The sequence below is a fragment of the Sinohyriopsis cumingii genome, chromosome 15, assembly GCF_028554795.1.
Source record: "Sinohyriopsis cumingii isolate HCF-2022 chromosome 15, ASM2855479v2, whole genome shotgun sequence".
NCBI classification, from domain to species: Eukaryota; Metazoa; Mollusca; class Bivalvia; order Unionida; family Unionidae; genus Sinohyriopsis; species Sinohyriopsis cumingii.
In genome coordinates, this window is record NC_142975.1 from 43017600 (window position 1) to 43078547 (window position 60948).

The 60948-nt window shown below is 37.7% G+C and overlaps 2 protein-coding genes across 5 annotated transcripts in view; both read left to right on the forward strand.

Moving 5' to 3' along the window:
• Window positions 1–609, forward strand: part of LOC149781701 (uncharacterized) — a 1727-nt gene extending 1118 nt beyond the window's left edge. The window contains exon 1 of the mRNA XM_089935788.1: window positions 1–609. This exon is cut by the window's left edge and continues 1118 nt beyond it. Coding sequence (XP_089791914.1) covers window positions 1–577 — 577 coding nt within the window. The 3' untranslated portion in view covers window positions 578–609.
• A 13926-nt stretch (window positions 610–14535) lies between these two features.
• On the forward strand, window positions 14536–54722 carry LOC149781702 (sex peptide receptor-like). 4 transcript variants are annotated; one of them, XM_089935790.1, is made up of 2 exons: window positions 14536–14656; window positions 51673–54722. In XM_089935790.1, the coding sequence occupies exon 2, from the start codon at window positions 51701–51703 to the stop codon at window positions 52922–52924; it is 1224 nt and encodes a 407-aa protein (XP_089791916.1). In that variant the 5' UTR covers window positions 14536–14656; window positions 51673–51700; the 3' UTR covers window positions 52925–54722. The 4 variants fall into 4 exon arrangements, with proteins under 4 accessions (XP_089791916.1, XP_089791915.1, XP_089791917.1 ...); XM_089935789.1 differs by lacking the exon at window positions 14536–14656 and adding an exon at window positions 21933–22100; XM_089935791.1 differs by lacking the exon at window positions 14536–14656 and adding an exon at window positions 28311–28440.
• The last annotated feature ends 6226 nt before the right edge of the window (window positions 54723–60948 follow it).

Sequence of the window (60948 nt, forward strand, 5' to 3'; positions counted from 1 at the left end):
AACTATACACTTAAGGACACATACTGGTGACAAACCATACAAATGTGAAATATGTGCAAAAGCATTTAGCCAGGCCGCTAATTTGACAATACATATGAGAATACATACAGGTATCAAACCATACAAATGTGAAATTTGTGGAAAATCATTTAGTCACACTTCTAATTTAACAATACACACGAGGACACATACTGGTGACAAGCCTTATTTATGTGAAATATGTGGGCGATCATTTAGCCAGACTGCCAATTTGACAATGCACATGAAAATACATTCAGGTGACAAGTCATTCAGATGTGATGTCAAGCCATACAAATGTGAAATATGTGGTAAATTATTTACTGTGGATTCAAATTTCCTAAGACATATGGGAAAACATAGTGCTAACATGACATACCATTCTGATATGAAACTAGGGAAAATTATTGAGAAAACCTCAAATTTGACAAAACATTTAAGGATATGCACTAGTGACAAACAACTCAAATGTGAAATGTGTGGGATAAAATTCAGGAAATCGTCTCATTTAACAAAGCACGTAAGGAAACATGAAATAAGTGCAAAATTTGCTAACTAGACATCTGACTGTGTAACATGCTACTGACAACTCTTGACTAAACATTATTGCTGAACATTTCATACTGAATCCAGCTTATGCCCAAGACATTTCATATCTAAATCTTTTTATCTTATTATGTGTCCCATCCTTAGAATTACTTTCCTTTTCATGCTGATGTCATTTTGCACATGAGCTTAAGTTTTTCATTTATGTATTTGCTCTAACCACGTTTTTAAAATTTATTTTACAAAGAGTAAAAATGAATTTTAACTCATTCGGCCCTGATCCCGTCTGTAGGCATGATCTGGTTTCTGCATTCAGTGGCCGATCCCGCCTGTAGTCATGGTTTGTTTACTTTATTCAGTGGCCAATCCAGTCTCCAGTTGTGATGAATGTGTGTTAGATACAACATCTGATTGGTTACAAATGGTTTTTTTCAAAGAACTAAACAACTATTAAACCAATCAGAAATGATTTTATTTTCATTTGTGGAAATTTGAATTGTTCAGAAGCCAATGGTTACTGTCTGAGAGCAGTTTCACTACACGTGTTCTATTCAGGAAAAATCATATGATGGGGAGCGTAAGAGTGATATTTGATGAGTACAAAAATGAGGAGTTTCTCGGGTTTGATCTAAAAAATATTGAGCAAGCTGAGGAAATATATGTTTGGCAGTTGGATATTTTGCGAGATTTAGATTTGGACATGTATAGAAGTTTCTGAGATTGAATCATCAGAAGATGAGGATGCTGACAGCGATAATGATAGAGTTCTTGCCGACAAACGTTGCACATAATTTTGTAAATAGTATATTAATAAGTTGTGAAAGACTTGGACAAATAGGAAAAGAAATACATCACTGTGTAGACAAATTCATTTGGAATAATTGGTGAAAATTTTGTGGTTTCTTATTGGATATAAGAGAAATTAAGGTAAGAGTGGTTGCATGTGCATGATGTTTTCAAAATTTTTCAAACTGGTAAAAACTCTGGGGCACAAGCAGCTAGACACAGCTTAGTGCTTCTGGGGCATAGCAGCAGAGATCCTGATGACAGTGCTGGGGCCGAATGAGTTAAAAACCATAGCTAGACCTTAGACTTAGAATCTACAAACAGCATATAATCACCTTTCATCAAACTGTTCAAGTACTACAGACTTCTGTTTAGTTGACCATCGTGTAACTAACAAAGATATTCATCCATTATCATTTAATTAAATGATACAGGAGTGTACACAGAAAGTGTACATTTCCAGTGTTTTCACCTGCTTTCCAAAAAATTGGACTCTAATATCCCCTGGTTTAAGTGTTTGTGGCACTTTATACATTCAGCGGACCATACCTGTTATTTCATTATTACTTATTATATGTCTATTACATCAACACAGATATGAACTTGTACATGTAATTCTTTCAGTTGCTGCAGTAGATTTATAGATGCCGTTTAATATTTAGCATGACCAAGTGGGAAATTCTTCTATTCTCCACAGTTTGCTCCCTTACAGCTTTATCCAAGCATGAAGTAATATTGATTAGGAAAAAGATTTTTATTTGGCCTAGGTGATAAAATCATGCATCTTGTTGACTTGGTGGATATGCCATATAATTGTGACAGTGAGCGCAAGGTAGCCAGTGATAAACGTAACTAATTTTACTGTGAATAAAGGTGCAATGCGCTTGATAGAGGAAAAAAATGCATTTCCATTGCAGAAAAATATGCATTTAACAGGCATCACTGCTAACAGTTATTCAGAATACAAAGAACCTAAAGTTTTGAAGAAAAATATTTTACTGCTCAGGATGAGGAAAAAAAGTACATATGTTCCTGATGTACAGCTTATTTATTAATACTGCAGTGGATTTAAACTCCATGCCGAAATTAAGGAAATTCCTGTGAAATGTTTCAGTTGTTGATTTTTTATAAGGAGGGTTGCAGACAATAATGACATTTTGTTTTTTATTCTGTTGCTTTAGAAACTGTGATCTTCAAAGTGCCATTCACCTGAGACCTGTCCTTTGTTTTGACTGATCGGTTGGTGATTTATTATGTTTAGATTATACTCTATTCAAACACAGGATGATGCCAAAGAAAAAAAGGTTGGAATCAGAATTAAATTAGTCTTCAAATGCTCCTTTGTGAAGATAAAAAATAAGTATGAAATCATTTAGGAAAATTTCAACCTGTATGTGAAAGATTATTAAATTTAATAGACTTCATTCATTACATGTTATAAAAATGTCATAATAAAAATCTTTAGAGATAATACTAATAATTAATTATTATATACTTAGTGTGAATTATAGAGACGTATTGGCAAGATGAGTTTCATATTTTTCATTCTTTTATTTTAACATATCAAAAATATATCCTTATATTTCCACACGTGAAAAATATATCCTTATATTTTCAGGTGTGAAAATATAAGATTTCCAGTCATACAATGCAACTCTTGATTGTATGTGCCAACAGAAGTTGTACCTGCAGCAACAAAAATGAGTACTTTCTGAGCTAGTACAAATAAATAGAAACTGCCTTACATTTCAGACATGGAAATTAATCTGATAAAGAAAACTTTGGCTAAGATGCCATACATGTCTCTCTGTAGTTATTTCTCCATTTCTTCCTGAAGTTATTTCCCCCTTTCTTCCTTGGCAACAAATTACAAACTCATTGTGATGCATTGCTGAATTGGACCTGTAATTTATTGATACAGTTAGATCATCACAATCCTACCACCTTCCTAAATCATGTATATTTATGTGATCATTCTATGAAAGTGTAGTGAACTTACAAAAAGGGGTGGGATGAGTATGTTGTGCCGAAGAGCGATTTTTATTATCTAAACTTTTATTCTGGAGCAAGTTTGGTAAATAATAAAAAGAAACCATCTCTGATATTCTTCACCACTCATTAAAATATCATGTTTTTGGTATCACATGATGAAATATATTGGGTATTAACATAGGAAAAGAAAATCTCCTTATTTTGTTTCTGGGATTATTCGGGAAAGTAAAGCACATGTACTAAAGTGCAAGTTTTTTAATAAAACATTGTTTTACTACTTCGTTAATAAAGGGAAATAAATAGTTTGTACCTCTTGCATTAAAAGGGTGTAGTGGTTAATTTTGAGTAAGAAAGGAATTAAATCATAATTCATCATGAAAATGGTGCTGATCTGAGTCTATGGCTGCCATAGTGGCCATCTTGAAGGTATTGTTATCACCACTCCTCCTGATTGGAATGGTATATTGGACATGTTGTTTTGGCTGGAAGACTTCTTATAATGTCTAATTAATCCTAAATGAAAATGATGCTGATCTGTTGTCTATTATGGCTGCTAGAGAGGCCAGCATGAAAATCTTTTCTCCTGAATGGATGGTCATATGAGCATGGGTTTTTCACTTAAAAGACTTCTTGAACTGTTTTATTGATCCTAAATTAAAATGGTGCTGATCTGAAGTCCAGTATATGGCTGTAATGCTGCTCTTCTTAAATAGAAAGTTATGTTGACAAGGGATTTTCATCTGTAGAGTTCACATGGTGTCTAGTTGGTTCTAAATGAAAATGACCTATCCTCAGTATGACCACCCTTCTAAATGAAAATTACCTATCCTCAGTATGACCACCCTGGACTATCTTGAAAATATTGTTATCTCTACTCTTCCCATAGGGATGGCTACATCAACATGGGGTTTTAACCTGTTGACTTCTTATGATACCTAGTTGGTCCTAAATGAAAATAGTGCCAATCTTACATCTAATATGGCTGTCATGAAAATCATGTTTTCACTTCTTCCCCTGAATGGGTGATAATTATGATGCAGAGTTTTCACTAAAAAGACTTGCAGTGATGTCTACTTCCTCTTAAATGAAAATGGTGTCCATTCTGACCCCCATTATATCCACCAAAGCAGCTAATTTGAAAATGTTATCGCTGAAGTATATCAGATGGTTTCAGTGCTCAGTAGTTAAAAGGAAGAAAGGGTCTCATCTTGAATTCCTAAAAACAATTTTCACCCAGTAGAGAGCCAGTACCTTTAAGGGACTTTGGTTTTTTTAAACATTATTTGTCTCTTTATGTCTCAACCAATGCATCCCTGAGGAGATTAGTTAAGACTGCTGAAAATTTGCTTTATGACCACCCATTCCATCTGTCCATTGTGCAAGATCTAACATTAATTGGATAAAAGAGAAAATAAGATCCCTCACAAAATTGTATAAGCTAGGTTCTCATGAAATGAGGACAGGTTAAAATGTGAAATATAACACTACACCAGCCATGTAGTAAATGTTTTATCCAACTCAAGATGCCATGATTATTTGATAATTACTTTTCAAGTATTAGAAATTTTGATACATTATATGCTAGCGTTTTTGTATTGCTTATATCTAATGTGGTTATATACACTGATTTGTGTGAATGCATGCTAATTAAAAAAGTGGTTATATACAATGATTTATGTGTATGTGTGCCAACTAAAGTTTGTCCTCGTCAAGAAAATTTTGTGTGTAAGCTTAGTTGCTTTTGAATTCTGAATAAAGGATAGATAATGTACTTCACGTTGTGCTTTTAAGAGCCAATTAGGAAATTAACAGTTATCACCCTTTTACCCCACACATGGTCTTCCCAATATGAAATACTTTTGGACTTGCCTAAATTTTTTAATCTCTACAGTGAATTTTAATCTCTACAGTGAATGCAGTCATAAGAGATGATGAATTATATACGATTCTCAAAAATCCTTATCACTGCCTGGTCATCACCCTGGCAACAGAGAGCATACTAATCTGTGAACACTGAAGCAAATGAAAAGAATAACACCACTAAACTTTCAGGAAGTCCAGAAAATCCAGATTAGGAAATTTCTGGAAACCCTGAGAGAGATAGAATGCTTCATTTAATAAGAAAAAATCCAACATGCTTTTGGTAGTACTGGATCACAATTAAAGATTCCTTAGCTTGAGTGTTAATTTAGCAGGCATCCATGGCAGTTTTGAAGTGAACAGAAGATGTGTCTTTCAGAAAATACATATATAGTGAAGAAAAAAAAAGAACAACGTGTCTCATAATTTTTATCAGTATTTGATAAAAGTGACCAAGCTACAACAGTTACATAACCATGCTACACTTCATGTGTAAACCATAAACACAATGCTGTATGTACGAGGACAAATGAATACACTTAATGTGTTAACCATAAGTACAATGCTGTATCTATGAGGACAGTCACTACACTTCACTTAACTTCATGTGTAAACCATAAGCACAATGCTGTATGTATGAGGACAGTCACTACACTTCATGTATAAATCATAAGTATATTGCTTTATATATGAGGACAATCACTTAACTTCATGTGTAAACCATAAGCACAATGCTGTATGTATGAGGACAGTCACTACACTTCACTTAACTTCATGTGTAAACCATAACCACAATGCTGTATGTATGAGGACAATGACTATACTTCATGTGTAAACTACAAGTACAATGCTGTAAGTATGAGGACAGTCACTACACTTCATGTGTAAACCATAACCACATTGGTTTGGGAATTTTGTACTGTTTTGAAGACATGGATCTCAGGTGTGAAATGTTACCAGGTAGCCTGTAAATAAATAGTGGCTGTAAATATACAGGAGCGCTGTTATTGCATATCTTGTACATTAATTTAGCTTTTCTTAAATAGATTCAGCTGTTAAAAAGGGAGTGTTTTTTAACTTCCCAGCTAATTTTTCCCTGTTGTCTGTTTTTATTAATATTAGCCCAAATGCTCTTTTTTCAAGAGGTGCTAGTTTTGCTATACTTTTATGATTTGAATTACCCCATATTGTAGTACAGTAATCTAAATAGGTTGTATCATTTAAATTACATCCTATTGTAATACAGTAATCTAAATATGGCTGTATCATTTAAATTATCCCATGTTTTAGTAATCTAAATAGGGTTGTATCATTTGAATTACACCATATTGTAGTAGTGATCTAAATAGGGTTGTATCAGTTGAATTACCCTACATTGTAGTACAGTAATATAAATAAGGTTGTATCCTTTGAATTACCCCATATTGTAGTCCAGTAATCTAAATAGGGTTGTATCAAATTACATCATATTGTAGTACAATAATTTACCATAAATAGGGTTGTATCATTTGAATTACACCATACTGTAGTACAGTAATCTAAATAGTTTTGTATATAACTGCTATAAAATAGTTTCCTATGTCTTTCTGGGAGAAAATGTCTTATCCAGCTGCGAAGCCATAAACTTTAATTTTTATTGATATATTTTATTTGTTCAGTCCATGACAGATTATTATCAACAAAACACCAAGTACTCTGTCATGACAGACCATTTGCACATTTTTCTCTTTCTATATTAGACATACAATAGTTCATCATTATCAAGATAGGTTTGGTTTCTTTTGATGTGTTAAGACAAATAATAATCTTATACTACCAGTATTAACTACCATGTCATTGCTTGTGCACCATTTGTCCAGTTTGTAAAGAAATCTCCAGTTCATACTTTGTGTTTTGAATGTCTAATAATGTTGTGTCATCTGCTTTGAGGAGTGGCCGAGTGGTCTAAAGCGCTGTCTGTTACGGATCACTGTTATCTCACCTCTGTCTGCGTGGGTTCGAGTCTTTGATTCAGCCACTGTGGGTATGTGAAAAAGCTTGCCAGTAGCTTCTCGTGGGTCGGTGGTTCTTTCCGGGGTTACTGGCCACCATGTATAGCATATCGTGTGCTGAAAAATGGCGTTAAACCCTACAACAACAACAACATTGAGATGTGTGGATGAAATTGAGTCCCCCAGTAAAAATGGTAGGTCATTAATAAATAATATAAATAGTATAGGACCTAGATTTAAACCTTGTGAGACTCAATATCTAATTGTTCTAGGTACAGAAAGAACACCATTTGTATAAACACACTATTCTCATTTCTATATGAAGTAAACCATTTAGTTGTGCTGTTATCATACTGGAATATTTTTAGTCTATTCCAAAGAATGCCATGATCCACCATGTTGGAAGCTTCCTGAAATCTATTTATACAGCTGTTTAAGTTGTCATTATTTTTATTCTTGCTGTTTATATATTGTACTTCTTATCCAGAGAAGTGTGTTCATTGACATGACATTTAATTTAATTGAATAATGTGTTGAGCTGTTTCCAAGTTGTTGAATGATCCATCATATCCTTTTCATGTAATTAATACTTTTTACATTCCTTCTCTTTGTCATTGGAATCTGTTTAACTTTTTCTGTCATTCATTTTTATAATGTTAACTCTTGCTTGTAAAACATATTCTCTTTATCCTCAGTCATAGTGTCTTCCCATTTATAAACTGCAGGGTTATCTTGAATTGCTTGATTTCAAATATTTTCTTGGTAAAGTTATGAAGTTGGTCTTTAGCAGAGATTACTTTGTATTTGGAAAATTCTCTTTTACAGACTTTAGATTCAGGATAATTTTGTCAGGTGACTCAGGGAGATTGATCTCTACTTTTGATAGTTATTTTCCTTGCCTGCATCAAACAGAGACAGATCTATTGCTCTATGATTGGAGTTAATATATCCCCAACTTTTTTAAAACACAACTTTATTTCTGGTTTCAGTTTGAGTTGTATGCTTCCACGTTTCAACTATTTAAAGCCCTGCTAAACCTGTTGAGTAAAGTTACATTTTTTTAGCAAGTTAAAAATGATGTTGTTTAGTTTTTTGAGCAAATGTCTAATTTTGCTGTTGTAAAATTAGTTTCCTTAACCACGTTGTGTTATTATGATGTTGCTTTCACTTTTCCCGGCCCTAGTCCCCAGTCCAATGTAGATTACATCCTCCAATTTCAGCAAAAGCCCAGTCTGATTTCTTAGTCATGTGGATTGATCTCCTCTTGATATTATGAAGAATACAGTGAATAAAACACAGAATGCAGCAAAAATAGAAAGTAGACAATGATGACACCATCCCCTACTACCAATTGGAGGGTGGCCTCAGTTTTTGTTAGCGGCATTCCCACTCGTACTCTCCATGGAAAACACGAAGCTGTAAATCAATCCTTGCCAAATAATTGACCACGTCTATATCAGTGTAACCACAGAAAAACTCTTTGGTGGTAAGCAGAATATTTTTCAGAAACGGGTCCGCCTCAACAAGCGTAAAAGAGTCGTCATCGAGTATAATAGCAACATAAATTGTGGCTGGTGATCGTCGCAAGTACCGATTAATGTTGAATTTCATCCACTTTGTCACTAAAAAGAACGTCTAAAATTTTCATTAGATACTTGCGCTGCTTCTTTGTTGTGGTGCGGTAATGTGCTATGTAAAATCAATTGAGTTAGGACGTCATTGGTATACTTATGATCCTAAAGTGTCTGTTTAATTAGCCGGTTTTGAAACATCTTCGAGACTGACCACATCAAAAACATCACTTGCTTCAGACGCAGTGGGTGAGTTATCATGATTCTTTTAAGGATATATTATTTCATGCACGATATTATTTTATTTCGTTCGTAAATCTACCCAAGTTTATATCGTTCCATTTCTAATGTCACTGCCAAATGTGCCAGCTCTTTAGTATACTCTGGCTTTGTTTTGGATAATTTGTACAACATTGTTTCGGCTTCTTTCATGAATCTGTATGACACATTCAAACAGATTATGGCCGAAACGTCCATGGGGCGAAACGTCCATGTACCATGTGGGGCGAAATGTCCATTGAAGTGGGGTGAAATGTCCATTGAAGTGGGGCGAAATGTCTTGGGCCGAAATGTCCATGGGGCGAAACGTCCAGGTACCATTCAAACGCATGTATACAGCGATTTAAGTTTTTCTGCTATATCTCTCATCTTCCAATCTTTTTATCAGGATTATGTCATTGCTAGATACGTCAATAAACTCATTCGTAATGCTTTGGCAATCAATTCCCTGTCTGTAGCTCAACATGTTCTATATTAAGCCACTCCTAGCATTGAATACAAAATGTATTCACAATTTGGCTATATTTTTTCTTTTTCACCGACTTAAAATTATAATATACCGAACTGTGAAGAAAAAAAAATCAATACACTGCAAACTAATATAGTAGGATTAGCAGCTTGTTTATATCGATCGCTACCGTGGATCACTCGTTCTCTCAGCAGCATCTTGTCTAGCCAAGGCTCCGACATGATAATGCTATCTACAAATATACTGGTGCTTTGTCCTAGCGACATCTATTGCATTTCATGAGTTGCCTCCCTTGGTACGTTATGCGAAGTTACCGATAGAGTTGTGCATTGCGCATCGGCCGAAAATGGTGGGGAGAGTTGACCTGAAAAGGATACCTTGGAAGTTAAACATCGAAAGTATGACCATGTACTAGAAAAAAGCCATTATAGGTGTTTTTGAATGAAAGGTATATGTGCAAACGCAGAAAGGCACAGGAAAATTGCTTGTTTATCAGTCCATTCAAGTTGTGTGCTCCTCTTGGTCCGATCGTGTAGGAACAGTGTTCAAATTTTAACAACTTAATTTTGATTGGATGCGGTGGCTTGCCGCCGCATGTAATGAAATTCAGAGACCCGAAGTACAGAAATATCTGCTCGATATGCCAAGGTGTAGATAGGTTTATCACATCGGAACCTTTGCTAGCCAAGATGTCTCTGCAGAGATTTTCCCTTTCCACAATGGCTGCAGACTAGCACAGTAGTATGGAAGTGGGCTGTTTGACCTTATTCAATATCCTATGGGGAAACGGACTCTAACCCCCATGATTGACACACTCGCGTCACGTGGGTGTCTATACCACTACCAATCCCTCGGCATAAAATGTAACCAAAACGTTATGGGCTGCGTGGTCGGGGATAGCTTGTCATGGGGGGTTAGAGGCGAGCACGGGTGGCCGCGGACCCAATGGGGAGGAAATTTGGCAAAAATAAATTTTCATACTACCTCGAAAAATATTTCTGAACGTACCAATACGTGTCACTTTCTACCGCAATTGTATTAGGTACCAACAATTCAATGTCCTTTGGCAGGGACCTGTCACTTATGTGTTCCATTTATATCTGTCAACAGTAGGAAAACGTTTTGCTCTGAGTTATAGCAAAACAACACATACGCATATCCATGATATTATTTGGAGCAAAAAGTATTAATTATCTTCTGAAAAAGAAAAGAAAATATGTCAGCTCAAAAGAAAATCACGGTCCTTACCCTATGCCGAAAATTAAATGGCCAAAAGCTTATATGACATGAATTTGCTGTATGTAACGTTTTTATAAATTGCAATCTAAAACCTGTAACCATAGTGGGATGATTAAGCTCATGCTATAGTTGACGCTATTGAAGACATCGTGCTGACATTCGAGAGCCTGTAGATAAAAATAAAAAGTCTTGATAATGAAGCCAACAATTTACGAGCTACACTGTTGGTAATAGGGACAAGACAGTAAACATGAAGCACTCTTACTCAAAAACGAGAACAATTTTAGTGAACCTGAGAAATTTACGTCAAGATGAGACAGTAAACGAGAGGGATCCTGAAAATCGTAGGATGATTAGCAGCCTTACAAAGGAATAAATACTTTACACATCTACATACGCTAGCAAATAACTAAAACATTATGTATTTTTGTTCTTTTTTTTATAAAACCGTAATTTTTGCAAAAAAAATGATTTTAACTCTAACATTATTCACACTGTTCCATTCAGCCACTGCGTTGGTATACCTGACACGTGTCAAACATGTGATTAAAGGAACAGAAATATATAGACAAAACTGCATATGTGTTATTGTTCCGAGTCTACGGAAAGAACGAGTTTGAAGCGGCTTGTAAATATGTCGAGGCCGTCAGGTCGAAACATATGTTCCTACAGTTCTTTCCCCATTCGGAACAAAACACCTGTATGGTTTTGTATTTATTGCTTACCCCCTTTATAGTTACACATTCTTTTCGATTTTTGTAACCTATACTTTAAAAAATATGAAATAGGCATTTGGCGTTTTATGAAATATATTGTACAAAACACCTGAAAATCCCTCATGTGACGTACGTGACCGCATCTAGGTCTATTATATATACTGTGCATTTGTGTAATCAGTCTGTCTGCATTGCTGAGATGGTGGTTTAGTCTTTAGATTTTAAGATTTCAAAAATGTTGTAGAGGATATATGAATTAATTTGAACTGCAGATATAGGCAAGTGGGTTTTTCCTTACTTCTCTAATGGAACATATGTTTTCGACCAGTAAGTGGCCCTTTCTTCATACACCATACATAATGAACTCTACATCAGAGAACATTTCACGGCAAACTGCAAAAAACAACACTACTAAAATACATTGAATTATCTTTAGAAATCTCATTAATTTACAATACTTTCAAACTGTCTATTTTTATAATTTACCATACAAGAAATTATTGATGCATTGGACGAAAAGCTGATAATTTAAGCTTATATTAAAAACAAAGTGAAGATTCAATCTCTTTCTAACAAATGCGGACTAGATTTTTAAGAATCATTTGGATATTTTTAAAAGATATTTCTAAACAATATTTTTTGGGGGTTTCTTCTCTTTTTCTGCTTGATCAGTATTGGGAATTTCAAATGCAAACAACCATACAGCTGCTAGCATGTGTCCCAGTAATGACATTGTCTCAACAACAATAGTTTAACAAAAGATGGAATTCTTTTACCTTCGCGTCAAATTCAAAACAGCTGGTGCCCTCTGTGATAAATCAACCTTGTTGTTGCAAATTTCTGTTAGTTTTATCTTAAGATTTACTAAACAAATTCAGTTCCACAGTACTATTAATAGACAAGTTATAGCTGAAGTGATTTTTGGGAGATGCCTTGCATTGTAGAACGGTGCGCATGGTTCAAATGTTTATTTTTTTCTCCGATTTATTCAATCTTTTTGTTTTGTTATTCGGCCCAGAATTCACCACTTTATGGGAATTATCAAACTCTTCTGAATATAAATGTTGTGGCCGTACTTACTAACCCTTAATTGTCTTTCTATAGCTGCCTTGTAACTATTAAGACTGGTTCAAGGTACAAATAAAGTAATTTTATACACCAATTTAAATGTTTAATTAACCAGGGGTAAAGTTTTCTCCGGCGTGGCCCCATTTTTAACCATACCTATAATAATTACCATTGCTCCCTAAGTCTTTTTTTAGAAAACTTTATCTGGATTTTTTTAAACTTTCGTTTGTAAACTTTCACCGGCAATGGACTTGGTCTCTCCTTCTCTGTCATGTTTGGTTTCAGTTGGAAATACCATCTTCATATGAGAACTAATTGTCAAATATTTTGTCCAAAATATTTTTGTCAGTCTCAAACTCAGCTAATTCTAATTTCTAATTTCTTAGCGGTAGATACGGTGACATAAATTCATTGGCGCGACTTAAGGTACTCCACAGTTATCGCCAGCAGCAAAAGCGCCATTTTCACCCAATATTAAAATTACAAAACGCGTGTTTACATTTTTTAATAGTTTAAAATGTATGGCAATAAATCATTCCCGACAGTTTATAATTGGACTATTCTTAAGTATTTCAAGCTGTAAATGGAGGAAAGAACGAGTTGGAAACGAAGTAGGAGTGTCGAGGCCGTCAGGAATTAAACATAGGGTAATGTATTTTTTTCTCTTCAAATGTATTGCATTTCTAATCACGCCTTGAATCTTGTCATGACCTACTGTGTCTTTCTCACTTTGTCTGAATCAAAAAAAAAATAAGAACAAGATTTCAGTATCAAAGTACTTGCTCTCTCTCTCTCTCTCTCTCTCTCTCTCTCCTGTGCTCACCAGCTTCATCTGAGAACTCATTGTCAAACATTCTGGCTAAGATATTGTTGTCTACCTCATCTAACTCTATTTTCTCGGCCTACATTCCATGAAATGCACATAAACTGCTCGTCGCTCCTTACGGAATTCTACATTATCCGCAACGACAAAGCTTCCATTTTAACCAATTATGACTGTATTTATATAATTTTTAAAAAAAAATGTCTGTTGGCATTTTTTATTAATATAAAATGTTTAGTTATAATTCATTCCAGATATTTTATAACTGGACTACTATTTAATATTTAAAGTGTGAAAGTAGTATCAGGCTCTCTCTGTGTGTGTGTGTGTGTGTGTGTGTGTGTGTGTGTGTGTGTGATACGGAATTTTATGTGTGTGATATGGAATAACAGATCTGAATATCTCTATCACAGATACAACCATTTTGTACAAAGAAGTTAATTTGGTGATCTATTTTGTCATGAATGATGAAAACACGATGTTAATATCATTTAAGTCTTGACAAGATACCTCGGTAACTATCGTATGTTACTTGCTGACGAAAACTACCGACGTACCGGTACAGTGAAAAGTACCGTGGTATGTACCATCAGAAAAAATTGCCGGGGTACACCGGTATGCCGGTAATATGGTGCACCTCTACTAACGAGAATAGTAAGTAGTTCGCGGACTTCGTTCTTGAGCTTGACTAGAACATCACTTTTTATAAGGAATTGAAACGAACGATATTGACATAAACAGAAATTAAACGTCTGCAGACGATTTGTTCATTAAATGCTTGGCGTTCGTGAAATTTCAAACAAGAACCAGTGTTTGCCAGGATCACTCAAAAACTACTTTTCAGCCGAAACAGGGCGCCATCACGTTGCTGTAAGACTAATGTAAAGCATCTTTTTCATACTGTTAATTCCCGGATGTGCCAGAATATTGTAATCTGCTTTAACTGTGTTTTCTGGCTAAAGTAATCATTCATAGTGATTAAGACGATACACACCGCAAGCTGCAAAAGACTTTATCTTATGTTTTATCGTAAGTTACTTTAATGTTTAGCCCTCCACTAACTTAGCTCCGTGGCCAGTCTTGACAACTGTGTAGGGGAATTGGGCGTATCATTTTACTTCAGCGATACATTGAATTAGAAATCACCGTGGATGACTGGTGTGTAATGAACTTACAGCCCATATCAGCAAACAGGTTCTGGGTTTGTTTTCGTTTTCCTATTTATTTAATAGATGTTAATTTCTCAAAGAAGTATAACCATCACCGACGTTGCTTCTGTAACTGAGAGAAGATATTTGGTAAGGTCATTTTTACTTATTTTTTAAAATTTTCTTTACGAACGCTACTACTACTACTACTACTTCCTGGAACTAACAGTTTATGTTTATGTTAGCCGCAACTACTACTACTACTATTACTACCTGGGATTAACATTTTAGGTGTATGTTAGCCCCAACTACTACTACTACCTGGGACGAACATTTTAGGTGTTTGTTAGCCCCAACTACTACTATTACTATTACTACTTCTACAACCTGGGGCTACCATTTTACGTGTATGTTAGCCCCAACTACTACTACTACTACCCGAGACTAACTAATATTATCATTGCTCCTAACTGGATATAGCATTTTATGTGTATGTTAGTCCCAGCTACTACTGCTACCTGGGACGAACATTTTAGGTGTATGTTAGCCCCAACTACTACTACTACTACTACTACTACTACTTTGTACAAACCTTGTCGGTGTATGACGTCCAGCTACTGCTACAACCAGGACGGACCTTTGAGCAAGAAGGTTGCCATAGACACTGCGTAGCAGTTGACAAAAACTTAGGTATACTATAGTGACTCCACCGGCTGGGCCTCGCTGCTAGCGTGGGGCCTTGAGCCTGGCTACTATTTCAACTATTTATTATGCCACAATTTGATAATAATAATAATAATAATAATAATAATATATTATTATTATTATTATTATTATTATTATTTGTCCTGTGTTTATGTCGATTCATATGAAATCCGTAGCATTACACATTGCACACCTATACAACGTTTCCTATCTTGTAAAATATCTACTATTATCATTTGGAAATAATGGTGCACATAACAACACATGAAAACTCTACACAGGAATTTCATCATAACGTTTTGGAAATAAGAGAAAATATGTCTCCTCGTACGCTGTGATTTGAAATATATACCGGTAGGAAAACGATATTGTTATGAATGTGTGTGAAGTTGTCATATGTGAAAATGTTCTAAATAAACAATTCCCTATCCGCTACTAACTATTCGTAATCCTCATCAATACTTTGTGTTCATTAGCACAAGCCAGATTTTTTTTTAAATCGGATAATGAAACTTTGCTCACGCTTCAGGTATCTACCTTTTAGGTAGGTGTATATGTAAGTAGGTAGGTAGGTAGGTACGATTGTTTTTAGTTCTGCCTGCTAATGTTTACCGAATTTAAATGGTTGGATTACATAAGCTACGATAGGAATGACCACGAAACAAGTCAACATGTGCGAAGCCGTATCAGGAGCTTTAATGAATTGTCGAAGAATACGATGTGGTGGACATCGAACCTTCAAATCTACGCTAACGTTTGTCTGGAGGACTAACCAGTACTACACATTGTTGTACGATGTGGACGACAAGCAAGCAGAACAAATGAAATACAGCTGTGTTCCTTGTATACTCGAGTGTGTAAATATGCTGTATTCCCCACCAGTCCTGACATTTTGACAGAATATATCGATGTTGAATACATTCACTATACTATAAAGTTTTGCCACTTACAATTTTGTACCATCAGGCCTGTACACGGCAAACCAATTCTGTCCTTTAAGCCATACGTGTCCTGAAACGTGTAATCAAGACCCCCTTTTTTTGTTGCTACGATGATCAATGATCAAGAAGGAGCCTTGACAGGAACATGGGTCAGTTTCGATTCGTTCATGATATCGTTCGCGGATAATGAGTTTTAAAAGCGTGCAAAGCTGTCACGTTCCCAATACAGAACATTACCAACGCGACGACGACGGCTCCGGTGAAAGAGTTGTTGAGTCTACGTCAAGAAATTTATTTAAAGAAGCTAGCGGTTTTACTTCTTGGTGTCAGACTCCATAATAAAAGACGAATTCAAAGAAAGGTACCGGTTCATAGAATGCATCATCTGCAAACACTTGTAAAAGAACGACGGGGTTATATCGTTTGAAAACGTCAGCTGAAATATATGTAGGGAAAACTGACTCAGAATACGATATTGCCAAAGTCAGTAATACTTGATTGATATATCGATATTTTCGACTCGCCGACGATAGAGAAAAATTCATGAAACATGTGGAAGTTATATGTGAAGATGTTATTTTTGCGAGTGACGAAGAATTCGCATAATTTGTACCATCCAATGCGTTTGGCAGTGACAGCATTGCTGCTTACGTGGCAGGTGCGCGAGTTATTTACTGCTTGACTGCATATTAGGCTAAGATACCAAATTATCGGCCAATCAAAACACTTGAAAGAAAACAAATATGATACGATTAATTAGCGGTGTTTTTATGAGTGTATGTGCTTTGGATTTTTCACGTAGCTTAACAATTTTTCAGTCATATCGCTACGATGTCTGCAGTGTGGCAGTTTATAGTATTGTCTAGCACTGGGGCATCATGTCGCAGACATGAAGCGTGATGTCCCACCCAGTCACATTCTCCTGACACCAGGCCGACCAGTCCTAACACTAACCTCGTAATGCTGAGCGCCAAGCGAGGAAGCTGTTAGTACCAGTTTTATAAGTCTTTGGTATGACTCGGCCGGGGATCGAACCCATGATCTCCCGCATCCGAGACGGACGCTCTAACCACCTGGCCACCGGAGCGGTAGTGTTTTAACGACAGTGTGCTTACCCAAGCCAGACACTATCGAGCGGATCGTCCTTTTGTTTCAATCCACCAAGTCAATGCAATGCAATGAAATTATTAAAAGGCAATTTACTGATATAAATGTCCAGTTCGTTTATGAGCTAATTAAATGACAGTTTTTCAACTTTAATTTTTTATTCAGAGGATTAACTTCAAAATTGAGATTTTGCGTTTGATGCGAGTTGATTAAATTAATTAAAGAGCGGTCGGTGTTTGTATTTGTACAACAACAGGTATATTATGGTCACTTTAGTAGAAATGGGTGTCAAATGATGTGAACAACAACATGTATATTATGATCACTTTAGTAGAAATGGGTGTCATCGGTGTTTGTATTTGAACAACATGTATATTATGATCACTTTAGTAGAAATGGGTGTCAAATGATGTGAACACTAATATGTATATTATGATCACTTTAGTAGAAATGGGTGTCAAATGATGTGAACAACAACATGTATATTATGATCACTTTAGTAGAAATGGGCGTCAAATGATGTGAACAACAGCATGTATATTATGATCACTTTAGTAGAAATGGGTGTCAAATGATGTGAACAACAACATGTATATTATGATCACTTTGGTAGAAATGGGTGTCATCGGTGTTTGTATTTGAACAACATGTATATTATGATCACTTTAGTAGAAATGGGTGTCAAATGATGTGAACACTAATATGTATATTATGATCACTTTAGTAGAAATGGGTGTCAAATGATGTGAACACTAATCTGTATATTATGACCACTTTAGTAGAAATGGGTGTCAAATGATGTGAACAATAACACGTATATTATGATCACTTTAGTAGAAATGGGTGTCATCGGTGTTTGTATTTGAACAACATGTATATTACGATCACTTTAGTAGAAATGGGTGTCAAATGAGGTATGTTTTCTATTTTTGATAAAACGAGCTTACCAAATAACTTATAAATGATGTTCAAAATGAAGATTCAAAGAAGGAAATTCAAGCAATGCAGAGGGAGAACGCCACTTAGTCTGAGGTATCAGTGTCTCCAAAGATTCGTAAGACAAACTCTGACACCAAAAATAAATCAAATATGACACAACTAAGAGATAAAGAAATTACAGTCATATTGGGTAGATTATAATCCATGGCTTGAATTCACTGACTCTGAGGGAAAGATGTTTAGTAGTACTGCAAACAATATCCTAAACTGACATGGCATGGATATTCAAACTGTATTCGTATTTGGAATTCAGGACTTAATCATGACAGTTCTGGACCTCATAAAGCCGGGTGTAGCTCTATATATGATTGACACTAGCTATCTTGTGCAGAACATCCCAGGGGCCCCGAGTGGCCGAGTGGTCTAAAGCGCTCACCGTTACGGATCACTGCCGTCTGACCTCTGCGTGAGTTCGAGTCTCAGCCTCGGCTAACGTTGGTACGTGAGAAAGCCTGCCAGTAGCTTCTCGTTGGTCGGTGGTTGTTCCCGGGGTTTTCCAGGGTTCTTCCTCCACCAATTATACTGGCCGCCATGTATAGCCTATCTTGTGCTGAAAAATGGCGTTAAACCCTACAACAACAACAACAACAACAGAAGATCCCTGAAGTTGGAGTTGCTAACACTCTACAAAGAAAAGCCATTTAAATTTTTTTAATAGTATGAGATTACAAGGATCAGATTATATTGTGTTGGCAATTTTGTGTATTTTTTCATCAAAGCAGTCTTGGGTGTTTCTTAGAACATTATGTTACTTGTTTTGAAGGTGATTTCACCCGAAACAATAATAAAATTGATAGGCGGTTTTGTGATAATTTTCACTCCGTTCTTTAGCACATAAACAGTAGTGTGCATCAGTTGGAACATGGCAGTGCACTGGACCACTGGAAACCTAGTACGATTCGACAACGTTATCAGTCTTATAAGTACGTTCATGTATAGTATGTTCGTAAATGAATAGTTAGGGACTAGTCCTATCCCTCCTTCTTTATTTAGTTTTGATTGAGTGGCCTAATAAACAGATAATGTTGATTTAGAACAAATAGGTGCTGTCTAATTGTTTTGTTTTTGTTGTTTTTTATATATAAAAAATTACTTTTTGTCATTCACTTGCACACTTTCTTTGTCGATTTTGACATCTGCAATGTTTTCTTTAACGTCTGCGTACCGACTTGGATGTTTTCTTTCACGTCCGTGCTTATCAAATATAAAGCGGTGATAGATATAATTTTGGGTTGTCACTCTAATTTCTAATTAGTTGATGAGTCAGTTTGTTTGCCACATTGTGCAGCGGGCCCTGATGGCTGGGATTTAATCCACCTTATAATTTTTATTTTTGTTGGCCAGTCATAATTAGTATATATTAAGACGATTCATCACGCCTTAGGTAATGATAGAGCAGATAGATGTTAGTATGTACAATCTCATCCTTTGTTCACCGTTCTAAATTATAATCTCATACCAAATATTGACTCGAACATTACACTGTCGCTTAGACATTTTAGTATAGAAAATTAGGGACCATAAGTACACTAAGTACTTTATATTCTGGATTGATAAGAAGTAGAAAACTATTTCTTACTATTATGCGTGACTCTAATTACAATTTTGTGGCTAACACAACATTGGTAATAGAGAATCCCAATAATAATACAACTGGGTTAAATTCGACTTTTAGTAGGTCTTGGCGTTTCAGGCACGTTACGGTCGATGTTTGGCGTATCCCTCCTTGTCCGTCTCCTCTTTTCACTTCAGACCTTCAATAGCGAGTATGTGGACCGATTCCCATTCGTCAAAAACCAGGTGCCCCGATGTAACGTCATTAGTCGTGACCAATCACGACTGACATCTCATTCTGCTTTGGTTGACACCTGGGTCTCAGTAGGTACAGACTGTAAATTCTAACTTTCAATTTGAGTCGGGTCAATTCCCACTCATGATATCCAAATGTACAGGCCGAATGGAACATTATAGTCCTACAACCTGCCAGCTTAATCTATCAACACTCTTTGAGTGCAGAAATGCGTGGGGGATGTGGCACTGATTCCTTCCCCCACGAACAATTTATCAGCCTGCCGTGCAGACACAAAACAGTCGCACATGCCCTTGTGGGCTAAAGAGACTATAATTCAACTGATTGATTGATTGATAGTCATGCCTTTCGTCATCAACTTATTCACGGAGACAAAATTAATAAGTCCAAACATCTTGTCCTTTTCATGTTGGAGAATGTAGTTGTGGAAGACAAGAAGGAGCGGGAGAAAGAAAAGAAGGAACGGCAGGTTAGACGATTTGTTCATTCAAACAGAGGTGACAACTAATATATATCGTGTTATAGAGTGGCACAGACGCATCGCTGCTGCGTTGTCAGACCTGTCATGACGACTCCACGACCGTTAAAATATGGGAGAAGCATGGCCTCCTAGAATGAAGACTGGGATATGGGAATAGAACAGCAAACGAGGAGAACGAATGGACTGACATGGAGCTTTTGCAGCAACAGCAGAAACAACACAAGAACATGAATATAGTAAACCACCCATAGTCCGTGAAGCAGAGGATCGGAAAAGAAAAGCAGTTTTTTTCCCCACTTCCCTACTGATATCCTTGAGTCTCTGGGTTGGGGATAGATGGAATAGAACACGTGCTGCCTGCTGAGCTAGACCCGGGGGGTGCATGCACTATGTGTCTAAAATAATCTAAACTATCCCTTTCAGTGCCACTCATATATCTTCGAAAAGAGAGATGCAACTAAAATCATTGCCACTCTATGTATTTTATGCTTGCATGTTTGCGCATGTCCATGTTTTTGTCTGTTTGCAAAACAACTAAAACTTTGTTTTAAAGAAAACTTCTACCCATTCTTGATTGGGTTAGTATGTTTGGGTGTCAAGTGTTTCTATAAACACTATTGCACTTGCTTGTTGGTGATAGATTGTGCATATTTCATCCTCCTTCTTCTACATTTTATCTGCCTCTTGTGTGATGGTATGTTTATGTGTTTTTAATTATAATGTAGCACTCCTGCGTAATGTATATTATCGTAAGGGGCTATGTCATCACATATTGCTGCTTATGTAACATATGAAGTTTCAGATACTTACAAATCCGAACATTGTTCTTCCAATATTCATGAAAATGTTCCATTATACTTAAAAATGGTATCGTGTCACTCCTAACACATTTTTAGGAAGGTTGAAAGTCGTGACTATCCCTAACTCATTTCCTTTAAAATATGACACGTAGCCATGTCCATTGCTGTGGGGGATGGGGGTGGGGAGGGATGTCTGTGTGTGTATCTCATGCCCGTCGCCATACCCATTGCTGTGGGGAGTGTCTGTGTGTGTGTGTGTGTGTGTGTGTGTGTGTGTGTATCACATGCCCCTCAGCCATACTGATTATAGTGTTTATAAGAGTGTGGAAATTACTTTATTCTTCTCAGATGAAACGTGGGTGAGTAAACGTTGACAATATTAGCACCTTCTACGTAGCAAGCATCGATATCGCCTTGCCACTTTACACGTTTTACATTCAAATAGTACAATTGTAAGACTTTAATTTAAGTGTTACAAAATATAATTACACGGCTGTCGTCAGTATGGGGCGAAGGGTCAACTGCTCTTATCCCCAATTAAGGTTTCCTGTCATTAAATAAGACAAACTGTTTTTAATACTGTAGTAAACAAACTCAGTTCAACTAACAGTTTGCTCCATACAGGCAACATTGGACTATTACACTGGAAAAATCACAAACTAAATTTCTTTTCACCAACATAGTTTCACATCTTAGACGAGCGTCGTTACAGATTTGACGCTAAACATTTTATCAGTCTCCTCGCATAGCGGTAAGTAAGATGAATGCACGAAAATTTATGCAAATTCAGAGGCCTCTTTCTCTCTCTCTCTCTCATTTCTATAATTTTTTCCCACTTTTTTATAATTTCACATAATTTTATTTTCTTTACACATGTCATTGATCAGATTAGCAGATCTGATATCAGTTTAAGTTAGCCAAGTTGTTTCACAACTCTGCTAAACAGTCTTATCTCTAAATCTCCTGTTCGTCTGTGTGCCTGCCTATCTCTTGCCTATTCCATCCCACACTTAACGCTGATAGATAGATAGATAGATAGATAGATAGATAGATAGATGCAAGCATGCACACAGAATTTGATGCAACCTATGTACCACTATGTTCCATAAATATTTTTATTGCATATTGTAATCCAGGAATATTTTATTGCATATTCTAGTCCATGAATATTTTATTGCATATTCTAATCCATGAATAGTTTTTATTGCATATTGTTATCCAGGAATATTTTATTGCATATTCTAATCCAGGAATATTTTATTGCATATTCTAATCCAGGAATATTTTATTGCATATTTTAATCCATGAATATTTTTATTGCATATTGTAATCCAGGAATACTTTATTGCATATTCTAATCCAGGAATATTTTATTGCATATTTTAATCCATGAATAGTTTTTATTGCATATTGTTATCCAGGAATATTTTATTGCATATTTTAATCCAGGAATATTTTATTGCATATTCTAATCCAGGAATACTTTATTGCATATTTTAATCCATGAATATTTTTATTGCATATTGTAATCCAGGAATATTTTATTGCATATTATAATCCAGGAATATTTTATTGCATATTCTAATCCATGAATATTTTATTGCATATTCTAATCCATGAATATTTTTTATTGCATATTGTAATCCAGGAATACTTTATTGCACATTTTAATCCATGAATATTTTTATTGCATATTTTAATCCATGAATATTTTTTATTGCATATTGTAATCCATAAATATTTTTATTGCATATTGTTATCCAGGAATATTTTTATTGCATATTGTTATCCAGGAATATTTTTTATTGCATATTGTAATCCATGAATATTTTTATTGCATATTGTAATCGAGGAATATTTTTGTTGCGTATCGTTCATCGTGCATATACAGGGTTCAAATCTACTGAAATTATCAGAGATTTCTTTGGCAGAAAACATGAATCGTTGGTAGAGAGCAATATTTTAAGCTGTGTTTCCCTATCTGGAAATAAAATAGTATTACTCAGTTGTGATAATACACATACATACATACATACATACATACATACATACATACATACATACATACACACACACATACATACATACATACATACATACATGCATGCATACATACATGCATCACGCATACATACATACATACATGCATACATACATACATACATACATACATACATACATATTCTTACCTGTCATCTTGTTCTGTAACATAATCCAATGATCTTTCTGTCTTGGATGTCCAAAGTAAGATCATCCTCTGGCGCAAAAAGAATTGCATCATGTTGGCTAAAATATATTCAGATGTGCCTCGGATTAAGATGTTAAGGTGATATTGACTTTCCTAATGAGATAAAACATCATTGATACTCTAATATTTAATTCACACCCGGCCATAAAGGGACACTTTTAAACCCCTTCTGTGATTATGAGACAAATGTGTCGGATACTATGCATCAGATCTTCCGGTTGTTGTTGTTGTTGTTGTGGGGTTTAACGCCATTTTTCAGCACATGATAGGCTATGCATGGCGACCAGTATTAATGGTGGAGGAAGAACCCGGGAAAACCCCGGGAAAAACCACCGACCCACGAGAAGCTACTGGCAAGTTTTCTCACATACCCACATTGGCCGAATCCTAGACTCGAACCCACGCAGACAGAGGTGAGATGGCAGTGATCCGTAACGGAGAGCGCTTTAGACCACTCGGCCACTCGGGGCCCCTAGATCTTCCGGTACAGACCAAGTGTGTGTGTGTGTGTGTGTGTGTGTGTGGTTTCGATTTTTTTACGTGGCGTTAACAATGTTTCGGTCATATCGCTATGGTGTCTGCAATGTGACCCTTTACGGTGATTTCTGCACTGGGGCATCATGCCGCATATATGTAGCATGATGTCCCACCTAATCACATTATCCTGACACCAGGATGACCAGACCATTAACCTCTTAATGATGAGCACATAGCGAGGCAGCTGTTAGTACCATATATTTAAGTCGTTGGCATGACTCGACAGGGGATCGAACCCGCGACCTCCCGCATCCCAGCCGGACGCTCTCACCTCTAAGCCGCCGGAGCGGTCACAGACCAAGAAAGAGAAATTGATTTACTTGTATTAAAAATTCCGGGACAGACTAAAAGCGATGATGATTTACTTACATTAGACACTCCGGGACAGACCAAGAGAAATAATGATTTACTTGCATTAGACATTCCGGAACAGACCAGAGAAATAATGATTTACTTCCATTAAACATTCCGCGACAGACCAGAGAAATAATGATTTTACTTGCATTCGACATTCCGGGGCAGACCAGAGAAATAATAATTTATTTGCCTTACAAATTCTGGGACAGACCAGAGATATAATGATTTTACTTGCATTAGACATTCCGGGACAGACCAGAGAAATAATGATTTACTTGCATTAGACATTCCGGGACAGACCAAGAGAAATAATGATTTACTTGCATTAGACATTCCGGGACAGACCAAGAGAAATAATGATTTACTTGCATTAGACATTCCGGGACAGAACAAGAGAGATGATGATTTACTTGCATTAGACATTCCGGGACAGACCAAGAGAGATGATGATCTACTTGCTTTAGACATTATGGGACAGAGCAGAGAAATAAATGATTTGCTTGCATTATACATTCCGGGACAAGACCAAGCGAAATGATGATTTACTTGCATTAGACATTCCGGGGCAGACCAGAGAAATAATGATTTATTTGCCTTACAAATTCTGGGACAGACTAGAGATATAATGATTTTACTTGCATTAGACATTCCGGGACAGACCAGAGTAATAATGATTTACTTGCATTAGACATTCCGGGACAGACCAAGACAGATGATGATTTAGTTGCAGAAGAAAGGCTATACAGCAGCAGTCAAACAAGTTATGTTCCAACTATGGCCACCAGCTATAATCAGTGACGATATTTTTTCTTTCTTTTCCTTTTCCGTTTAATCCTAGTCGCAGGTTTTTGGTTTTATATCAAGACTATAAGAAGAAAACAAAATAAACAAAAGTAGTCCCGCTTATAAACAAGATGGTTGCATCAACTATGACAGCCGAGGCTGAATACTCAGCGAACTGTTCAAATCAATGCACAAGGTGTGCTCATAAAGGGTCCTGCCCAAACACACCAGCTCAAACAGCCCATGAAGACGTGGTTAGTATGTCCTCAAAATGTCCAGACCCATACGGACCAACTCAAATCAGTGTTTACTCATACAAATCTCGGTAGTATAATCCGAAGGGGATCGTGTCCATATAGGTCAGCTGAAATTAGCGTACACTCGTGAAGATGGCAGACCTTGAAAGGACACAGACCATGTCCACCCCTAGAGGAAATTAGTCATAAAATTCATAAAGGACAAGTGCCTGTATAGCGTGCACGAATCCAGTCAATCTGCCAACACAGCCTTTGGAAAACTGAAACTGGTGAAATTGCGTCCATTTAAAGCTGAGTTCTTTCAATACTCCGTGACATGCGAGAAAGAGGTGCACTATGCACCGCTTTTATAGAAAGGTCGGAAGCTTCCGAATACAAGTATCGGTTTAATTTCTTACTCAAAAATTTCTTAAAACGTTGAATGTTATATAATGCACGTAATGTGAAGCATTCTGACAATATAATGCACGTAATGTGAAGCATTCTGACAATATAATGCACGTGATGTGAAGCATTCTGACAAATGCCGAATACGTTTTGATACCCATAATTGACTCACATGGCAATTTGTCTTTGACAACACATCTATGACATCCATCTTGGAAACAACAATTGCAAAAGGTGGACAGGTTGATGTAATCTATATGTACTAAAGGATATGGGAATATCCCACTTCAATGTTTTTATACACATGTTGGATGTCCAAAAGGATCTCGGAATATATCACTTCAATGTTTTTATACACATATTGGATGTTCAAAGGGATATGGGAAGATCCCACTTCATTGTCTTTATACACATGTTGGATGTTCAAGTGGATATGGGGAGATCCCACTTCAATGTTTTATACACATATTGGATGCTCAAAAGGATATGGGAAGATCCCACTTCAGTGTGTTTTTATACACATGCTGGATGTTCAAAAGGATATGGGAAGATCCCACTTCAGTGTTTTTATACGGACGTTGGATGTCCAAAAGGATATGGGAAGATCCCACTTCAATGTTTTTATACACATGTTGGATGTTCAGGTGGATATGGGAAGATCCCACTTCAATATTTTTATGCACATGTTGGATTTCCAAAAGGATCTCGGAATATCCCACTTCAGTTTTTTTCATACACATGCTGGATGATCAAAATGATATGGGAAGATCCCACTTCAGTGTTTTTATACACATGTTGGATGTTCAAAAGAATATGGGAAGATCCCACTTCGATGTTTTTATACACATGTTGGATGTTCAAGTGGATATGGGGAGATCCCACTTCAATGTTTTATACACATGTTGAATGCTCAAAAGGATATGGGATGATCCCACTTCAGTGTTTTTATACACATCCTGGATGTTCAAAAGGATATGGGAAGATCCCACTTCAGTGTTTGTATGGGCACGTTGGATGTTCAAGTGAATATGGGAAGATCCCACTTCTATGTTTTCATACACATGTTGGATGCTCAAGTGGATATGGGAAGATCCCACGTCAGTGTTTTTATGCACATGTTGGATGTCCAAAAGGATATGGGAAGATCCCACTTCAGTGTTTTTTCATACACATGCTGGATGTTCAAAATGATATGGGAAGAGCCCACTTCAGTGTTTTTATAGGCACGTTGGATGTCCAAAAGGATATGGGAAGATCCCACTTCTATGTTTTTATGCACATGTTGGATGTCCAAAAGGATATGGGAAGATCCCACTTCAGTGTGTTTATGCACATGTTGGATGTCCAAAAGGATATGAGAAGATCCCTCTTCAATGTTTTTATACACATTTTTGATATCCAAAAGGATATGGCACGCCAATGTTTCTTATATAAACATTTAAATATTACGGTGCTGGAAGCTATATAAAGGACTGGATACAGTCTTCCTTCTTTGCAACATAAAATAGTACGTGGTTTATTTTAAAGCCAGTAACAAGAATGAAACCAGGTATTTGTAATTTCGTATGTTCCATGACGGATTACTGTGAACTATATGTAATCTCTTATGTTCCATGACGGATTACTGTGAGCTATATGTAATCTCTTATGTTCCATGACGGATTACTGGGAGCTATATGTAATATCTAATGTTCCATGACGGATTACTGGGAGCTATATGTAATCTCTTATGTTCCATGACGGATTACTGGGAGCTATATGTAATCTCTTATGTTCCATGACGGATGACTGGGAGCTATATGTAATCTCTTATGTTCCATGACGGATTACTGGGAGATATATGTAATCTCTTACGTTCCATGACAGATTACTGTGAGCTATATGTAATCTCTTATGTTCCATGACGGATTACTGTGAGCTCGATACCTTTCCTTGTCTTTGTAAATGACAAAATAAAGCACGTCGTTAAGAAGGAAATACTGACTTCAATTTACATGAGATGAGAGTGTAAATGACGTACTGCCAAAAAAATGAAACACTGACTACAATTCGTATGAGATGAGAATGTAAATGACGTACTGCCAAAAGAATGAAGTACTGACGAAAATTCATATGAGATGAGAGTGTAAATGACGTACTGCCAAAAGAATGCCTGGTGATCTTTTCTTAGCACGATTTATCCTACCACCACCACCACTACCACCACCACTGCCTCTCTCTAAAACTGTTGTTATGACCAAATAACTCTGACAGTGGATACGATGACAGATCATGCGGTGGCGAATTTCTATTTTTTTTTTATTCTCTTTCATCTAATTAGCTTCGTTTTCCCACGAAACAGATGTAACAGGTAAATATATTATCTTGGCTTGATAAATGTCATCTGTATAAAGGACATGACAGATGGGTTGTAAATATGGTGACAGGTGAATATTGATACACACGGCTTTCATTTCCATCAGAGGACAACTTGCTGGCTGGTTTTGCACATAGCGTAAACCATTGTTATTTAATCATTACAGGTAAGGCGTGTCTCTGTGTCTCATGACTGTATATGTGTTGGCGAGAGAGAGAGAGAGAGAGAGAGAGAGAGAGAGAGTCAGAGACAGACAGACAGACAGAGAGAATAAATTTTACTATTTTCCAAAAAGTCTCAGCTAAATATTTTCAGTGCACGTTAGCCAAGTTAAAGATTTTATGGTATAAAGAATAGGCACGACTATGAATAATTTTTTTTTAAATTTATATAGTATTTTTTTGTTTTTTTTTAAATTAGTTTTTAATTTTTTTATTTAGACAAATTCGTCCTTAACTGGTTCAAATTCGCCATAAGTCCTTAGTTCGCAGTAGCCATACTGACTTGCTCGCTGGCTTGTTTGCCATAGTAAGCACGTTATTATGAGTGTCAGGTGCGTAGTTGATAATACCAAACAAAAAATCCCCACCATACTGGTGCTTTAACTATTTTCAAAATACTGTGACTTGAAAAAATTTAAACCGCTATAACCTAAATGACCTGACGTTCGTACTGAATGCATTTATTATTGCAATTTGATCCACAAGGAATGCTCGTCTAGTTAATTTAATCGAACAAATAAATCTTTGCGTACTTTATATATTCTGCGTCAGGCGTACTGAATAACCTACATTCCCAATACATGCTAGGTAACTTCAGTAATTAATACTACACGAAGACAACGCCACGGTCTTTTGTATTTTTTATTTTGTTGTTGTGTTTTTGTTTTGCCCATGTTTGCAAAAACGGGCGAGTTTATTTCGACTATATTAGGGAACGTTGCTTTCTTGTAAATAAGAGAAAGGTCAAATTTATTAACGACACTGTTCATTGTAGTTAACATTACGGCTCTATTAGTATACATTATGTGTAACTTGTGTCTATCCAATTATACTACCAGGTTTCGTTATAGTCGTACCACGATCTCAAACTGACCCACCCCCTTATTCGAATGAAACTATCCATCGTCATTTTTATGACTCGAACTAAAAAGGTTAGTTTCATTTAACTAGCTCGTGAAATAGCTGATAATTAACACTAGCAAAGTCTATCTGATCTTAGGATAAATAATTGGATTACTCCAGCTTTGACAGCTCGGCAAGCAAAAGTATCAAGGCTTCCTTGATGTTTATGGCCGCAGTAGAGAAAGCAAAACAGTTACACTAGCTTTCAGGTAACATAGAGCTACTTTATATAAAGATATGCAATATTTAAAGGATGTTATATGATTTTTCATTTTTATATAAAAAATATTTATGGTAGGTATATATGAATTAGGTCAGATAAACTGGTTTTCATGGTAGGTAAATGTTTTAAAAACTCAAGTGAAATTCACAAAAATTCACCCACACACACAGACACACACACACAGACACACACACACACACACACACACACATACATACATACACTAGACCATAACGATTTAAAGAACTACCGCCCAGTTTCTAATCTCCCATTCATTTCAAAAATCTTAGAAAAGGTTGTTCTATCCCAGCTTGTAACTCATCTAAATTCAAACAGTCTTTTTAGCAATGTACAATCTGCACATCGCCCTTGCCACAGTACTGAAACTACTCTTCTGAAAGTAGTTAATGACATTCTCTCTGCATTGGATAGCGGAAAGATTACAGTCCTCACCCTCCTTGATTTGTCTGCATCATTTGATACAATATGCCATGATATATTACTTCACCGTCTCCAGCATATATTTGGCATTCATGATACAGCCTTACTGTGGTTCAAGTCTTAGTTTGTCAACAGGACACAAATTGTATCTGCAAATGGAATACACTCCAACCTAGTTGATCTATGTTGTGGTGTTCCAGACGGGTCTGTTCTTGGACCTGTTCTCTTCATTCTGTACACTCAGTCGCTCTCAAGTGTCATAGATCATCATCCAGTGTCTCATCAATTGTACGCTGATGACACCCAAATATACAAATCTAGCCACCCAACTGAAGTTGATGCTACCATCCAAGGTGTAGAGAGGTGCATTTCTGATGTGAAATCATGGATGACTTGTAACAAGCTGCAGATGAATAATGATAAAACTGAGGCCATTCTGATCACAATACAAAGACTTTATCATTCACATCCTTTACCTCAAACAATAAATATCAGCAACGCCAACATTAAATTCACACAATCAGTATGAAACCTAGTTGTTACTCTGGACAGTACTCTCACATTGCACCAACATGTCATGAATATATGCAAGGCTGCATATCTTGAGCTGAGACGCATCAGCTCAATTCGCAAATATCTTTCAGCTGATGCCACTAAAACACTTGTGTGTTCATTAGTACTTTCAAGACTGGACTATTGTAACTCAATTCTGTCTGGTTCATCTCAATATCAGAAACTTCAAGAAGTTCAAAACACAGCTGCTCGGATCATACTTAGAGTATCACGATCAGAGCACAGCTCCCCGCTGCTCTGTACCCTACACTGGCTATCCATTCGATCCAGAATCAAACACAAAATTTGTTCTCTGTGCTACATTTCACTGTCGGACTCTAGTCCAACATACCTATCTGACCTCACCCATGTGTACACACCAGCAAGATACTTACGCACCTCTTCTGACAATCGTATACTCATTATTCCAAGTATGAAAACAAAGTCATATGGTCAGCGTTCTTTTGCATACCAGGGCCCAGCAACGTGGAATGAATTACCCACTGAACTTAGACACAAAGACACAGTGATCACATTCAAGAGGGCTCTCAAAACTCACTTATTTCGACAGCATGAACAAACTTAAAGACTTTATTATGTTTCCTACCTGAAATATTCTCAGCATGTTTTTTATTTTTTAAAAAATGTTTTTCTAATTTCATGTTGTTTGTTTCTGCAATAATATTATTATGTTTCTTATTTTATAGGTGTTGTCTAAAGTTGTAAAGCGCTTAGAGCTTCAATTATTTAAGGGTGGCTTCAGACATCTCTGAATCCGCTTACATAAATTTGGTATCAGGGTAGGTAATGCTAAATTAATAGCAAGTCAAATTCACAAATATTTATGTTTGTTTTTGTGAATCACGTGCCTGATATTCATGAATAATCACAGATAATGAATAATCTTAGATAACGTGAGTTATCTAGCAGGTACCCCTACACTAGCTATGCATAATCTAAGATAACGTGAGTTATCTGTCAGTTATCCGAATATTATCTATGTATACACTGAGATAACATGAATTATCTGCCAAGTATCCTTATAGTATCTATGAATAATCTGAAATGATTTGAGTTATCTATAGCTTATTCCTTTATTATCTATTAATAATCTAAGATAATGTTAGTTATCTGTCAGGTATCAATATTAGCAGCAGAGGGGGCGAATCCTACAAAGGTCTAGAGACCACCAAATGATAAAATAAGCCTTAAAAAAAAAGCTAATCCTACAACAAAACGAGACTTCCAAATGCTAAAATAAGCCTTCAGAAAGGGGGGGGGGGGATTCTACAACAGCAACGAGACAAAAAAGCGCGACCCCCCCCCCCCAACTTGTTGTCGCCGCCCGGGGCTGCTCTCTTCGAGTTTCTCACGTTAACCATACAATGTATCAAGTCCGATACGGTATCGTGTCCGCGGGTCGTGTAAATTTATTGTCACAAATCCATGCGCGATAATTAAATCGCAGGTTATCAAATAATGGCAAATATCGGAGAAGCACTCACAACTAGATTGGCACGACAACGACTAGCCGCGATTAAAAAATTTCTTCCGGTTCGTGATTCCGTCAAGGAAAAATTAAAAGCAAGACAAGAAGCGCGAGTTGAGTTTGCAACATCTGCGGAGGAATTATTTAAGCCTACTACAGCAGCTACTGGTGAAGTTAAAACTGCAATTGTAGGAAAACCTGATCTTGCCGACCCTACCAAAACAAAACGAGGGCTACTTCAAGCAATAGAAGAACTTAAACAGCAACAGGCAGATGCAGGTGCTGTAGCTGATCCAGGTGCCGCCGGAGTAGTGACAGTTGCTAAAAAAACATTTATTGATAAATTTACCGAAGATGGTATTACTGAAATAAAAAATATTCCGCTTACTAACATAGATGAGCTTAAGAAGTTTTCTGCTTGGATTGTCTTAAATTATCCTAACCGGCAAGATTTTCTAAAACCAGGAGCTGGCTTGGGTATGACCCAGGGTGAGTGGCGGGATTATGTTTATAAAGTAAACCGAGGCTATTCTCGAATACCTAACATTGATGATACCTATAGTTTTATAAAAACTGGCGTAATTGGGGTTAATAAGGAACTAAGAGACAAACGAATGGAGGCAAGGGAAAAGGAAAGGCGGGCAAAAATACAAGAGATGGAAAGGGAAAGGCAGGCAAAAATTCAGGAAAGGGAAATGAAAAAGCAGGCAAAAATACCGGCGAAGAAAACACAAGCTCAAATCCTGCAAATGACACTGCCCGATCCAGTGCCTGAATTTTTATCGCGTGAACAAATGGGCGCTAGCGCTCCCGATGACGATGATGATTTTTCCACTCCTGTTTCGTCGTCCATTTCGCCGCCCTCACCAACACTAAAAGAATTACTCATAAAAGAAAGTGACCTGGTGAGGGAAAAGTTCGATCTTCAAAAAGTTGTAGAAGAAAAATGGAAACTTGACAAAAGAAATAAGGAAAATAAGGATGCATACCAAGCCGCAGTTGTTCAATACAACAAAAAGGGAAAAGAAATTAACGAAATAAGAGAGAAAATTCAGAAATTAGAACAACAAGAAAAAGAGAAAACAGGCAGCGGATATAATAACCACATCTGTCCTGATAGCATCGTCAATGACGTATCACGGTTGGAAGTTCTCATCGGAGGAAGACGTGCCGGAAACAATTCTCCGGAAATTATAAATGAAGCCGCAGATATCTGTCAGAGACTATTTCAGCGTGGCATCATGGATATCAGCATCTACCGGGGGCTCATTGATGAACTCGCAGACGGTTACCACAGCGACTAATAATTAAATTTGCTAGCAAATTCAGTTAGATAAACAATAATTAAATAAAATGATACTACACGATTCTTTTCGCAGACCAAGAAGTGTCAGAGTAGTAAACTCACGATTACCAGTATACGAGGTTGTTTACGGAGATGGAGTCGGTGATGTTGTTAGGGATTTAGTCACAAGAATCGCTCCGAAAGCTGGACCGTTAGCAAAACAATTCGCGATGAAAGCTGCTGATGTTGTCAAGGATAAAGCCATTGGCACTGTTGGTAGTCTTGCCGGGAAAGCATTTCAATCAATCAAGGATCGACTAGCACAGCTGATACGAAAAAAAAACCCAGTCGAGAGGTTGGTGCCAGTAAAACTACCATCCACTGAAGCTATGCCGGCAAATGTTAGTAGCGTAGTAAATAAGGCCGTAAATCAGAAATTAGCTGAGATCGCAACAGCAGGAATTACCTCCAAAGCGTTGCAAGATAGTGTAACTGCTAATTTGATAGCTGGTAGTGGTTTCCGGTGACGATAACATTTTAATTAGATCATCACAAATAATAATAATGTTTGCACGAAAATCCAATGACGCGTTTGATATGTCCAAACCAGTACTTAAAGATGATTCTGTACGTGATTTTCAATATTATTCTTATGAAGCACGTGATCCTAACCAACGCGGAAGAATTGAACTACAGGTCCAGGATACAAGTAGATACTTCTTGCCCGCTGAGGCCTTCATCGAAGTTGAAGGTAGGCTTTTAAAGAATGATAACACCGGCTACGGAATCGGCGACCGAGTTGGATTTGTTAACAACGGCATCATGGCGTTATTTAAATCCGCTATTTACATGATAGATGGAAAAGAAATTGAAACAATTCATGATAACGTCGACGTTGCCACAACAATTCTCGGGTTGGCGAGATACTCGGATGATTACACCAGATCAGCCGGACCATCAATGATGTTTGCAAAGGATATAACCGACATCCCCGAGAACAGGAATGTAACAATGAATGCTGCCGGTGACGCAGTTGCATCGATGAACGAAAATTTTAATTTGGGTTTTGCAACACGTAGATCGATGTTAAGTGGAGATGAAGAGTTCTCAGGTGTGATTCCATTGTCTCACATCTTTGGATTCTGCAGAGATGTCCACAAGGTCATATTCGGTGCCAAACACACAGTTGTACTTGTGCGAAAACCTGATGATAATGACGCTATCTGGCGAGATGCTGCTGTTGCCCCTGGTCAGGTAATACTAACTAAACTGTGGTTGTGGATGCCAGTGTTGTCTCCGTCAATCACCGAAGAAGAACGACTGTTGTCTTTCATGAACACGGACGGTAAATCACTGCTATCCTGGAAAACAACAACCACAGACGTTATTCAAGGTGATCACGGCGGGTTGTTTACATGGCATATATCATCGCAACAAGGAGTATCAGCACCACGACATATTTTCATTGCATTTCAACTCCGTGCTAGAATAGGTAGCCAGGAAAGAAATCCAATGGTATTTGATACACTTGGAGTTTCTGAAGTTTCGTTGAGAATAAATGGGCATCAGGAGCCATCTGAGGATATATTAATAGATTTCGAACATCATCGTGTCGCACGCGCGTATCATCGTCTGATGTCATTTATGGGGCGCGACCTTAATGTAGACACTGGCCTGCAAATATCACAGCGAGACTTTATGAGTTTATATCCGATTTATTACTTTTCGCTGGAACATCTTGATCTGGTTAAACAATCTGTTGTCGACCTACATTTCCGAGCTCGTGTAGGTGTTCCTGCTGGTGGTTACAGAGCGATTGCTGTCATACTCTCCGATAAAGCAATGCTGCTTGAAGGTGTTGGCGGACGAATGAGGGTCATCGACGCTCCAATCGAGAATATGTAACGCAATTAAAATCAAACTTAGGATATAATGTCATACAGTCATGTTAATGTCACCTTGACTTCCGGTCAAACGAAGAAATTGCAATCAAAGAACGCAAGCACGTGCGGGACATCAATAACACTAAAACGAGATCAGATTACTGGTGGTCCAAACAAATTGTCGTTGACTAATACTCAGCTTAAACATTTTAATAAGGCACTAACAGCAAAAACCGGTGTCCGACTTGATTTCTCTGCTGCAGCTATCAAGGACATGACTAAAACCGGTGGAATATTTCCTCTTCTCGCAGCAATACCGGCGTTGATTGCCGCGGCAGCACCAGCCGTAGCAAAAGCCGCAGCACTCGGTGCAGTTGGAACTGCAGCTGGAATGGCACTAAAAAAGGCAACGGGAAAAGGATACAAGAAAAAAAAGGGACGCGGTCTAAGACTACCAGGAACTCCACCATCATGGTATCCAAAAAATTCTAACGCCGTTGAGCAATTTTGATTTACTCGATGCTGTTAAAAAATTGCGTGTAAAACATTTCAGAGGCGTATTTATGCGAGATCAATTACCGCAACGACCGAATAATCCAGAAACTGGCATTATCAATCTCGACAACAAAGATGGTCCGGGAACTCACTGGGTTGCTTACGCGATCGATCCACGTGGAATTATCTATTTTGATTCGTACGGTTTAGCACCGCCAGTTGAGTTTCTCAAGTATGTCAGCAGATTTTCTAATGTTCCAGTGTGGCAGTCGACGTTACCAACACAAACATTAATTGATCCGCCCATTTGTGGGAACGAGGTTTTAAATGTTCTTGATGCAATCTCAAGAAATCCAGCAACTCCTCCTCATAAGGTAATGTATGAATATACCGCATCGAGAAATGCTTAGCATTTTCATGCTCGCATTTGAAAAACAGCAATAAGAATAATGGTGGATATTTACGGAAGACCTTTCACACGAAGAGGTAAACCAAGCACAGATGCTGATCTCTCAAAATATGTGACCCGAGATGAAGTCGATAATCTTTTGAATCTAGCCGGAGTTGACCCAGATGAAGTTGCTATTTTCCAAGACAGGCAAGGAAAACTAAGAACGAGCAACATCAAGTTGAATGATTTAATCCGCAGAGTTCTTGGAGCTACCAAGGATAACTTCGTTGCATTTAGTGATGGCGGCCGCATCAAGGACTCGAACATATCAATCGCAAGCATCAAAGACAGTATTGATAAAGGTGTTGACAAGTGCGTAAAAAAAGCCGGTGACACGATGACAGGAGAACTCAGCATGAACGGCAACAAAATAACCGTTTTAAAAAATCCGGAAGGTCCCGAAGATGCCGCAAACAAACAATACGTCGACGCGCAGCACAAACTCGTTGTTGGCCTAGTCAGCGACAGAGTAACAAAATCCGGCGACGTAATGACCGGCGGACTTGACATGAGCGGCAACAAAATAACCGCGTTAGCGAATCCCGAATCCGACCAGGATGCGTCAAACAAACAATACGTGGACATCGTCAACGGTAAACTAAATACGCTGCGGTCAGAGTATGATGTTCACGTGAACGGGTTTAAAAGACTCCAAAGAAACTTCGCAAAAACTGATGAGACCGTGGATAAGTTCTTTGGAACTCCTCCAGTCGTCGACACGAAACTTTCTGAAATCATACCAAATCTTACTAATAACGCCAACGATATCAATAAGATTAATACCCGGTTAGGTGTAGTCAGAACGGAAAAAAGTTTTTCAGATCAAGTTCAGATAATAGAAAATAACATTAACACGATCAAACAAAGACAGCAGGATATCGTATCGGGTATTCCTGAGATCGTTAACAAAACCAGTTTGATTAAAGTTCCCACTGGAGTTACTCCGGGGCATATCACCAACATCGTATTCACGGTATCATCGGGATTCGCAACATGGTCACGACAAAATAACACTATCAAATACACAGCAACGGTCACTGGCGTGTACAGGTTGTCTGTGTTTTCAGCCGCTAAATTTGAAATCTTCACAACATATCCCTGGAGACATTCCACCGATAAGTATTCCGGGGTTTGCACTGTAATACTAAACAGCGGAACCGAGGAAACATTTATGCTTGAAGCCGAGGACGATAGTTTAACAGCAACATCTTACTGGTGGTGTTTGGAATTCGTCGCTGCAACACCTCAATTGGTTACCGCGTAATTGAAAATCGGCAGCGATTTTTAAATAAATGTTAACGTTGAAATCCGAAGGATTTCCAGATGCTCAACAATATCGATACAATCAAGTCCGTGAGTGGCAATCTGAGTTAAAAACTGTCATCGAAGTAACCAGTCAAAAAGTAAAAAAATACAAGCGCCGCATAACAGTGCTGGATATTATGGTTTATTCAGTATCCGCCGTTGTTGCATCCGCGGGAGTAATACTATCAGCGGTCACTCCGGTAACAGCAGTAGTCGCTGCCACGATCTGTGTTTGTACGACCACTACCGCGGCAGGAGTTTTCGGCATCATAGCAAAAAAAATATCCTCGTGTGCTAACACAAAATTACACGATTACACGACAAAATTAAATACAGCCACGACCGCATATCAGAAATTATCATCGCTGATATCATCATCGTTAGACGTGCAATCCAGCGACGCCGCGTCGATATCAGATTCTGAATTCAAACTAATGTCAGATGCGTACAATGACTATTTGAAAACTAAACAAATAAATAATGTCACAAGAACTGCTTCAACAAATAGTCACAAACACAACACCGGTAAGGACCACAATGATCTCAGTGTCCTCGACGACACCAGAATTCAGCATTAATTTTCCAACTCCAATTCGTGTGAGTGAAATCGCGTTAGCAAAGCTCAGTGTGTATCACAGCTGGCCCAATGTCAGGTCGGCATCATTTGGCGGTCAGCAGCCGAATAATTCGTTCGTGTTCGGGAAACCCAGCGCGGACCCACAACAACGTGAATTTGAATGGGATACAATTACACTCCCCACTGGGAGTTATCAGATCGAAGAAATCAATAATGAGAGACAACGCCAAATAAAACGAATCACCGGCAAGGAAGTCAAAATATCTATAACAGCTCATGAACCAACGCTGTCTGCGGTCATTGAAATCTCAGCACCGGGATACGCCGTGGATATATACAATAGTTCAATCAGGACCGTATTAGGATGGCCACGATCCCGACCCGAGGTCGAACCGGGTCCACCAGAACCTAAAAAATCGGATTTCGAGACCGATAAGCAAGACCCACACGACCTCGTCGGGGATTATTTATTATTTTCAGATCAATTACAATCAGGAGAAGCCTGGTTTTCAACATCACCTAGAATTCCCGTAGATATAATAGGGGCAGCTTTCGAAGGCGGGAAATACCATCCTTACCTTCCAGAAGATATAGAAGCTCATTTTTTTAATCCGATCAAACAAGCACATAAACAACAGCTAGAACTGTTGCGAGTATATTTTCAAGATTATATTTCTGATTTAACAAGTTCGCGCGATAAAATTATCACGACCACAGAAAAACTAAACAAACTCGCATCCTCGATGGAAATTATAAATCAAAAAATAATTCAGTATCTACTGAATCTCAAGGGCGATTACGGAAACGAAAAAAGATCCAAGTTCGCATCCCAATTTGGTATTCCCGTGGAGAAGATTTCAGAATTTACACTTCCTGGATATAACGCGCACACGCTGAGAAAATCAGTCTCTGATCTCATCGCGGAATCTTTCGAAGATATTTCTGCCACGTACACGCGAACAAAACCACAACCTGTTATTTTAAGACACGACAACAGTACAGCATCCGATGGCAGACACATCTCCGTCGGGATCGTAAATATCACAGATGTTATCGCGGTCAATCTTGTATGTGACGTCATCGACGGTAGCTACAGCGCATCAGATACTACGACGGCCCAACAGGGGTTTATCCTGTATACGTTCACACCAAAAGACCCCCCTGGTTTTCTGACTGTGCAAGAACCAATCAATGTGGTCTATCTACGGTGTAATAATCCGTGGTTGTCAACGATAAATTTCAAACTCACCGACCAACGGGGAAATTTGTTGGACCTGCGTGGCGAGACAATCTCGGTGAACTTACTGGTGAAATCCTGAAAATGCGCAAAGCACATTTTGGAAATGCTCTGCATCACTCGAACTCAAAGAGTTTCACGCATTTAAAAAAAAAACGGTTGTATATAATGTGTGAATACATTCACGCACGAGTTCATATTCATGATAAGCAAATTCTTCACGAAGCAATAAAAACCGCATTTGGAAACGCTAGCGTTTCTGGAAACTCAAAGAGTTTCTCGGAACAGTATTTCCCCGTTAAAATAATCGTTAACGTGTATGGCAACGAAGACTTCTTGTTGACGCGGTCACAATTGACGCAGTTACAGCAAAATCATATGATCACAGCTTGGTGTCAACGAGAACAGATTATGAACTATTCTCATTGTTGTATTGATGCGCCCGCGCTCGAGCAAATTCTGAAAATGTAAAACATTTCTCTGGCGATGCTAGCATGAGAAACTCTTCGAGTTTCCACGCTTGGGCAAAAAAAAATGTATTATTTTTTTTTACCGTGAAAATGTACAAAGCGTGAGACACTTTCATACTTGGCGATGCTAGCATCGCTCATCGACGGAGTCACAAACACTAGTACCCGTAGGCATTTCCGTGTCAGAACTCGAAGAGTTTTCGGAAGTGTTAGCGTTTCCAAGATTCTTTATGTGACCTTGTAGCCGTCGTACCCTGGTGTTGATTAATTTTCGAGTCTCATATTGTTGTGACAATTCAAGCCTGATCTTCTCAACTGCGCCGCACAGTGGAACGAATTCAGATACCTGATCGTCAGTTATCGACGCAAGTGACCCGTAAACGTAATTCTGTATATTTTTAATGAACCTATAACACGCGGCGAGATTGTTCTTGCCGGCGCGCTCATTCAACGATTCAAAATCTGACATAATTGTTTCAGCGTTTAGTAAAATATTAAAACCACGCTGTTGCAATTTTTCGAGTTCAACAATTATGACATTTATGTTTTCGTGATTCATATTATTATATTTTTTATATTTTTAAATTGCATGAGAGTGTTTACGAGTTATCGTCGAGGATAAGCTGTATGTAGGAAAATGAAATATATTGTTTGAGCTTTTTTGAAAATGCTGTTTTGTAGATCCCATTTGCGACTCGTTGTACCGAAGGTTGACAAATACCGAAATATTTGCCAGCTGCGGCCATTGATTGAAATATCATTTCTTGACCCGTCTCTGTATTTCGAGACTTAACAGCCCGTTTTCCAACTGTTTTACAATGACCTGTGTTACCCAGTAAGCAGTTCTTGCGTTGCGTGACCATCCGAAGATTGTTTATGGCATTATTGGTCGGATTCCCGTCAACGTGGTCAACGACAAGACCCTTAGGGATCAATCCATGGAAACATTCATAGACGAAACGATGACAGAGATAATCTTTTCCTCCAGCATGGAATTTTAGATAACCGGTATTGGATACAACACCGATTGGTTTCCGTCGCCGGCAGTGTCTGACTGTACCATCGTGTGACGCTTCATAATTTGGAATAGTTGGATGTGGAACAAATTTTTGTTCGGGGGCGAATTCTTGATTCATTATACTATAAGCAAATCATTTGTCTAATTCATAATTTGTCTGAAAACTTATTTATGTAATCACGCTCCGAGAGAGTGTTCGAGGCTGGATATTTTTTATCATAATACCGTTTTAGTTCTCGATAGCGTTTTCCACCACACGCTGAACATAATTGCGTTTTTCCTCGTACTCCAATGCCGCATCTGATACACGGTATCGGTCCTAGACTCCCACCGCGGACCTGTTGAGCATGTTGTCCACAGTATTCGCCTCTGCAACGTCTGTTACACGGCGCTGATGAATTTAGTTTGATCCACTTGCATGAGAAACTCTTTGAGTTTCCGTTCATTATATATAATATATTTGTCTATTTAAATACTTGTCTTAATTATAATAATGAGTTTTGAAAGACTATCCAGAATAAAACCCGCAGGTTCTCGATTCGATCTTGACCGGTTAACCACTGATCGTCGACGAAGAGAGTTAGCAACGGTAATTGGTGTTATCAAGGATGCCAAAGAAGAGTTTCGTCGTGATGGTGCCGCACACACGTGGTCTTCGTATAAAATTATCCCGGAAATGCAAAGCATTTCTCCTCGAAGAGTTTCCCGTGAAAACTCCTTGAGTTTCATCATTGATGGTACCATCAACGATACAATCGCGCGTAATATAATTGAGTATCTCGACGATAGAAGATATTTCGTGCAGATAAAATTTATTGTTGGAGTCGACGACGAGGGAACCCGAAAGTGGATTATCAGAGACAAACTAGACCCTGTTCTTGATCCGCGCGGAAAAACCATTTTGTTGAGCAAAGACTCAAACCCGGGAGTACTTGTTGGGATTGATAAACCGTATTATGCCAGAGCGTATCCTGTGACCGCGGTCGTTTATGGAATTTATCCGATAAAGAAACCAAGTGTCGATAAACTCGCCCCGATGAGGGTGTCGCCGTTGACAGAGTCAAGGATGAATTGTGTAGCTGAGCGAGTAATGGAACATTTTAAAAATGCACCACGTGGAAATGGTCTAACCGAGATCAGAAAAAATAAAATAACAGAATGGGCTAAACGAGTAGCGGATACAGGAGCGTCAATAAATGATGTTGCCGCGTTGGAACGCTCGCTGAGATTTCCTATAACGGTTTCATCGTTAACCGGTACGGTATTGTACGAGTGTAAATATAATCGCAATGGAGCTTCAATAAATATTATCGATCATAACAGTCACGCTTGGACTGACCAGGTTAGAATATTTCCGCGAGACCGTGTTGTGAAGTATTACTCGGGAAATATGTTTGATTGTATTCATCGGATAAGTAAAACCGATCCAGTGTCGGTGTGGTTATTCTCGAGCGAAGATGGAGAATATAATCAGTTTGTGAGACCCGACGGGGAAATATACAGAACGGCGGCGTTACAGCACGAAATGAAAAAACTCGCAGAAAAATATCATGCGACGGACACTGATACGTTACTGCGACACTGTTTTACTGTCCCGGGTGTTGCCGCGCATGTAGCCCGGGAACGAAATTCATGGAGACCAACTCCGAAAAGTTTCCTTGGGGATATCCAACAGAGCTGTGTCGAATACGGACACGGCGGTTTGTGGAATACTCGGTATGATTACCGCGATATGATATCCGTGGACATGACGGCGTGTTATCCAGGAAGTTTCCTTGGGCGTGGAGAATGCAGCGAATATTTTAAACGGTTTGGCCACGTTACAAACTCGATGACAAGAGTTGCTGTAAACGGACCATTGCCTGATTTTGACTTGACCGGATTTGCTTGTGTGTCGTCGTTTAAATTCGCTAAGGATTTACATCCTGTGTGTTATGTTTGGTTTGGCAGACATTTCGTTGAACAGCGATGGGCACCGATAGTGTTATTGCGATACATGCTTGACAGTCGAATACTGTTGTCGCTGACGGTCAGCGAAGCGATTATATGTTATTTTCGTCAAACCGAAGTTTGGTTGCCAACTCCGGTTACGTCACAAGAAGTCATCGAAGATTGGTCACGAGAATATCCAGAAGCTTCTATCGACGATATTATCAAAAATGATGCAAGCACAGCAAAAGATCTAGGACGAAAAATAATAGGAAAATTCACTCAAGGTGGAGCGTATGATCATAAACAACATCACAGTCGATTAATCATGGACAAGACTGAATTGGATCTTGTTGTCGCTGATGCAGCCACGAACAACATGTTCTGTAAACGCGAAGATGTGTTTCTGTCAAACGGAGAAAAACTAGGGACTGTTTTTAGTTATATCGACGGAGAATCATCTCAGTACACACATTTGAGATCTTCGATGCTAGCTTATGTATCCATAAATTTGTTGTCGATGATTAATAGATTCCCCGTTGACGCAGTAAGAGTTGCAACGGATTCATTTTATATTAATAAAAAACACTTAGCGGTGTTGAATAATGTTATATCGGATGATCCATCGTGGGGCTCGTGGAGAATAAAGAATGAAATGTTACACGGATATTGTGAATCAGCTGACGTTGAAATCGTGGATGAGTATCGCAGCGCAGAAATGTCTTCGACGTCATTGTTGCCGCCGGTGCACGATCCTGTTACAAGACACAAAACAGTTTATCTGAACGGTCCCGGTGGTTCTGGTAAAACAACTCGAGCGATTGAATTATTTCGCGGTTCTGACTTGGTCGTGCTGACTCCCACACACAGACTTGCCAGGGAGATGAGACAACGGGATGTTAACGCGTGCACGTATCACAGTTTTTTCAAATACAGCGGCGGCACGTGGACACCTGAACGAATGGGAACGAAATATATTCCCGAGAAAATCATCTGGGATGAGATAGACACTGTGCCGTTGGATACATTAAAACAGTTTCTGGATTGGCTGCTAAAGAAAAATACCGCAGTGGTGATGTGCGGCGATCATGGTCAACCACCCCCATTTACAGGTGAATCTCCACACACGTGGCTGAAAACTTTTGTAGATTATTATGAGGAAATAACTAACGATGTTAGAGCACTCGATGAAACGCTGAAAGAGTTTAAGGCGTTGATCAGGCTACAAACCAATAAAGTCCAGTGTGAGATAATGCGTGAAATAATTCCACAGACGGAGCTGAGCGACTTTTGGGAAACGTGGAAACCAGATGATTTAATTGTTGCAAGTAGAAAGATAGTCAGGGACACGCTTCAGCAGCAGTTATTTCAGTTACATCAGAAGAAATTTCCCATGTTGCCAGTGCCGTTGTGTTATAGACCAGCTGATACGCGATTGCAGAATATTGATGTTGATATTCCAGGGCGCGGGACTGCGTCGGGGGTGGAGAAACAGAATTTAGTATTAAATGATATTGTCACAGTTGATGTTGATGCTGTTGAACAGGCACTGAAAATGAGCAAATCCCCGTGGACGCTAGGATACGCTATGACCATCCACAGTTCGCAGGGACTAACTATTTCAGATACAACAGTTTGGATTGTTGATGATCGCATCGAGTGGTCAAATTTAGTTTATTTAGCCGTGTCAAGAGTAAGAAGGATAGCTCAGTTACAAAGAATTGTATTAGATGATGTTATCAACGACAGCATCAACAGATCAATCGCTGATGATACAATAAGAAAGAAATTAGCCGGTTACAAACAGAGCGACAAAAAAAATGGTAGAGAGTTTGATCCCAAACAAAGTTTGGATGTTGAATTTGTAATACAATTACAACAACAGCAGAATAATCACTGTGCGAGTTGTAATTGTTTATTGCTGTGGCAGTATTCGAAAAACGACCCAAGACAATTTACCGTAGATAGAATAGATAGCAGTCGCGGTCATACACGTGAAAATGTAATGCTGACCTGTCTTGAGTGTAATCGACGCAGAGGTGCTGCTGCAGTTATTTAAGTGATCGAGGTGGTAATTGTGTATCCGTGGGAATCACCTGAAGTTGCTCGCGTGTGAATCCACGCTGAGGAGCAGTTGAATCTAATCTGTAGATTGCGTTTCTCCCAGTTGATCTGGTTATGCTGGATATCTTGTGTGTGGTAACACTCCATGTCGGATCGGTTGCTCCCTTTTTTCCTCCTTCTAGTTCGCCTGGTTCGTATAAATACCTAACGGTGACATTACCCAGCAGTGGGGACGCTAGCGTCCGTGGCTGCGTTGAAACATGTCCGCGTTCACTGACGCGGGGTATATATTTTTTTGTGATTGCATTTACAGGTCTCATGTTTGTTGTTCTGGTAATTTCATTATTCAGCGCGGCTATCACGTTTGGCAGTCTTGCAACCCATTCACGAGATCTCGTATCGTAAATGAATTCCCTCGCGTACTGGTATCCGAATAATCTCTCAGCGAGTGTTCTATTAAATCGCTCAACAATTGCCTGATCCCGATGAATTTCAGTATGCCCTCGTCGTATAACAACGTTATGCTGCTTTGTCAACGATGATACCGCGCCCTGAAATTCCTTGCCAGGATCAACTTGTAATAATCGGGGCCAGCTTAGAGGTCCTCGCTGATAAATTCGTTTAAACGCAGAGGCGACTTCGGACGCTGTTTTAGTCGCTAACGGTTCTGCTTCTTTGTATCTACTAGCAACATCAACTACTGTTAGCGCGTATTTGTATGTTTTTCTACGGACAGTATCATGAGGCAGAAATAGTATGTCAGCCTGATGAACTTCATTGGGGGTACTAACATCAAAATGTGCAAAATTGATTTGTCGAGGTGGTGGTAGGTAGATTTGCCATATTGCTTGTTTTGATAGCCAATTTTTGGCAACCTTGCGTGTTACTTTTGCTGCGCTGGCGAGTTTATTAATTGCTGAGTTACCTCTCCAGTATCCGGCCGGGGAATAATAAATCGCTTCCATTTTTATTTAATTATCCAGCGCCTAATACTAATTTAGATTTCATCGCTGATCTTACTAACCAATTAGCGAGTGACTCCTTAAATGATTTATTTTTTATGGAGCTTAGTGCATGAATTAATTTCACATCCGCGATATGCCTGTCTTGTAGATCTTTACTTCGATAAGCAACATCATGTATGTGACACGCTGCGTCGATAGCGTTTATCGGATACTCTCCCGGTTTTGGTTTAGATTGTTCATCAAGTCTGATATCTAGTCGGGTCCCTGGACCGCAGTAATTGTATCCCGGAAGATGTTTTTCTCCGGGATATTTAGCCCAAGGGGTACCTGGAAGTCGTCCGAGGGTTGCTGCAATGTCACCTCCGCTGACTTTGTCAGGCTTTTTTTTTGAAATCTAAATTTTTTTGTGCCACATCGCACACACGTACCAGAGAGTGCTTGTCTGTTATTTTTTGTTGTAATGGTTGTTATGTCGTTTGTAGGGGTTCGTGCCTTACACTTCACACAATATAGATCCATAATTATTATTCCCTATATACAAATGGAAATTACAGATTTTTCTGCGACGCGAAGGAAAGAACCAGTCAAGCATAATTCCGTGCTACCAAATTCTATCAGAATGATCATCATAGGACCGTCAGGATCAGGTAAAACGCAACTGCTACTGAACATGATAATGAAGTGGATGAAATGGGACAAACTATACTTGATAGCTCCGTCTGTGGATGATCAACGTTGTTATGATGTTATAAAAGATTTTAATGAGAGTGCAAAAGCGCTGAGTGAAGACGGCGAGGATGTTGTTGAATTTATAACTGATATTGAAGAAGCTCCGTCCGTGGAAGACCTTAACGGGGAAATAAATAACCTAGTAGTGTATGATGATGTGATGCTGGACAAGCAAAAAAATCCTGCAAGAATATTTTCACGAGGTCGTCATAAAAACACTGATGTGATTTATGTTACTCAGCGTTATACACAAATTCCTAAAGTAATTAGAGACAACTGTAATCTTCTTGCGGTGTTTAATGGAGTTGATGTTCACACGCTGAGAAACATTCATCAGACATGGTGTAGCGGTGATATGGACATAAATAAATTCAAAAATTTCTTTAGTCGCGCTCAAAGAACCCCGCATGGATTTGTGACAATAAATTTACACGACCCGCGGACACGATACCGTATCGGACTTGATACATTGTATGGTTAACGTGAGAAACTCGAAGAGAGCAGCCCCGGGCGGCGACAACAAGTTGGGGGGGGGGGTCGCGTTTTTTTGTCTCGTTGCTGTTGTAGAATCCCCCCCCCCCCTTTCTGAAGGCTTATTTTAGCATTTGGAAGTCTCGTTTTGTTGTAGGATTAGCTTTTTTTTTAAGGCTTATTTTATCATTTGGTGGTCTCTAGACCTTTGTAGGATTCGCCCCCTCTGCTGCTATATTTTATCTTTGAACTAGCTATTGCCGGTACTAGGACTGGAGTGATTAATGAAAGTTTCAAGATACAAAGTTTAAAGAGTAAAACGAAAGTGGGATGAGCGAGTTAAAATGAAAGTTTGAACATAAAAATACACAAATGTATGTAGTTTTCTGCTATGTATCCCTATAGTATCAGATCACAATTGTCATTACGTGACATCCAGTTCTTTTAAATAATAAATTATTTGTAATTTTTAATTTTATTGACAAATTGCATCAGAACTTGAATTTTTCATAAGGTCCGTCTGCATATTGCATTTTTATTTGTTCCATGGGATATACAAAATGTGTTTGTTGAATATACGATATTTGTTGTGTTTTTTCTTCTTCTTTATTATAAAATACGTCATGCATATGCAGTCAACTTTTAAAGAAAGATATTTGATATTTATCTATATTTTGAATAATTTTTGTGTACACCAAATATACGTTTAGATTGTCGGCTTGAAAGAAGAAGTGTCCAAAATGAGTATTACCTGTCAACTTTGATTATCTGCAGATAATGATAATTAGGTCTAGGCAATAAGAGATACCAGCCAGACAAACTAGGTCATCTTGGTGACTATACATACTCTGATTTTGTTTTCAAACATTTGCTTGTATACGTACAGGCCTCTTCTATTGCATGTTATACCTCCAGTCCTATTTGTTTGCTTGCTATACTTCAAGGCCTCTTCCATGGCTTGTTGTACCTCCAGGCCTCTTCAATGGTTTGCTATACATCCAGGCTTCTTCCGTTGCTTGCTATACGTACAGACCTATTCAATGGTTTGCTATACGTCCAGGCAACTTCCATTTCTTGCTATACGCCCAGGTCTCTGCTATGGCATGTTACACCTCCAGTCCTCTTCCTTGGCTTGTTATACCTCATGGCCTCCTCCATAGATTGTTATACGTCCAGACCTCCTCCATTGCTTGCTATACGTCCATGGCTTCTACCATGGCTTTACGTCCTTTCCTATTCAGTGGTTTACTATACATCCAGACCTCTTCCATTGCTTGCTATACATTCAGGAATCTTCCATGGCTTGTTATACGTCGAGGTTTCTTAAATGGCTTGCTATACGTCCAGGCCTCTTCCGTGGCTTGCTATACGTGCAGGCTTCATCCATTACGTGCGATACCTCCAGGCTTCATCCATTACGTGCGATACCTCCATGCTTCTTCCCTGGCTTGTTATACCTCCATGCCTCTTCCACTGTTTGTTATACGTTCAAGCTTCGTCCATTTCTTGCTATTGATTATCTTGATTACGGACACCATGTGCAAACCCAGATGATCGTATTGTATATACCAGCAATGAATTATAAACTGCCTTCAATAAAATATTTATTGGAGGGTGAACTTGTGACTTAATAACTGCATTGCATGAAATTAACGTCGATACCATACGTCAAACAAACTTGCATGCTACAGCTATAAACTGCGGCATATTGTATATCTGTATAACGCGGCATAGCCCTGTCTATTGTATATCTGTATTTTGCAGCATAGCCCTGTCTGTTGCACAGCTGTATACCCCGGCACAGCCATTTCTACTGTACGGCAGCATACCGCGGCATAGCCCTGTTCCTTGTACAGCTCTATACCGCGTCATAGCCGCTTCCATTGTACGACTGTTTTCAGCGGCACAGATTTACTCAGCGGCATATCCCTGTTTATTGTATATCTCAATGCCGCGTGATAACCCTGTCCATTGTACAGCTGCATACTGCGGTATAACCCTGTCCATTGTACATCTATATACAGCGGTATAGCCCTGTCCATTGTACAGCTGTATACCGCGGCATATCCCCGTCTAATATGTTACAAAAATAAGACCCTCACCGGCAGATACTCGAAGATATATGCTACGATCAACACAGACATTCAGGTAATACGTAATTGCCTTGAAATAATTATAAATTGTACCATGTAACAGTATGATACATGCCAGATAAACTACGTTTGTCTGAGGTAACTTTACATTACATAAACTGTTGTGAATTTTGCTTGCCGTACGGATGTGCCAAATTGTTTTGGTGGTTATTTCCAGGAACATGTTTCACCTTTGGTTTTTATTATGCCATTTAGGTGCCCATAACGATGGCGGAATGATGTTAATGTTTCCACAATGATTACATATAGTGACTGAGATTTACTATTGATCATGGTAGAACGACGTTAATATTTCCAAATGATTTACACTTCTTTACGTTAGAATGATGTCTGTTTCCACGATGACGTTCATGTGGTAACTGTGCATTACGTTTGATTATGAATTCAATGTTTCCACGATGACGTTCATGTGGTAACTGTGCATTACGTTTGATTATGAATTCAATGTTTCCACGATGACGTTCATGTGGTAACTGTGCATTACGTTTGATTATGAATTCAATGTTTCCACGATGACGTTCATGTGGTAACTGTGAATTACGTTTGATTATGAATTCAATGTTTCCACAATGATGTGCATGCAGTAAATGGGCTTTTTGCTTGTAATAAATATGTTTCGGATAAGCAAATCTTGGCCAGGCCAGATTACTTTTCTCAGATGGTAAAAACACTTTATAAGAATGCCATTCTATATTAGAACTGGAGAATCGGGGGGGGGGGAGCTACATGTGATACGGAAACGACAAAGGATAAAACTAGGAATAACTGAATTCCATACTCTTATCGTGTTCAAGTGTCCCTACCAGAAAGTCGAAAGACACAGGCAAATTATGATTTACCCCGATTGTTTCATCAAACATTAACCTATTTATTGCTACCGCTCGCTAACATCAGAATAACGTTACAGACGCTCACTAAATCGAAATCGTATCGCTATCACTTGCTAACATCGAAATCATGTCGCTATCGCTCGCTAACATCGAAATGAAATCCATAAAGTTTAATTCATACATATTTATGGTGAATTGACATGTCATTCGCAAATTCCAGGAAGCCAGCACATTATCTTTTCCAACATATAATCTTTTAATATAAGGCATATTTGCTAAATTATTTTTAACAAAAGAAGCCAAGGAAAAATTTAAAGTTTAAATTGCTTTGATACAACATACAACTTTGTGTCTTTTCTTGACAAACTTTTGTACGACAAATGGACGACCGCTTTTTGACTCCTGTAACTGATTGAGATGTTTATAATTGCGGTACTAGAATATATTAAACATTAATAAAGCAATTTACTCAATTATTTTTTTTTATATCATGCTCAAATAGAAATAAAAGTGGTACAACATATTGAGAATAAAAGGACGTTAAGGATATCTACGCTTTTTTGTAGTAGATATAAGGAAATATTTTACGACTGACGTGCATTGTCATAACGTCACTCGTGACACTACGACATATTTCCACTTCATGATTGAAACAACGTTGATTTTTGTCTGTTATATATTTTTGAAGGAAAAAAAACAACTCTTGCCTGGATTTTTTTAATATATATTTCACGCCAATGAAGTTAAGGCTATAGCCAAGTAAGATGTATTACTACATCGGCAAAATAGTTCCGAAATTTTACAATACTTAAGAAGGACAGTTACATTGTGCAGATTTATCTCCTTAATGTAATGCTTGAAACTGTCTTGTCTAATTGATTCGTATTGAAAATGAAGCGACTTTTTTCATTAGGACAGTGCTTAGGAAAATTAATACAGTGAACATTACTGGGGTGGGCATAACATCCTGCCAGGAAGTTTTGATCGGATAGCCTTCATAGCTTTATATCCTTAGTGATTTGAACGATTTCAAGAATGATAGGGTAGGATTTTACTTATGTGTTTTGTATATCTCCGTATTCAAACTTGAATTGTTGGCCCTGACAAGCTTGCAGATTAATTGTGATGGTTACTTTTATTTCGGTTTGCAATCCAATTTTACAAAACATTGATTTCACCTTCATTTTCCTGCTTGAGTATGAGTATGTTTAGAGTTAAATCCCCTGATCAAACAATTTTGAGTATTATATTATCTCCAAAGTCTTTCTATAAATAACTAGCATCGTTTGTCGCACAGCATATTGGGTATGGCTTACACTGAAAATCGTAGAAGCAGGTCGTGTAAGTTCATTCAATGACAATCTATACGATTCAGATCGAATACCACTTTAAATCCATTGATACTTCAACCTTCTTTGTTTTGTTTTATTGTAGTTTATTTTGGAAACATATTTATATGGCACCTCTTTATTAGTCCTAACGGAGGCAAGAGAGTGAAAGCAGAAGAATAAGACGAAAAAGAATATGAAAACATACCACACGTAACTGCAGATAAAGCAGCTCTAGAGAAGACGCCGCAACGGTACTGATATTACTGTTATCGCCAATGTGTTGATATTATTTATTTTTACACATTTATACATTTCAGTATCTTATTATGAAATACAGTAAAAGGTGAAAACATTCTTTATTTTTCTTTCGTTTCAGAACCGTTAGAAATTTGTTGGATTCAACTATGTCTACCACCACATCAACACCCGATGTTACAGATCACGAGGACACCAACTTCATAGGTATTGGAAACAAGAGTAACGCAACTCTCCATTCTGACTACTATAATGTAGACCACTACGATAGTCATTACTATTTAGACTATCCACTTTACTACTACAGCCATTACTTCCATATTTACGAATTCGAAGTTCCTATCTATGGATACTTGTGGCCGGCTCTAGTTCTCATGGTCTCTGGAGCTAATGTCCTTGTTGTGCTTGGGTTCCTGAGGAAGAAAATGCAAAATTCTACGTACCTCCTATTGATATCCGTGGCTATTTCGGACTCTCTGGCAGGACTTGTAACATTACCAGGAATGTTCCATGTTTACTTACACAGTAATGTACTACTGACTAAAGAATGGTGCACTGGCTTCATGATATCCCGGCTATACATTTCCCGCGCATTCCACACCATTTCTATTTGGCAGTCTCTTTTATTGGTAATCCATCGCTATCTGTTCTTATGCCGTCCTCTTGTGTCGCGCAGGTGGTGTAATATGCGGAACACGTTTGTTTCCATCATTGTAATCTATATTCTTGGCTTCCTATTTCACATGTATCACGCTTTCAACATTAAAGCAACGAACGATGGATTTTGCCAGTGGGCCATAGAGGAACCGTGCGTTCAAACATGTGTGTACCTTTGGTTTTCCTTGCTCTTCGTACACTTATTTCCATCATTTTTGGGGTTGTTCATCACCATACCAATCGTTGTAGGTATCAACAAAGTATATCATAACTTTACTAGCTCGAATTTAACATCATCGTCAGCTGAAGAGCAGAAGCACAAGATCCTGACTAAGGTGGTGGTGATTATTTCCATTATCTGGTTGATTCCGGAAATTCCGTACGGAATCTATTACCTGATCGTGGTTGGAAAAATACATAGTGGAAAATCAATTTTCCCGCTTGAGGTCAACCGAAAAATACATTTATCATATGATGTTGCAGTAATCATTAGCTTTCATTGTAACTTTTGGGTATATGTTCTAATGATACGTAGGTTTAGGTCCGCTCTGAAAAGCATGTTTCAGTTTACGACATGCCGTAAAGCACAACTTTCAGAGTCTTCTGGTACAGCTAGTTGTACAAACCAAGCAAATGGTCTAGAAATACCGAGCGTGAACAACCCTCAGCGCGTGAGCACTAACGCAGCCGATGATATCTCGAATACAAGACTTTGACTACCTGTCTTCTCAGTCGTGGTTCATATGTTATATCCTCTACAATTTTATGGACTTTCTTTAAGATAATTAAGAAATTACCAATACTGAGAATTTAACACAGAAATGAGTCCAAGGTATTAAAGCTATGGATATGTGATAGATACACCAGTCTTAAACGTGACACTATAAAATTAAAATTTGATTGGACAACTTTACTGTGCTGCCTATTAGCAACAAAACTTCGGCTTTCTGAGTTTTGCGAAATGAGGAATTGTTAACTGTATGTATTAGAGAAATGTATTATATTTTATCAAATTTACTTTACTGTGTACTCCAGTATATTTTATGTACATGCACTGCAAGATGAGTATCTAATTTTACTTTGTACTCTCGTTTATTTGCTTATACAGTCCGTGCTTCCGTCTGTCGCGCTTGTGTAATGTTACATGTTCTTCCTCCTACTATGGGTGTTGATTGTGCAAACAATTTTGTAACTTTGACCACGCCCTGGGTAACGGGGCTAGTGGCAATGAACGTGGTAATGCCATTTGTTGGAAAGAGAATTCGTGTGTCTGAACAATATCTGCCCCTGAAGAAACAAATTCATAGACAATATCAGCCCCCGTAGTGTTTCTCCACCTTAAGGAAAGTTACATCTTCATCAGCTCTTGTTTTGTTACTTTGCCTTCAGGGAATTACTACAGAATCATATCTTTCAAACTATTTCATCACCTTACAACCAAATAGAGCAGAATCTCGTTCTCTTGGACATGGTTGGCTCGAACACCCTTCATCTCCATTGCTCAAACTGGTATTTCAGACCAAGCATTAGGTCTATTTTATGTTTAGCCACATTGACTCGAACTACAGTTATCTCGACGTTGTTTCTTTTTGTCCCCTGGATGTTCGAGCAATCGCGAATCCACTGTACATATAGTTTATGGATTAGAATGATTGAAATAATATGTATAATTAACATATGATAGTAGTGTGTTTCTCTACACTAGGGACTGTATCCCTGGGGCACAGCATGGAAACTGTGGCGATCCCACTGTCAGTATATGTATTGTTTGCTGGACTTGTTTCCTGATTTTCAGGGACCTAGCATGGAAACAAAATAAGAAAGATGCCCACCCCAAAATCATACACATACTTACTGAACATGAAAATATAAAGGTACTTATGCAACTCACATTACTCCCGAGTCGGTCCCTATCATCCGTGTCTTAATAAAGAGGATCACACATAGAGTGGGTTTGTGCGGTTCGGACGGGGCTCAAGAAAAGGACGTACTCGCGGGCGTACATGTGTGTGTATGCGTGTTGTAAAAGAACACATAATTATATTATCCTATATAATGTGTATACAAATGTATTCTCCGTAAATATTAGAAGAAGAGATTTTGCTTTACACGTATCAATTTCATGATATTTGTTACCATTATACACGAGGCAATGGCTACATAAGGCCGCATTGTCTAAACCTGTATCTAATTCATTTTATGTGTGTTCTAATTCAAATAGTTTAAATGCTATTTTAAACGTTTTTATCTAGAAGTAACCTTCAGATATGCAACTTATAACTGTTTGAAAAGTCTACAATGGCAATATCAACTAAGATGTACGTCTTCAGCATGACACCGGAAGGCAGCTAAATATGGTCACATTGTAAATAGCAATTTCTTCTATATTGTATTGTGTTATTAACAGTAAAATATTAAGTTATTTGTCAATATAAAACATTTAGTGACTACACTAGTTCAAAATTTACTTTCATATTATTTTGAATTGTTCTTCATAATAAATTACATATTGAATGGTGTAGTTATTGTACTTTCGTGATGAAAGAAGATCTGTTGTCACAATCTTCTTGATTTGTCATATAAATATAAACTGAGTAAACACCGAAACCTGTCTACCACAACAAGTGATGCAGTTCAACTAAAACAACATGTCATAGCAACTACAAATAAGTTATGTTTAGTTAAATATTTGCAAATTTATATTTTATATACTGTGGCTTAGGGACATGGTGTTGTTTTCAGCTAAGTATTCACCCCCACCCAATCCCCATCTCCTCGTAATTTAACTTTAAGTGACTTTGATCTGGTTTTGTTTTAACCCGTTATCAGTATGCATTAACAAAGAAAAAATCAAAATCCGAGTCACTGCGAGGTTTGAATTTGTTACGCTCCTTGGAATGAAAAGCTCTCATTTATATTGATCACTGAATGTTTCCATGTGTAATAATAATGGACCGACCTGCCCCCATAAATGATTATAAATTACTATCGTCCGAGTGTAGTATCACTATGAAGTTTGATGAAAACTGAGTCAATGTAAGTTGAGTTATTGTGTAGAAAAGGATGTAATTTCACGTCTAGTGGCCTTAACCCTTAATTTATTGATCGCATACTCAAAGCAACCATGAAGTTCAAACAGATTTCGAAAACTTAGGAAAGTGAACGTATCTTGTGGAACTTCAAAGTATGTTAGCTCAAATTAAATTGACCCTTGACCTCAGGGCTCGAGCAGTGCCTCTGGACAACTGTAGACTAATTATGCAGTCTGATGAAAATTGGATCCCATCATTTGGATTACTGAGCGAAAACCAAGAATATATCTATGTCCGCTCTGAATACCTTGGCCTTCCACATCATGGCCTTATAATGACGATATACCCGTCTAAAAGAAGTCTGCCTACATAAATTGGTGAAAAATTTCACCACGGAATCTTGACTTGTGATGCAAGAAAGAGAAAATGTAATTTCAGCACTGGAGACTTTAACCTTGAACCCAGCAGCCGTAAACTAATGGGTTTCTGCCTCTAACTATGGGTAAGACACATTCAAGGTTTGAGAAACAAAGACCACAGCAAACTAAAATCATGTCGCGCGAGCATTGTCTAAGGAGGGACAGACTGGCATTATAATTGCCATTTCCCTCGGCGCCTTCATTTGGTGACATTCAAGATACAAAACAGATAAAAATTATAAAATGTGTAAATATGTCCCGAAACGCATATGATCTGTCCCTTTATGGAACCCTTGTTTCATTTATCCTTATTCTGATAAATCTATTCTTTTAAATTCGAATAATGTAGCGCGTGTGATGACAAATTGGTTATTCAAAGGGAATTGCAGTTTTCATTCGATGCATAAATTTTGTTTCAATAAAAGCATATGCTCTCTTAATTTTGAGGCCCAGTAAACTTGAGAAACATTTCGCTTCCTAATGATGTTATTTACATTGACAGTGAATACAATTTGTTTGACATGTGCTTCTGCAATTTATATGTCTGAAGCAATACATAGGTTCACCTAAAGAAATATATCAGTACAGAAACAAAACTATATAGCAAATAAATTAAAATTTATTGCCAAAATATGTCCCTTGTCGGATTAAGAATCTAAGAATCACTCTTGATTGCGCTGTGCCTTTTACATTTTGAAATTTCAATTATTATTACCTTCAAATGAATTGATATTTGACATAAAAGCCCCAACACTGTATTAGGATTTAAAATGAAATGTAAGCAGAGAGGTTAAGAAGAAGAAGTCAAGAGTATAGGATGTTGTCAAGCTAAAATCTGAATAATTTGTCGTATTTACTTGCTGTGTTTCTCCAAATTATAAGACAAGTGATGAATGGCAGCCTTCGTTTGCCACAAATAAGACGTGGGCTTATAACCATAACGCGCGCGCGCATGTGTGTGTGTGTGTGTGTGTGTGTGTGTCTTGGGGTGGGTGGATGGGTGAAGTTGACGTACTGTCAGAATGTGTGGTGAAGTGCGGCTAAAGGACAGTCGACATTCTTTCAGAATGTGTAGTGGAGGGTTGACTTAGTATCAAGAGGTGGGGTGTATTGTGGTTGGGGGCAGTTAACTTACTATCAAAATGCGGGATGGACTGCGGTTGGGCGGGGTGGGAGTTGACTTACTATTAGAACGTAGGGTGCAGTGCGGTTGAGGTGGGAGAAGTTGGTTTACTATCAAAATTTGGGGTGGAGTGCAATTTAGGGACAGTTGGTTGGGCTTATCATCAGAAAACTATGGTACATGTGTACGTTGGTTGGGCTTATCATCAGAATAATACGGTACATGTGTACGTTGGTTGGGCTTATGATCAGAAAAATATGGTACATATGTGCATTAACTGAGCTTGTTGGATAATAAATACGATGCAGTTGTACGAGAGGAATGTGCTTATCATCTGATAATTATAGTAGACGTTTATGTGGACTGGGCTGATCTTTGGATGAATGTGATATAGGTATACGTGGACTGGGGTTATCACTGGATAAATATGCTACATGTGGACGTTGACTGAGCCAATAATTGGATATATGTGATATAGGTGTATGTAGACTGGGTTTATCATTGGATAAATATGGTACTGGTGTACGCTGACTGGGCTTGCCATTGGATAAATATGTACAAGTGTATGCTGACTGGGCTTGCCATTTGATACATATGGTACTGGTGTACGCTGACTGGGCTTGCCATTGGATAAATATGTACAAGTGTATGTTGAGTGGGCTTGTCATTGGATAAATATGTACAAGTGTATGTTGACTGGACTTGTCATTGGATACATATGGTACAGGCGTAAGCGGACTGGGATTATCATTGAATAAATATTGTACAGGTAGGTGTACGTTCACGGGGCTTGTCATTCAATAAATATGGTACATGTGTACGCTGACTGGGCTTATAATTGGATAGATATTCTAGAGGTGTACGTGGAATGAGTTTATCATTGGATAAATATGATGATTAGTTCTTAAATGTTTCATTCTAAAGTCCTTTCTCACTAATGTCCCAGTTTGTTTGACATAATGTGAATAATTATTAATGACAAAAGTTTTTCGTCCAAAGTAAAATATCAACATTTTCTAAATTATTCATGGCAGTTTCAAAAAGTCAAATTAAAATCGAACTATTCCGAATAATGTCTGAATATTTTCTAATATTCTAATACTGATGTGAATAGTTTCTAATATCTGTCTGCATCATGACTGAACAATATCACTCATATTTTCTAACGTTTCTAAACAAACATTTGCATAATTCTAAAATTCATCTTGAATAATATTTCGTTTAAGTTTGAATAATTCTGAATTTTGTTATAAAGCTGCATCATCGTTCCGAAAAATAAGTCAGTGTGGCGGGATCATTTTGAATATTGGCACAATGTGCTTGATTTATTCCGAATAATGGTTCGGTGTGGCTGAATCATTCCGAATATTGGTGCAATGTGTCGGAGGTTCCGCTGTACTGTTTATGTACTTCTGAGAGAAGGACCGGAATATGGTGAATATCATGTACTGTGACTGAATTTTCCTTACACGTGGTAATTCTGAAAAATACGCTATATCAAGCAGACAGCTATCAAAATGTCTGTTCCTACGTGCATAAAAATGCGCTTGAACTAGTTCGAAGTAAACTAGCTTTACCAGTTATTAAAACAGGAGAAATTAATTTGTCAAAGAGCAATAAACAAATTACAACATATACAAAAAGTAAAACAAAAATCGGCTCGTTTATCAAGTGGAGCTAGCAGTCATTTGAGTGGTGTACATTTTGAGTGAGGGTAAGCTGTGTGCTCTATAATTACATCGATCAATCATATATCCAAATAAATGCAATTACAGTTATTTTAACAATAGCTGTGATAAATAAGATATTTTAAATAACTAAAAAGGAAAGCAATTGAAGAAAATCTGGTGAATTCTTTTTCGTTTAAGCTTAAATACTATGCAAAAAGCATACGAACCTCAAAACAAATATGAACATTTTGCATTTGTTTTACTCTTTTTCCTATCATCATGCATACCTTTCCCAACAAAATAGTACATTAATATTGATGTGTATGAAATGGGCCAATTATGCTTATTTTGCGATTCCTTATGCAATATAACTTGTGACAGTGTTTTGTGTGAAATTCCCCTAATTATGGGAAAATTAAAAGCCATAGAACACATAAATAAAATAAAACTTACATGTAAAACTGTTGGATCAACCGAAAGAAAAATATCGAAACAATTGTTGCTTTTCATTCATTTGTAATAAAATTAAGGGGAAAATAATAGAAAAGCAGATTTGGATTCGTCTATTTACTATTATTAGAAGAATCTGAACATTTTTTAACCCTCTAATCAATGACCTCTGCGAATGTGATCTGTTGTCAGAAACATTGGGAATTTTTTAAAACTTTGACCCTTGACCTCTGTGAAAGTGATCTGTGTTCAGAAGAAATGGGAAACTTTATAAACTCTAAACCTTGACCTCTGTGAATGTAATCTATTTGTCAGAAGAAATTGGGAACCTTTTTAAACTCTAACCCTTGACCTCTGTGAATGTAATCTATTTGTGAGAAGAAATGGGAAACTTTATAAACTCTAAACCTTGACCTCTGTAAATGTAATCTATTTGTCAGAAGAAATTGGGAACCTTTTTAAACTCTAACCCTTGACCTCTGTGAATGTAATCTATTTGTCAGAAGAAATGGGAAACTTTATAAACTCTAAACCTTGACCTCTGTGAATGTAATCTATTTGTCAGAAGAAATTGGGAACCTTTTTAAACTCTAACCCTTAACCTCTGTGAATGTGTTCTATTGTCGGAAGAATTGAGAATTTTTCTTAACTCTAACCCTTGACCTTTGTGAATGTGATCTGCTTCTTCCCTGTTCAAACTGTAAAATGTGTTGATGACATTTCATGGATAATTGCGGTAAGTTTCACGTTCCTTTCTTTTAGAATAACACTGGCTACTACGTTGAGAAATTACAAAAATGTGCAATTTTAAAATATGCAAATTTTCACCTTGTATGAGTGGCTTATGTAGGACTTTGCTACTAATAAATACTGTTCTATGTAAGAAGAACATTATGTTTATATAAAAAGTCTGTTTAGATGTTTACGACTTAAATGCTTCAGATATACAACCAAAATGAAATCATACAATAATAAGTTAATAACATCTAATGGGCCTTTATGATTCAGCTCTACAGTTATTATGTACTTCTGAGAGTGGGACCAGTATAAGCTAACGTTTGCACTGCCAACATGCACAAGAGAGCGAATGTTGGCATACCTCGGTTGCTTTCACGCATTGTAATTGACATTTTTTTAATTTATGAAGCAATTCACTATCACTATAACAGACAGCTATCACAATGGTTGCTCCCATTTGCTTAAACAATGAATCTGAACTTGTCCAAAAGTAAAATAACTTCAGCAGTTATTAAAATAGGGAAATTGAATTTTGCCCGATCATAGATCAGAATCCAATGAATTCAAAGTTATTTTAACAATACCTACGATATAGAATGTCTTTTATAAATCGCTAGTATAACTAGTGAGAAAAACCTTTTTAAAAAATTCTCGAAAAGGTAAACTCTGTGCAAAGTGCAAAACTGTATAGCAGAGCCTGAGTCATTATCAATATTGGTTCAATGTGGTTAAATAGGTTCTAATATGAGGCAACATTGGCTAAATCCTTCCGAATATGGGTCGTTACGAGTCTCTTCTCTTAGAATAAGTAACAGAAAAAAATTGACAAGCAACAAGCTTTGTAAAATTCAACAAATTTATTTCTCTAAAATATAAAGTAAAAATGAAAAAAGAGAACTTACGGTATTGCAAATTAAATCCCCAAAAATAATCATAAAATTACCGAGACAAGTCCTAATAATTTAAAGTTCTGAATAAACGTTAGTAGAAATCCGAATTAAGTCAATCGCTGAAGGTGTTGATGTGCTGTATCGGTCTGTATTGTGCTGTTGTACCAACAGTCTTTTGTTAAAACACAGTAATATAATTCCAGTTTTAAATTCACTATAAACCCCAGTGAATGTCCCTGACCAAGAGTATTATTTTTTTAAATGAGCACTCTTTGTTTCCAGAGTAAATTCACTTGAAATGAACAATTTGAAGAAATAAATTCGAGACCAAATGAACTACCGAACATAACAACAATAATACAAATGATTCTGCTAGATCTTAAGCACGAATGAATAATTTTCCAGGAACAAGATTATA

Excerpts from the sequence above, each read along its gene's own strand:
- LOC149781702 (XM_089935790.1), top strand. The coding sequence starts at position 51,701 with ATGTCTACCACCACATCAACACCCGATGTTACAGATCACGAGGACACC.